The 72,089-nt window shown below is 36.2% G+C and overlaps 2 protein-coding genes and 2 non-coding genes across 5 annotated transcripts; all 4 read left to right on the forward strand.

The window, feature by feature from the left end:
* The first annotated feature begins 13,710 nt into the window (after positions 1-13,710).
* On the forward strand, positions 13,711-17,762 carry LOC112789674 (protein IQ-DOMAIN 12). 2 transcript variants are annotated; one of them, XM_025831673.3, is made up of 6 exons: positions 13,711-14,101; positions 14,389-14,528; positions 14,611-14,898; positions 15,644-15,862; positions 16,056-16,193; positions 17,042-17,762. In XM_025831673.3, the coding sequence occupies exons 2-6, from the start codon at positions 14,445-14,447 to the stop codon at positions 17,426-17,428; spliced, it is 1,116 nt and encodes a 371-aa protein (XP_025687458.1). In that variant the 5' UTR covers positions 13,711-14,101; positions 14,389-14,444; the 3' UTR covers positions 17,429-17,762. The 2 variants fall into 2 exon arrangements, with proteins under 2 accessions (XP_025687458.1, XP_025687456.1); XM_025831671.3 differs by having other exon boundaries at positions 13,763-14,101; positions 16,050-16,193.
* An 8,543-nt stretch (positions 17,763-26,305) lies between these two features.
* On the forward strand, positions 26,306-26,414 carry LOC112793306 (small nucleolar RNA R71). Its single transcript, XR_003198004.1, has one exon. It is a non-coding gene; the product is annotated as a small nucleolar RNA R71 (small nucleolar RNA).
* Positions 26,415-54,302: 27,888 nt separating this feature from the next.
* Positions 54,303-54,406, forward strand: LOC112793172 (small nucleolar RNA R71). The gene has a single exon (XR_003197878.1). It is a non-coding gene; the product is annotated as a small nucleolar RNA R71 (small nucleolar RNA).
* A 6,094-nt stretch (positions 54,407-60,500) lies between these two features.
* On the forward strand, positions 60,501-63,909 carry LOC112789675 (protein GAMETOPHYTE DEFECTIVE 1). Its single transcript, XM_025831674.3, has 6 exons — positions 60,501-61,303; positions 61,448-61,525; positions 61,644-61,724; positions 62,288-62,442; positions 62,535-63,340; positions 63,571-63,909. The coding sequence occupies exons 1-6, from the start codon at positions 60,875-60,877 to the stop codon at positions 63,690-63,692; spliced, it is 1,671 nt and encodes a 556-aa protein (XP_025687459.1). The 5' UTR covers positions 60,501-60,874; the 3' UTR covers positions 63,693-63,909.
* Positions 63,910-72,089: the final 8,180 nt, after the last annotated feature.

Genomic DNA, 72,089 nt, shown 5'->3' on the forward strand with positions numbered 1-72,089 from the left:
TCTTAGGAGCTCTAATAAAGCTGAATGCCAAGATGCTTGGTACAAAGTCCTTGGAGGAAGAACCTCAACTGCTTACTGACGTTAGGATTTTTGCCAGTAAAGAATTTCATAAAAACAGTCGCGTTGTAGATATAGTCTCTAAACCGACAGAAATCCCTTCGTACAAACGTTTTGGTTGTCACAAGTAACAAATCCCTTTTAAAATTGATAACCGAGTATTAAACCTCTGGTCGTCTTCTCAAGGAACTGCGAGGAAGGTATGTTCTTATTATTAGTTATGAGTTTGTAAATTGGGGTTTTGGAAGTAAGGTGGGAATATGTTATATGACAAATAATTTAAATGGCAATTAAAAATGAATAAATACTGTAAAGCAAACTTTTGGGCAAGGTATGAGAAATTGGAGGTCCAACGTAGTTATCTCTCTCAATTATAAGGAAAGTTGAATCTAAACTCCACTTGGTCAACCTTTACTAAAGCAAAGGAAAGTCAATGGACTAATTAAATTGAACTTTGAATCCTATTTATTTTCTAAGAAAAGGTTGGGATTACTTAAGTTCAACTCAATTAGCAAGATAACGATTATCAAATATGTTGAGTTTAATAACTGTTGAGTTACTGATTTCTTAACCAAAACCAAAAGGGGAAAAAGTAAAATTGCTAGAATAATAGAGGTGACCTTAGATGGAAGGCAATAGTAACTTAAATCAAAGAGAACAATCTTAACTAATAATACTTCAAATATCATTAATTCAAAATAAAGATCTGTAACATGGAATAATTCATAAATCAATTCAAATATTAAAAGCAAATAAATAAATAAAAGTAAACTGAAAATAAAAGAACATTAAACCTGGATCCAGAGTTACTCTCAAAACAAGAAAAAGTCCTAAATCCTAAAGAGAGAGAGAGAATCTCTCTCTAAACTAAATCTAAATCATGAAAACTAGAAATTGGCGAGCTCTCCCTGAATAGATGCATTCCTCCACTTTATAACCTCTAATCTATGCTGTCTGTGCTTGGATCTGGGCCAAAAAGGGCTTCAGAAATTGCTGGGGGCGTATTCTATGAATTCTGATACGTGGCCTCTGTCACGCGTCCGCGTGGGTCACACGGTCGCGTCGTCTGGAGCTTTTCCTTGCCATGCGGTCGCGTCGGTCACGCGCCGCATCATGGGTGTTCTACTTGAGGCGCACGGTCGCGTCAGTCATGCGGCCGCGTCGCTGCTTCTTCGCTTCTGGCACGCGATCGCGTCGTCCATGCGATCGCGTGGATACCAGTTTCCTTAAAGCTCAATTTTGCCTTCTCCTTCCATTTTTGTATGTTTCCTTTTTCATCCTTTAAGTCATTCAGCCTTAGAAAACCTGAGACTACTCAATACACTAATCATGGCATCGAATGGAAATAAAGGTAATTAAAACAATTAATTTTAAAGCTTAGGAAACATGTTTTTCACAATATGACATAATAAGGAAGGGAAAGTAAAATCATGCAATTAATGTGAATAAGTAGGTGAAGGATTGAATAAATCACTCAAATTAAGCACAAAAGAACTCATGAAATATGGGTTTATCTTCTTTTTATTCTCATGTTTTCTTTTTCTTTCTCTTCTACTTTCCCTATCCATGTTTTCTTTTTCTTTTCCTATTCCTTCTATTGGTGTTGGAATTTTATTTGGGTCATTATTTTTTTTATGTTGCTTATGGATTGTTTAGGACTTGTTTAATAATTATATATTATTTTCTAAGGGTTACTTGCATGTTCAACCTAATATTTCCCATACCTTATTTAACATGCATGCTATGTGTTTGTGAAAATGCCCATATGGAATTTTGCACTACTTTTAGATTCCTTTTAAATCTACTACTCTAAATGCCTGCTTTTCACAAAACCCTTTTTATATTTTATTAATTATATATAATTGTTATTACAAACATATTATTAGTTTGAAAGACTTGGTAATCTAAATTGGACATTGAATGTTTGATCTATGCTACTCATGCCCTTGCCGGCATGCCAATAAACACCTTGCATTTAATTGTCATCACATGCACTTGCTATATTTCCATTGTTGATCTGCCACCTGTAGTCATGACCATGTGTTCACATCATTATCCATTCCTATGCATTGATTACCACCTTTCCTATTCTTTTCCTTGCTATAACCCTTGAAATGCTAATGTCTTTCCTCATTTCCTTTCAGGATGGCCACCAAGAAAGACAAAGAGAAAGCTACCCTCAAATCCACAGCAAGGAAAGGAACAAAAAGAGCATTAGTGGCAGAGCCTTCTTCAACTGCAGTCAAGCCCTCAACAAAAAAAATTAAAAGGATTATAAAGGTTGATGAAAAGGAGAGAGCCTTCCCAGCAAAGGACACTGTACAATTTTCCAATCGTTACTGTGTGCAGATGTTCCCCATTCTGGCAGCTCAAAATTACAATAATGAACACCTTCTTATCCTTCCACCGCGTATTGCCAAATTTGTTGAGCCGTAAATTGCACAAAGACATTGGAGATTCCTACAGCGACAGCCACGACAGGTTAATCTTTCTTGGGTAGTTGAGTTCTACTCCAACTTCCACCTGCCGACCCTGTAGTCTGTTTACATCCGTCAGAAGCAAGTCCCCATTACAGAAGAGGCCATTCAGCGTGCCTTAGATCTTCTCCCTGCTCCAGAAGGATTGGACACATTTCAAGAAGCCGCCCTCAAGCGGTAGGCGTACAAATTTGACTGGGACACTGTTCTCAAAGTTATCGCACAATCTGGCAGCAAATGGATCTTCGGATACCATCGTTCCCGTCCTAAGAAAATCTCAGCTTCCGCACTTACCTTAGAGGCTCACGTATGGGCACAGATTATGTCCCATTACGTCTTCCCGAGCACTCATGAGTCCTCCTTCACCGCAGACATGGCCGTTCTACTATGGTGCATCCTCACAGACCAGCCTCTAAATTTACCGAGACACATCCGGAATGCTATGGGACACGTGCAAATCGCAGGCAACCTTCCTTTTTCCGCCTAGGTCTCAGATCTTATCTCAGCAGCCGGAGTATCTTACAGAGCTGGGGACACCAAAGCCATACCTCCATGGGATGATCAGTATGTCCCTAACGGGAGATATCTCAGGCCACCATTTGCCACTACCAGCCAGTCCACAAAAGATGGTGCAGTTCCTCCACCATCTACGAGTCAGCTGCTGCATCAAATACTGAAGAGGTTGGACCAACAAGACCAGAAAGCAAAGCTTCGAGAGTGCCGCAACCAGCGCTGATTCAAATACCTCAAGGAGCTACTCACAGGCAACCACAGACCTGAAGAGGACCCAGGCACTCCAGACTCCACTTCCTTTACCAGCACAGGGAGCCATGATGGTCCTGACTATAGAGATACTACCACCAGCCCAACATTGTTCTTGACAGATGGCACCGAGGACAGTGCCAAGCCTTAAGTGTGGGGAGATCGGTCAGTACCTGACTTCCAGAGGTAATTCTTTTCCCCTAACGCCAATTTCTTTCTTCTTTAGTAAAGGATAGATTGCATATTAGTAGGTTATTTGCATGCATATTCTACATGATTAAAAAGACAATAAGTTTCTTTTAAGACCATATATTTTTTGAAAATTTCACTAATTTAAATCAAAATATTTATGTTAAACTTATTTGAAGTTGAAATTGGAATAGGATGTTTGAGCTAAAAGAATACACAACCCGTGAGACCATGAGCCTAAATACATGGTTACACTATTTAACCATAAACATTTTTTTCTCCTGTGTTTACTTCTCTATGATTGTAATCTTAATTTTGTTTTATCCTATATGTCCAAAATTAATGTGTTATGTGCATGCATATGATTGAGGCCATTGTTTGTTTAACTCACATATCCCAAATAAGCCAACCCTTTTTAATTACCTTTGTTAACCACTTTGAGCTGTTTTTAACCCCATTCGTTCTATATTCTACCACATTACTAGCTTTAAGCAGAAAACAATTGAAAATCCTAATTGAATCTTTGGTTAGCTTAAGATAGAATTTGTGTGTTAACTGAGTATGGGAAAATTGTGGGAATAAAGGGTAATAGAAAATATATCATAATAGAATAAAGGGAATTTGGGTACCTATTCATGTGAAACCATAAAAGGAAATTACAAATCTATGTGCATTGATAAGCTATACAAAAAAAAATTTCTTTATTTTAGTAAATAAGGGGACAAAATTACCCTAATAATAAGTCAGAGTTTAAATAATCAATGCACATGTGATAAAATTAAAATAAGGGTTGAGACATGAATATGGAATGTGAAAAGGAGATTTCGGGTAGCTAAGATGAATGTTGCAATTATATAGAATATATGTATGTTAGGTGAGAGCTTAGGTTAATTGAAGATTCAATATACAAGCTCACTTAGCCATATGTGTATCCCCACCTTTACCTTAGCCCCATTACAACCATGAAAAGACCTCATGATGTTTGTATTGGCATTTTAAAATTGTTGATTGATTAGGTGAAAAACAAAATTTTTGAAAGCATGATTAGAGAAGGATAGAGTGATTACCCCGTATACTAGAGTTGATTAGAGTGCACACGCACCAACAGTAAGGGTTCGATGCTCAATCCTGTACTCCCTGCTTTCACAAGCTATCTTCTTACAAATTTATCTGCTTTTACAATATGAATTGAATTAGTGAAATCTACCCCATGTTTTGTCTTAGAGAACTTATCTATTTTTAATCATGTAGACAAAATCATATAGTTGCATTCATATGTATATAGGTTGCATTGCATGAGTCTTACATGTTCCTACTCATTCATATTCATCTCCTTCAACTTAGCATGAGGACATGCTAATGTTTAAGTGTGGGGAGGTTGATAAACCACTATTTTATGATTCATATTGTGTTTGATTGTGTGGTTTTACCAAGTCTTTGCCCACTTATTCATATGATTTGCATGTATTTACAATTCCTTCCTAAAAATATTCTATGATTGATAACTTGCTTCCTAAAGACCTTTTAGTTATATATTTTTATCTTCCTTTGTACCATTCGATGTCGTGATCTGTGTGTTAAGTGTTTCAGGCTTCATAGGGCAGGAATGGCGTAAGGAATGTAGAGGAAGCATGCAAAAATGGAAGGAACACAAAGAATTGAGGGGATGACCAGCGAGAAGTCACGCGGTCGCATGGATGATGCGACCGCACGAAACGAAAGAAATCACATGACGCGCTCGCGTGCCTGACGCAACCGCGCGGATTGGAAGCTGCACGAACGATGCGAATGCGTGGACAACGCGCACGCGTGGTACGAGAAACGCTGAGTGACGCGAACGCGTGGACGACGCGGCCGCGTGACGTGCGTGATCTGTAGAATTTCAGAAGTTGCTGGCAGAGTTTCTGGGCCGGATTTCAACCCAGTTTTCGTCCCAGAAACACATATTAGAGCCAGAGAACATGCAAAGACAGAACAACAATTCATTCCGCATAATTTTTAGTTTTTTTTTAGATCTGAAATTTCTCCTCCCCTAGGTTTTCTCTCTTTGACATTCATATATTAGGATTTGAAGACTTTTGGCTTTAGCTTTTGAGAAGAGTCTACCTTCGGTACCAGTCATTATAGCTTGTTATTTATTTTTCATTTACTCTTCCATATTCCTAATTTTTCCAAAAGTTGACATTGGATTATTTTTGGAATTTATTAATACAAGAACTATTTTTATTTTTAATTGATTCCTTTGATTATTATTTATCATGTCTTCCAATATTTCTTTTTCTTATTTCGTGAATTTTACAAACATAATGAGTGAATAGTTCCATAACTTGATTGGGAGATGATTGAAAGGAAACCTTGAGTTGGATTACTCAAGAGAAAAATTGTAATTGGGTTTATTGTTGGATCACCCTCTAGTCCTTCCCAAGGGAGAGGATTAGGACTTGTGACTAGAAATAGCTTTCCAACTTGCTTGACTTTCCTCTACCTAGTAAGGGATAACTAAGCAGAGCAACCTTCAATTATCAATTAATCTTGAGAGTACTTCAACAAGAATAGGGCTTCCAACTAATCTACTCCCAGTCAAGGCTTTTATTTAAATTATCTAATTTCTCTGATTTAATTTTCTGTTTATCAACTCAACCATTTTTGAAAATACCTGATTAATAAAATAGCACATCTTCCTGCAACTCGTTGGGAGACAACCTGGGATTCATACTCCCAGTATTTTAATTTCAATATTGTGACAACCCTTCTAAATTGATAAGCGAATTTTCGGCTGGTTAAGGATTGTACTTGCAATGTATCTCTTATAATAATTTCTTAACTCGCCAATTTCCGCCACATCAAGCTACCTCAGAAGCTTCCAGATCCTAGACACTTTCTGATTTCTTGTACCATAGGCACTATGACCTTTGAGAAGAGTCTATGTGACCTAGGGTCAAGCATCAACTTCATGCCACTCTCTGTAATGGAGAAGTTGGGAATCCTTGAGGTACAAGCTACACACATCTCATTAGAGATGGCAGACAAGACCATGAAGAAGCCATATGGCTTAGTGGAGGATGTCTTGGTTAATGTTGAAAACCACTACATCCCTGTAAACTTCATTGTCTTGGACATAGGAGAGGATGAGGATGACTGTGTCATCCTTGGAAGACCTTTCCTAGCCACAGCTAATGCTATCATTAATGTGGCTAAGGGAGAACTGACCCTAAAGTTAGGGGAGGATCACATCTTATTTAAGATACCTCACCCCAATTCTCCCTCCAAAAGAGAGATAATTGTGCAACACCTAGTGTGCCAACCCTCTCTTTCTGTGCAGAGCTCTGTAGAGCCTCTAGACATCAATTCTAAGTTTGGTGTTGGACAACCATCAACAAGCTCTAAGCACAAAGGTACTAAAAAGAAAGTACCTAAAGACTGGAGGGACAAGAAAGTTCCTACTGAAGGCCTCTCACCTGACATGAGAGTTGTCTTTACTAAGAATCCAGCCTTACACATACAGTGAGTCATGTCCTATCTCTAGAGCATGTAGAACTCATTCATGAGAGGACAGGAAGAAAATTGACTATCAAGGGCAAAAATTTGAGCCCATACTCACCTCCGTAAGGAGCTAAAGGTCAAGCTAGTGACTTTAAAAGAGTGCTTGTTGGGAGGCAACCCAACTTTACTCAACCATATTTATTTTGTTTTTCTTTCAGTTCTTAGAGTCATGATCATGTGCATCAATCAAGAGACAGAATTCATAGCAGTGAAAACAGAACACTCCAAGTGGAGTGTAAAGTTGAACGCCAGCCAGGGTATCCCTGCTGGGCGTTCAACGCCCCAAGAGGGGAGCATTGCTAGAACCATAATGGTATAAAGGAACAAGATGAGTTTTTGCTCTTAATAGACCTATAGCAAGTATATTATTGCTAAAGTATTTAATTATGGGATACTTTTGATAGAGTCTACCTATATGAGTGTGAACTGAGGCCGGTTCTTGGAGTTAAGATTTTACTATTAAAGCGCTCACAAAAGGATACAAGACACACAGCCATGTAGTATACTAAATGTGTCATATTTAACATAAAATCTAAATGATACCGAAATTTTATGTGTTATCAGTGCACGCTTGTTCATACGAGTTAAATGGTTCAAAGCTTGTCGACCATTTTAAATTCGGATGAGTGAAAACCACTGGTTACTAGGTAAGGGTTCAAATCACAAGATACCATTACTGAAAGCATAAAACTTCTAGAATGATAGGATTGGAAAAGAATTTTGAAAATAGTGGGGGATTGTGAGATATATTTTCAAAATATGTGAAAAGCTATTTTGAAGAGTTACATCTCTTCATAGAGTTGTAACTTATTCAAAGGTTGTAACTATTTGAAAAGTTGTGTCTGTTGAGTACGTAGCTGCATGTTGCATGTACTCCGTACCTATAAATTTCTCCCATTTCATTATTACTATACATCCATCTCAACACTTTCTTTATGCGCAAAAGAAAGAATATAGAATATTATTTTATAAATTATCATTTATTGTAAGGCTTGACTGTGTGAGTGCATAAACAAGTCAAGTGTTCTTCATTATATCCTGTAGAAAATTCGCTAGTAACCCATTTTGCACACCATTGTACATTGATGGGGGCGGATTAAGCCTAAAAAAAAGTGTGTGTAACACACGCCTTGAAGAATTGCGCTATTTGATTCACTATCCCGTTCTCTATTAACTCACAGGGTTTTGCTTCAAAGGGGAAGGTTCACGAATGGAATGGGCGAATGACTTCAGGCTTCAGCTCCTTGCACATTTGGTTTTTCTTTTTTTTTTTAAGTTTTAACACAAAATCACGTCATTTTCATAGAATCGTCTGGATACCGGTGTAATCCAACTAACCGATTTCTAGCCGGTTCAATAATTTTCAAACGATTCTCTAATCAATAATTATTGACAGCAAATTGGACCGTTTTCATTATCGGTTTTCATTGAACCGATTTGACTGGCTGATTCGATCTAATTTTCAGAATCATGGGTAGAATGTAATGTATGGTGTTTATGTTAACATTTAACATGCTTTTATTTGTCAACTTCTTTTGATTGAAGATGTGATCATTGGTTGACCTATGCAATTGGATCATTTTATACACAATGCTTAAATATAAATTATGACCATAATCTATATTTAAACTAAGACCATTTTAAATGCATCATAGCCAAATAATTAATCTTCCACAAGTCCGTGAATATGATATAAAGAGTAATATGGCTGTTATGTTATAACTCGGTCTCAAGCATTATAATTCGGACAGAGCGTTATAATTCGGCCTCACATTATGACATATTTCAACGATTATAATTTGTCATCATACATAAAACAAATATCATGATGTTTTGATATGATATCAATCTTTTTTAATGCAAAAAAATTTAAAAAATGCAACTGCCAAAACCGACTTCACATCTAAAGAAGATAAGACGTTTTTATCAAGGTATGATTTTTCTAAATATATTGAACTAATTTAAGTATTAAAATGCCTTTTGCAGGTATTTTTCTACTTTATTATCTCTACATCAAAGCATACTCTCCGGACAAACACTCGAACACTCAGACAACAAGTTCAAACTCAAAAAAATAGTTTGGAGTCGATCGTTGAAGTAGACGAGCTATACCTAATCCAGTCATGCAAGAATAGAGAGTAACATTGAACATTGCTACATAATCATCATAGCATAAATGATAGAGTTGCGGATATTACTAGCTAGATATTGTTGTTATTATAAAATAATATATAATCCACGAAGTTTAAGTATGAAGGAAGCGATTGAATTAATTGAATGATTGCTTTTAAAAAACTTCAGGTTCAATCATAATAAAGCGGAGTTTTAATTTGCTGGACCTTTATTCCCCTAATAATGAACAAGTTGTTGGGACATTGAAACAGAATGCGTCTTTTTTCTCCCTCAGTTTTGCTAGAAATCCCATAGATAGAAAAGGCGAAAAAAAAAGGGTTTAATTGGTAAAATTCTATGCATTGATGACTTTTATTGTCAATAAACAGCTCTAAAGTCACCTCGTCTTTGTTCCCCATGTGTTAATGGACCACAATAGAGAGGCGTAGACTAATTTCACAATTTTGAATAAGTCAAGGAACGTGATCTCATCAAGTACTATACCAAATATTGGGACCAAATTTGAATACAAAAACCAGACATGCACTACTTTCCTCCCAAATTTTCTGTTATTTTAAAAACTTTAATGGTAACTAGTATAAGATACTAAGATAACTATACTACTATGAGTAGTTATTTAGAACAATTCTGCTTAAAACAGCATTAATTAAGTTTGGCCAAGCTATAAGATACAATCTTGTAATACGTCGTCCTTAGAGATATGACATCTGATTTCTGAAAGGCTATATTTAAGAATAGTTTATTTGGCCTCTTGACAATTAGAACTCCTCAATAAAATAGCTCTTACTAAAAGAACCATTTATAATAAAGATAAGACTTTAAGAAAATTATATCCATAAAATTATCTATTGAAATGAAAAATTCTAAAGTTTTGTAAAGCTTTTATTTTGAAGTGAATTTTTTGATAAACTATATTATATAAATACTAAAAATCAATCACAAATTAATTATATATATAAAATATATATTAAAATATAAAATATATATTAAAAATATATAAAAGAATACAAAGCGGATTTTCTGGTGACCAAAAAACAGGTGGCTAATGGCCAGAAGTCGACCTACGGGTAGTGTCATGACATAGAAATAGATCCTCTCCATTTTTTTAACAATTAAGAGAGTAAAGTGTGATTTCTCATCATTAGTTTTATAAGGGGAACCAATAATAAATATGAGAGAGAGAACAATAGAGGGTTAAAAATCACAATTTATATTCTCAATTTTTTTTAATAATTGAAAGGATCCATTCCCGTTATGACACGTGCCATAGATGATTGTGATTGAAAGCCTGTGATTGAAGAGAATGGATCTTCTCAATTTTTTTTAACAATTGAAGGAATAAAGTGTGATCTTTTACTATTAGTTTTATAAGTGGAACCAAAAATAAATATGAGAAAGAGAACAATAAAGAGTTCCAGATCACACTTTACACTCTCAATTTTTTTTAACAATTGAGATTATCCATTCCGTGATTGAAACGTAGAACAAGATTATGTTAAAGCAAAAAGTGGTACATTTTTCATTTTAACCGCAATGGCAATTTTATAATTTTGACAAAAAATATTTTTCTCAGAGTAAAACGGTGGTTTTTGCTCATTTTAGAGGAGGCAACAGTGACTATAGCAGCGATGAGTACAACAGTTGCGACAGAAAGGGTAGAGCAAAGACAAAAGCACCACAGCAAGGTAGCAACGACAATATGTGCTTCGAATAATGGCACAAAGAGTTCAAATATTATTTTATAATTATTAGTTTATATTTTGAAGTGTTAGAATATTTAGTTTAACTTCATGTATTTTATTTTTATTTATTTAATTAGTAAATTAGACTTTATATTAGTAAACTTAAGATTTTTATTTTAATTTAATTTGAGGTATATAAATACTTCATAAACTATTGTAGCCGTTACGGAGATATCAAAAATGTGAAAAAACACTTCTAGTTTGATGATAAAATTATGGTGGGGATAAGTGAGGTTGAATGAGTCTATTTTTTATTGCATCGAAAAATTGAATAGAAGATAAAGTAATTTTTTTTTATTCAATTTCAATTTCAATTTATCACATGATGTGGACAAATTATGTTAAGTGAGTTCATTTTCTGTTACATCAAAAAATTGGTTAAAAGATTGAGTGAGTTCCTTTATCACATAATATATTAGGGGTACGGATAAATTAGAGTAGAATATATCTTAAATTGATACTCTATCTTACTCGCAGGCAAATTCATACTACATCCTATCTTATCCACAACGGATCGAATAAAAAATCTTATCGGAATAAATTGATCCGCGTTGAATACCTGCGAATAGGATATATATTGCGTGTCCTAACTCCGGCGACGCCCAAATTAATGGGTAGACCAAAAGGTAAAAAGATTAGGATTACTGGATTAGTGTGTGTAGTTCTATTGAGCTTTTAAGGCCCCTAATTATGCGGTAGGAGAGCGGCGCCATGAAATTCCGGATTTGGTGAGATTCCTGGTGATTTCTCTCCCAAAGGTTATTAACTCTTGAGATTCCACGGTCGCGGATTCCACCCTGGACTCGGGGTTAGTCGCCTCTTGTTTGAGTCCAGACATAGGTTCATGTTCAAAACATAGTCTGGAAGGTCGGTCCAAAACAACATAATATTTTTATTTTTTAACATTAATTTTTTAATAGAGCAAAATTTTAAAATGACAAATAATTTACGACGGCACAGTTGGAGATAATAATTGAGTAATCAAGGTGTAGTATGACAATAATTTCATCTTTCTTTTTAAAATAACATATCAAATAATTTCTATGCAAGAGGGACTCAGCTAGTGACGTTTTCAAACTAAATTTACGGTCTGTGTATTAAACGGAAGCCATGGTGGTTCGGATATTTATTGGTATGCTGACTTTGGGGCAAGATGAATTCGGCGTTGTCTATGGATATGTCACACTCACACTATTATTTATTTCTTGAATTTAACATGAAGAATTTTCCCTTCTATCTTGAAATCAATGCCAATGCCAATTGGATAATGTGCTTACTCGTATATGTGGTCTCTGCACGAACAGCAACTCTGCTGTGTCGCCCTTAGCCAAAACCCAGTTATTACCGGGAACATGCAAAGCTAACTTAAAAACTCAACATTTGAAATGTAGGATAGGAATAAGAAAAAGAGTTTAATTTTCATACTTAGTCCGAACCGTGTAATAAATTGGTATAATCACATCCTTCTTTTGAACGATAATTCATAAGATTACTCTAATTAAAAAATGAGTCTTGCTAGAGAGTAAGAGAATAATCATTTGAGTAATAAGAATAATAAAAATTTCATATCATAAAATCACTCATCTTAAAAATTTAAGTTGATTTTGGGATTTACCAAAGATTAACCTTTTGACCTTTCAAACCTAGAGCTCTAATACCATATCATGATACCACTCATCCCAAAAGTTTACGTTGATAGAAAAAGGTAACACTAATGATTATATTTTTAATACTCCTTAAACCTCCATTAAACACATTATACAAATATTCTATTGACTTCCTATATTTTTTCTTAAAAAATTAGATACACGATGTACAATTATTTTACGTAATTAAAATTAAATTCTAACTTTTTAGAAAAACTAGAAATACTTTACAACATCAAAATTTAATTCATAAAGAAAGCTGCAACTTTTTGAGATGAAACAACAAATTATTCAAATGATCAATGCCAGTTCCCCTGCCTCTTTTGGACGTAACGAAATGTAGAAAAACCAAAAGGTCATTTTGGTAAAGATTCAAGGAACCTGACACTTGCAATGGAAATGGACCATAGCATGCAGTTGTTTAATTGATAGTTGAAAGAGCAAGAGAGACATGAGGGGTCCCCAGAGCCAAAATGCGTTGAATGGAATTCGGCTTCTTTAGTCACCTTTGTAGGCTAACTCCCATTGGCCTCATCATTACAATACTCTTCCTTATACCTTTCCCAATGCATTTCTCGCTTCCCTACTCTCATTTCATTATGACCATATATCATTGTAATTGATGACAATAAAAGTCCACATATAAGAATTTTGTTAACGTGTGAATGTGTGATTTTAAAATATAAGTTAAGATTATTATTAATGAAAAATTTATATTTTGTTTTTAATAAATATAATAATATATATTAAAGATTTAAGTTCATTAATTTTTTATATGATTATTTTTCAAAAATTATTTTAAGAGTATATACTCAAATTAGTTTTAAACGAATTCTAAATTAGATATTTTAATTTTTAATAAATTTTTTATTATTTTAAAAGTTTTTTATTTTTGTGAGATAGTTTGATCTTATTATCATTTATAATAAAATATTTAATATATGTCTTGGACAAATACATTTTATTATAAGACAATTAGATCTCATCAAATATTATTATAAAATAAATTTGTCATGTTTGTAAAGAGATTAATCTATCTCAAAGACTTGTATAATAATAAAAATCTGTTGGGAATCAAAATGTCCAATTTAAAAATTAAAAAAATAGGTGTTTACTATAATTTTAATGGGTATTTAGAACATATCTTTGTTAACTAATACCATAAATATTTCAAAATATATTTCATAAAAATATAAAATTTAGTAATTTTGCAACTTTAAACTAAAGATATCGAGTATTCATTGAGTTTGAGAAACATGCTTTAGTCTTAGTAGTCTGATGAGTATCAGACTTGTCTACATTTTTTATGTTAAAGAAAATAAATATATTACTCCAATACTATTATTGATGGTACTCAATGTTCAATGTTCAAAGTTCAAACACATTGATAGAAAGTTATAGGTACAAATTGTGATGAAACGACCAAAGGAGGAATGATCCCACTAGGGGAACCATAAGCAAAAAGTTGAAAAAGCTTGAAGTAGCATTAAGGGTATCCATGTCTAAGGGGCTTCTTTTTCTTACAACTACCATTCTTCATGCAACAACATAGGTTATTCCTTTATGAAAGATTAGTTTCTAGAAGTAGCTTATTCTGCTTTGTTACTTGTTATACTGTTAGATGTGATTATTCTTTAAACATGTGTTTTCTGTGTCTTTCTTTTCTTTTTAATGCTCTTCTGTTACATACGTACATGTTACATGTTATATGTTTGTAATCCTAATAAGCCAGCAAATGATGATTGCTGAACATGGAAGTAACCATGTAATTATCTCTTAATAATTACTAAATCATGTATATATATAATTATAACCATTACTTACTTTTGCTTGGTGTAGCAATAATATGTGTTCTAATTAAGAACATAGAAAGGTGAATGGAGAATTTTGCTTGAATGATGTCACAAATCTTCATGGCAAAACAGAATAGCTGGTTTGGGTGGGTGAAGAGGTTATTCACATCTGAGTCAAACAACAAAGTAAGAATTTGCCAAGAACTTTGGTGTATTTTTACAATCATTTTCGTTTAATATTCTTTTCTTTTTCTCTTTTCGGTCTCAGAAACCAAAGAAATGGGGATGGGGACTTGGAAGGCTAAAGGGGAAACAACAGTACCCAAAAATCACTGCTCCAAGAAGAGCATTGATTGAAGCAAGTGCAGAGCAAAGAAAGCATGCATTGACAGTGGCAATTGCAACTGCAGCTGCGGCCGAGGCTGCAGTTGCGGCTGCACATGCTGCTGCCGAGGTTGTCAAGCTCACCGGTGGTTCTCGCTCTTATTCGTTCTTGGCCAAAGGTGATCGGAGCCTCGCCGCCATCAAGATTCAAAGCGCTTACCGCGCACATCTCGTGAGTTTCCAAACATTTAATCTCCTATGCTTTTCTTCACGGTTCACATAAGTGCATTTTCTAGACTACAGAGTACAAATAGTCTAAATTTAATGTAGATATATACTTGAATAATTTCTATGTTCTACATGATGTAGTAGAAACTAAGCCAGGCTTTTGCATCCAAATTTAGAATTATGACTATATGAAGTACTGGTGTCAAATCATATATAACTTGATACTATAACTATCATCATGTAATTCCTCTTGATTAACTGTGATGTTCGCTGTAACTTATGTTGCCAATTCTATTTTTGGATCAATTTGATTATCTTTTTATTGTCAAATGTATTAAAAGTCAAAGTAATCAAACTATAGATGATTTCATAAGGGCTTATGCTCTAAACCATAGTTACATGGAAAGCAATAGAGAAAATACCTGAAGTTACACTTGAACTTCAATTTAGTCCTTAAAATTTCAATTGCCTCAATTTAGTCTCTAAACTTTTCAAATTTTAATCATGTTAATCCTATGGTGATTTCAGTCACAGAGTCAATTGCAAAAATTTAGAGACTAAATTGAGATAATTAAAACTTCAAGGACTAAATTAAGGCGAGTGTAACTTCAAGACCAAACTAAGTATTTTCTCAAAGCAATATATCACATATTTCGTGGGAAGTATGTCCATGGCGTCCCGGAATGCAACGCGATACGTGACATAATCAGTAAATTCATGTAACTATGCTCTAAACTCAATCAAAACAGGCAAGGAAAGCATTAAGAGGACTGAAGGGAGTGACAAAACTGCAAGCTCTCATTCGTGGTCAAGCAGTGAGACGTCGAGTGTCCAGGGCTTTGAAGAATTCGGCCACCAGTGCAGTTAAAATCCCGGAAACAATCAGCCAAATAGAAGAAAGGTACAGAAAAGACCAGATAATTTCTTTTGCAAAGCAAAAGAACAAGTTACATGAAAAAGAATTGAAGGTATGTAATGTAACATAGTTTATATAGATAAAGTGTGGAAAATGCAGATTCTAGGTTGATTTGAGTTTCAATTTCACTCTAATCTCTTAGTGCTTCCTTCAATTGCCAGTTTAGTACATCTAGCATCTCCAGAAAAAGTGTGCATATTGTGACCAATTTCTTTGTTTTTATTATCTCATGAATATAGCTACAGCCAGAAGGGCATAGACATAGTCCAATAAGTTGGGATTCTAGGTTGCAGTCAAGAGAAGATATTGAAGCCACATGGTTGAGAAAGCAAGAGGCCGCTGCCAAAAGAGAACGCATGAAGCAATATTCCTTTTCACAAAGGGTAATCTCGTTTGATTTAACATAAAATGGTAGCACTGTTAGTCAACAAAAAAAAAAAAAAAAAAAAAAAAACAAAAGAATGAAACTAATAAAATCACAAAGTGAGAACAAGTTTACTACACGATTTTGAAAAACAAAGGAAATAAAAAACGAAATCACAAACATTCCCCAAGTTTTTCTTTATTTCTTTTCAAATTTTCTATTGAGTTTACTTGTTATGCACCTCCTTTGTAATATTTTTTATACCAACATCAATCAAGTGCTCTGCACCATAGACAAAAGTAATTTTCTTTGAGATATTGAGTGTGGTAGTAGACTATTTTTACTTACATTATAATATTCTAATTAGATAGGAATGTAAACTCCTTTTAGTATTGACAATATATAGAAATTAAACTATTATTGTTTTAATTATTTTCAAAAATACTATATATGCACAAAAAATATCAGTTACCAAATTAGTTATTATATATTATTTTATAAATACATATATCATTTAATTTATTTTTAATATATATATATATATATATATATGTATGGATGATTGATATATTTAGTGTCTAAATTTTAGTGTATGGATAATATGATTATTTTCTATACAATAATAGTAACAAAAATAATGAGATATTGACCTCCTTTTTTTTTTCGGATAATGCTAAGAAGACAAAAAATAAAATCCAAACTTATTTTATTTAATATTTATTAATTGTAACAATAATTAATAAATACTAAACAAGATAATTTTAGATTGCTTTAGCTAATTTTTTATTGTCTCCCAAACACTTTTTTATTTAATACTATTCTTATCATGTCATTCATCTGATAAACTACATGCAATGCCTTCTCTAGGAAAGAAAACTTCCCCAAATGAGTGAAGAATCTGTTCACAACAAGGAATATAAAAACGAGAGAATCCGCACTTTAGGCCAATGGCTAAATAAGGAAGCCGATGACTCGAATACACACCACCACAAACAAGATCATCCCTCGAACTTTATTACAAGAGAAGCACATCAAGGACTCAGCCCGCAAATTTCGATTCCCCGGAGATCATTTTCGCATACAAAAAGATGTTCGGTTGGAGCTATTGATATCTCCCTACCGAATTCTCCGGTCCTTCCAACTTACATGGCCGTGACTGAATCCAGCAAAGCGAAGGCGAGATCTATGAGCACGCCACGGCTAAGAACAGGGTATTTGGACACATGCTCCAACAAGAGCGAGTCTCGGAAATAAGGTGTTTCCTATTGTAATGGTGCAACTATCAGCAGAGATTCCAGAGCATAAAAGGCCATTCTATGACTAGAAGATATCAAATATGGTGTGTCAATTGCTGAAACCTTGAGAAGGGTTGAAAACTCACTAAGTTCATTTCATATGTTTTCGTCCTTCACATTACTCTAGTATACACATGCATATATATATATATATATATATATATATATATATATAGAAGTGCTTGCTGTGTGTGCTAATTTGTTTTCTTGAAGAACACACTCTTTTTCTGGTTTTGGGAGTGAGAATTATTACTATCGGATACATAATACATAACAACATATCTAAATTAAAACAGTATACATCTAAACACTTTCATGTTTTATCAATACAATATTTTGGGTCCCATGCCTACGATTTTTTGTCACAGGAAAAAATTGTGATTATAGAGGGTTTATAGTCACAATTTTAAGAAGTGACTTAAAAGGGTTTATGATCACGATTTTTTAAAAAAAATAACTTAAAAGGATCTATGATCACGATTTTAGAAAATGACTTAAAAGAGTTTATGATTACAATTTTGGGAAGTAACTTAAAAGGGTTTATAATTACATATTTTTGAAAAAGGGTGACCTAAAATGGTCTATATTTACGGTTTTGGTGAGTAACTTAAAAGAATCTATGATCACAGTTTTAAAGAGTGACCTAAAAGAGTCTATAGTCACGGTTTTACGAAAGAGTGACATAAAAAGATCTATAATAACTATTTTGGAGAGTAATCCATGGTCACGGTTTTGGAAGATGATCTAAAATAGCCTATGATTACAATTTTTTGAAAAAGAGTAACCTAAAAAGGAGTTTATAGTCACGCAGTTTTGATAGGTGACCTAAAAAGATCTATGATAACGATTTTAAAGAGTGACTTAAAACGGTCTATAATATAACAATTCGTATTTTTAAAACTTCTCTTATAAATTATTTATGACCTATTTTATTAAATTGAATTATTTATTTGAAAACTATTTTGTTAGATATAATCAAATTGATTTTATGGTTATTGAAGTTTAAATTGACTAAGATTATTATATACAATTTTATTAAATGTGATATTTTACATAATTAAAACTAAAATTTTGATAATTTATAAATGATAAAAATTATTGGATTTAAATTAAGTGATTGATATTTTGCTAAATATTATATTTTAAATTATTAATTATGAATAATTTATGACTTATTTTATTAAAACTTTTATTTTTAGAAACTATTTTGTTAAAGGTATTTAAATTAATTTTTATGATACTTTGAATTTATATTAATTAAAATTATTATATAATTTTTTTATAATAAAATATTTTAAATAATTAAAATTATAATTTTAGTAATTTATTAATAATGAATATTTTATAATTTAATTTTGGTAATTAAGATTTTAAGTTTAAAATTTACCATTATAAATAAATATTAGTATTCTTTAATGAATTTAACTTTGTTTTAATAATATTTTATTATATATTTTTTATTTTTATAATTATTATGTTACTAATGTTATTTATACAAATAATTTATATATATTATCTTTATATATTATTAATTATATTTTTAATATATTTAAATTTTATAATTATTCATTTAAAATATTTATAATTTAAATCGTTAATTCAAAAGTTTAAAAACACGACACGTAACCTTTACATGACACATGACCTCTTTCTTTTAAACACATATGCACTTTCTTTCTTTTCTTTCATTTTCAACGAAAGCAAGAAAGGGAGAGATAGAGAACGTGAAATCTCGATGAAAGTCATGAACCTTCGGTATTTAATTTCTTAAGATTCGTAATTTTAGTAAAAAATTTAAACTAATTAAAATATTTGTAATTTTTTTTTTTTTTTTTACATTGGTGTCACTTTGTTTGAAAAAAAATCAATAATGGCACCACTGACCTTTTATGCATGGCTCGGCCAAGTAGAAATTTAGGAAGTGAAATAGCCGATTTTAACGTTTTTTTTGTTTTTCATTTAAAATTTTTTTTTGGTGTTTCGCTTTGGTAGCTGTCATATAAAGGTAGGATTTGATAATTTTGTATAATTAAATGTGTTTTTGATGTGTAATTATTTGAGTGATTGGGGTTTAAAATTGAATGATCTTATATTTGAATTTCGATAAAATATTATTAATTTAGTGTTTTATGTTGGATTTTAATGAGACTGTCAAAACTGATTTATTAGGATATTTTGGAGCTATTTTTAAATTTAAAATATTGATAAATTTAATGTGATTTAGTGATTGAAAGATTAAATTAAGAATGGTAAAAAATCGATAATCATAAAATTTGAAAATGGATTAAAAATCAAACAGATATTTTAAAAAGATCACAAGTAAGAGTTTCGATTTTTGAGGAGATGTTATGTCACCAACACTAATTTTATTTTGAGAATGAAGATGTATTTTTATAAAAGATCAGAAATAAAAATAGTAATTAAACAAGTTTTAAGGATATTTTAGATATTAAGTAAAAAGTACATAGGTATAACGGATATTTATAAAAGTATAAGGATAGTTTTAAAAATTACAAATTATGTAAAATTATTTTAGTAATCTATGAAAGTGTTGAGATAAACGTAAAAATATTTAAAAGCTTGAAGTTAGAATATAATTTCTAAAAGTTCAAGAATAAGACTTTAATTAACAAATTTTGAATAATAAAATTATAATATTATTACTCCTTTATTATTAATACTAGCTTATTTATATTAATATAATATATATTAGTAGTTTATTTAAAAGATATTATTTTATTTATAATGTAATAGAAGGATAAATAGTAATATTTTTTAAAAGTTTTAGAAAAATAAATTTAAGTAAATAAAAATTTTATGATTTTTTTTTCATAAGATACGTAGAGAAAGATGAGTAAAAAGTGTGAAGTTAAATTGAGATACTAAAAGTAAGAACTAAAAAAATGATAAATAAAAAAGAAAAAAAGGAAAAAGCAAAGTAAATTGAAGAAAAGAAGTGAAAGATAAGGAAGAGTTTTAAATAATAAAAAAAATTTCTGCCCTAGTTGAATATTTAAAGAAAACTAAAATAATTTAAAAGAATAATAGCCATGAAAAATAGAAAAAGGAGATTGAAATAATGTTTTACAGAATTGATACGAAAAAGTAAATGATTGAGAATGAGAATGGCTAAGCCTAACTGACAACTGAAAACTGAAAACTGAAAAAGATATAAAGATTAGTAAACAAGAACTAAGTCATTGAAGGTTCACCTGCAAAGGTGAGAGTTTTGTCTCACTTGCCTAGTGTACATACTGATTGATCGTTGAACTTAGAAAAATCCTCGTACTGATTGATTATTGAACTCGGGACATCCATATACTGTTAATTTCTATTTTCCATTATGTGTATATCATGGCGCCTAGTTTTTAAACGATTGCTGGTGGCCATGTACTGATGGTGTTCTTAACCATATTGACACATATGCATGTACATTACGTAATGAAAGCCATATCTGAAACTTGTTTTTAGGTAACGTCGAGTTGTGAGATATAAATCGACACATGAGCTCATAGACTGCATAGGACAGACATGCATCATATTTATTTACGTATACTTTTCTATGATATGTGTTTTATGTGATTGTGTGTGTTTTCTTCTTGACTTGTAATTTTCTCTGCATCATTGATTTATTAAAGTTGCTTGCATTTTGGGGTTTGTTTCTATTGGCTATCTATTGAAGATAAAATGTATTCTGTTGTGAAATTGCTGTGTAACAAATAATAAAATGAACCTAATTAATTACCTCGACCCTACTAAGGACTCTCCAGTTCTTACCCCCTCTTTCCACCCCCTTTCATTCTTTCAACTACAGGTGCAAAGGTTTATTGAGAAACTGCAAGAGCATAGAAGAATATGTTTGAATGTTGAGTTGAAGTTAAAATTTATTTTTTTTTGTATTGTTAGTTGAAATTTTATTTAGAGGGGTAAATTTTGTAATTAGTTTTGTAAATAATACAATAATGTATTATTAATAGTAAGTATGTGAATATATTTTAGTTGTTCTTGATAAAAAAAGTTTTAACTTTTTAGTAAAAATATCGATAGATTAACGTGTGAAAGCTCAATATTAAATAGATAATAAAGGAATTAGATTAATAACACCTTACTTTTGGTACGATCATGACGTGCTAAAAATTGGGTCGTTACATATAATAATGATTTTAATTAGTTAAGACTATTATATGATTTTTTTAATAACTAGTCATTTGTACATAATTAGAAGTAAAAGTTAAGTAATTATAAAATTTAATTTAAATAATTAAAATTTTAAATTTAATTTTATGAATAAAACAAATTAATTAAATATTTTTATATTTAAAATTAAATTAATTATTTAAATTCATTAATAAATTAATAAATAAATATCTTATTAATTCTTAAAATAATTTATTATATTATAATTATCCCAAATTACTATTTTATCTCATTTTTTATAATTTTAAATAAAAAAATCAACTTTAAAACGATGTCATTTGATATTAAAAAAAAAAATTGTTACTCCTTCCTCAAGCTCTCTCATCTCCGGTCTCTCACTGCCTCTGATCTCAAACTCAAGGTTGTTGTCGTTCTTTGTTTCGTATTCATCTCGCACTTATTAGTCGCACTCCTTCCCTGTGTTTGTCGTCAGCAGCAAAAACAGCACGTCCCGACATTACAAAAGTCTAATTATTTTGTAACAAAGAATTTATTTTGTCACAAAATTCAAATTGTTTGTAACAAGTTATTTGTTTGTTACAAAATTTAAGAACTTTTGTTGTAATTAAATCCGGTTTTGATCATTTGAGTTTAAATAAATAAAGGTTCCTATATATTTTTTTATGATTTTAGGTGTTTTATATATTTAAAATTTTAATAATTAAAAACTAATAAAAATTTTATATGATTTAATTTAAATATTGAGATTTTAAATCTAATTTTATAAATAAAAAATAAAATAGAATATTTTTAATTTTAAATTAAAAAAATTATTTAAAATTTAAAATTAATTAATAAACTGACATATAAATATTACATTTTTAGCATAATTTAAATGAATTATAATTAATTTTTAATTACTATTCTACCTTTTAATTTTATTAAAATTCTTTTACTACACTAATTCTAATTTCCCGTACCTAATCCTAATCCTACCCTAATTTCAAAACCACCCACCCACCCACTCAACAAAGAAAGAAAGAAATGCAAAACGAGAGAAGCGAGGGAGAAGAAGAAGAGAATAAAAGGAGGAAAGGGAAGGATGGCACACGCGGAGGTGGGGACCGCTATTTGCCGTTGTCGTCGCAGAGAAGAGAGCAAGAGGGGGAGAGAGACTGACATGAGAGAGAGAGAAGGGGAGAGAGAGAGAGTTTAGAGACACAGATCAAGAAATGGAAAAGGAGAAGAGAAGGAGAAGACGACAGCGCTGGTGAAACAAGGGGAAGCCGTCGCTGCTGTCGAGCTAGAGAGGAAGGGAGAGAGACAAACAAGGAGAGAAAAGGGCAGCGCTACTGTGGTCTCTATTGGGGCTCATCAATGGAGCCACGACCATCTTCGTCGAAGGATCTCGTCGGTAAGTTGCACGCCGCTATTAGAGTAGCTATCGTCGTCGCTGAGCTATTGCTCTGCCATAGGAGCTATTCGGAGTTGTCGTTCTATTGCACTCTTGATCAATCGTTATCTTGGTTAACTGCTATTATTAATTTTTTAATTTGTTCTTGATTTTGATTTTAGGGTTCACTGTTATTATTCTTGATTTTAGCAGCCGTCACTGAGCAGCCTCTCCTCGCCGAGCAACAGCATCCTGAGCCTTCTCCTGCTACTGGTTCAATTTATTTCTGCTTGTTCAATTTATTTCTGAGTTGCTACCTTACTGGGTTTAGGAATTTTGTTAATAGTTGAATTGGAAACAGATTCTCTTCAGTGGAAGAAAAAATTGACATTGTCCAGTGTTTAATCTCAACCTTTAATAAAATCAACGGTCTTAATTACAATTTTAATTATGATTTTATTTTATTTTTCTAGTATTCTCACGTTCTAGCTTTTTTTACTTTTATTATCTTCCCGCGCTTATTTCTATTTCACCATCTTCTCTGAAAAATTAAACTTTTGAACTTTTATTATATTCTTCTTTTTAAGTAGTTGATTTTTAATGATGTCTTCTAATGCTAATAGAAAGCCATCACAAACTAGGATAAGGATAATGCTTCTTCTCCTTTGACATTGAGGTTTTGTGCTTTCATTCTCATTCTGATTCTCTTTTATTTAATTCTCTTACTCAAGTCTTCTTTTCCAATAATTTGATAATACGTTTATTTTGATATTAAATTTTTTTTCAAGCTATAAGTTTTCTGATTGAAAATTAATAAACTATGCTCTATGATTTTTTTTAATATTCATGTTCTTATAATTAAATTTTTAAATTAGTTTTTTTGTTACAATTAAAAAATTACTTTTTTAAATATTTTTTCTTTTGATTCTTGTTTTCATTTTAGGATGTCTAATGATTCTATTATTTTTTTGAATGCCCAAAATATGGATGTAAAATTTGATTAGCTACCTAAATTGGGAAAAACCTTTAACACTGTAGAAGAGGCATGGAAATTTTGGATTGATTATAGTGGAAGGATGGGATTTGGTGTCCGCAAGAAATATTCTAACAAAAATGCAGATGGAAAAATTCTAAGTCTTAGACTCGTCTGTGCCAAAGAAGGTGTTTGTAAATCAGACAAAAGGAATTTTTTGATGGTCATTTCTCGACATAAAACATGGACTAATTGTTTGGTAAAATTAAGAATCAGATATATTAAAGACATTGAAGAAAAGTATAAGATTCATGATTTTAGTGTTGAGGGAGAGAAAGAGAGAAGAACCTGAAAAAGTCTCAAACCTTAGATTCTACTTTAGGTCTCAAAAGCTCTCTCTTCTTGCTCGTCGTGTTGTGCAGCCATACCTCGGAAGATAGAGTCTTCAAATTCTGGCCCTCTAATTTTGATGCGAGATTTGTATTCACCTTTAATGGTTAAGATTTTACTGACAGAGCTGCTGAAGCAGGAGAAAAAAGACGAAGAATGAAGCTTCTTCTTCTTCTTCTTGTTACTTTGGAGAAGAGAATAGGATTAGTGGAATGTGAAATTAAAGAGAAAAAGGGTTTAAAGAATTTGAGAAGAGAGAGCTTCTTCTTATTATTGTTACTATGGCAGGAGAGAATAGGGCTAGTGGAAAGTGGAATCAAAGAGAAGAAGGATTTGTAAAATTTGGAAATGTGATAGTCATAATTATAATTATAATTATAATTATAATTAGGACCGTTGATTTTATCAAGGGTTGAGATCAAATATTAGACAATGTTAATTTTTTCTTCCACTAGAGAGGATCCGTTCCCATTGAATTGAATGATTCTGTTGAAAATGGAATAATTCTGCTTGTTCAATTTATTTTTGAGTTGCTGTGTTGTTGGCTGAGTTTTGTTAATACTGCCTTATTCTGCCTTGCTGATTTTGTTAATAGTTGAATTGAATGATTCTGTTGAAGATGGAATAATTTATTTGCTGATTTTTTAGCTGTATGTTCAATTTAGTTTGGATTATTTGCTTAGTTTTTTGTTGTTAGACTCTCTGGCTTTGGATGCTGAGCTTTCTTATTTATTTTTTGTTGCTGATAGTATGGATTTTTGTGTAAGTTTGTTATTTCCATTGTTGCTGAGTGAATGTCCTACAGATTGAATGACCTGTATATTTTGATACATGTTGAATGTTAGTGTCATGTATACTGATTTTGTGATTTATAATTTTTTTAGTAGTTCTTATTACTGGCTCTCTACTAAACGAGTAGTATTATGCATGCCATTTACCATTTTTAGAAGCTTTCATTTATGCATGTCAGACATCTACCCTGTTCAATGCCATTTACGCCTATCATGCATCCTTTTACTGGCATTCAACGCAAGTTCCTTTGCCAAGTTGGGCATTGAACGCCCAGGAGGAACTTCCTTTCTGGCGTTCAACGGTAGCTCTAGTGCCATTTTGGTCGTTGAACGCCCGACCTCACTTGCATTCAATGCCATCTGAGTTTCTCCAGATTCGGCCTCATCCTTAGTGGTGATGGCCTTGCACTCTTCTCTTGGGTTCACTTCAGTGTTACTAGGAAGAGTGTCAGGAGGAGTCTCAGGGATTCTCTTGCTCGGTTGACCAACTTGTACCTCCAAATTTCTGATGGAGGACCTTGTTTCAGTTATGAAACTTTGAGTGATCTTAGAGAGGTTGGAGATTATAGTGACTAAGTCAGAAAGGCTCTGCTTAAAGGTCTCCATATGTCCCTGAGAAGATGGGAATGGTGGTCTGTTGTTGAACTTATTCTGCGTACTTCCACTTTGATTATTGTTGAAGCCTTGCTGAGGCTTTGGTTGATCCTTCCATGAAAGGTTAGGATGATTCCTCCATGAGGGATCGTAGGTGTTTCCATAGGGTTTTCTCATGTAATTCACCTCCTCTATGGTAGGTTGATCAGGATCGTAAGCTTCTACTTTAGAGGAAGCTTCTTGAATGCTGCTAACTACAACTTGCATTTCAGTCAAATGCTGAGAGATTATATTGACCTGCTGGGTCAAGATCTTGTTCTGAGCCAATATGGCATTCAGAGTGTCAACTTCAAGAATTCATTTTTTGAGAGACCCCACTGATCACAGGGTTTCTCTCAGAGTTGTACATGAATTGGTTATTTTCAACCATCTCAATGAGTTCTCTTGCCTCTTCAGGCGTTTTCTTCAAGTGGAGTGATCCACCAGCGGAACTGTCCAATGATATTTTGGACATCTCAAAAAGACCATCATAGAAGATACCTAGGATAGACCATTCTGAGAGCATGTCAGGAGGACACCTCCTGATCAGTTGATTGTATCTTTCTCAAGCTTCATAGATGGATTCACCTTCTTTTTGTCTGAAAGTTTGAACTTCCACTCTGATTTTGCTCATCTTCTGAAGAGGGAAGAATTTGGCCAAGAAAGCATTGACCAGCTTCTCCCAAGAGTCTAGACTTTCCTTAGGTTGAGAGTCCAACCATATCCTAGCTCTGTCTCTAATAGCAAAGGAAAAGAGCATAAGTCTGTAGACCTCAGGATTCACTCCATTGGTCTTAACAATGTCACAGATTTGCAAGAATTTTGACAGGAATTGGTGTGGATCTTCCAATGGAAGTCCTTGGAACTTACAATTCTGTTGCAGAAGAGAGACTAACTGAGGCTTAAGCTCAAAGTTGTTAGCTCCAATGGCAGGTATAAAGATACTTCTTCCATAGAAATTTGAAGTTGGTATGTGATAAACCACTATTTTATGGTTTACAATGTGTTTAATTGTGTGGTTTTATCATGGTCTTTACTCACTTATTCATATAATTAGCATGCATTTATATTTCCTTCCTAAAATTATTACATGATTGAAAACATGCTTCTTTGGTCTTAATTTAGCTAATCTTAATCCTCTCTTATTACCATTCAATGCCTTGATCTGTGTGTTAAGTGTTTCAGGCTTTATAGGGCATGAATGAGTGAGAGATTGGGAAGGAAGCTTGCAAAAATGGAAGGAACACAAGAAATTGAGGAGATGACCAGTGAGAAGTGACGCGTACGCGTCAGCAACGCGACCGTGCGGAAGAAAGGAATTCACAGTGACGCGGCCGCATGAGTGACGCGGACGCGCGGATTGGAAAAGCAGAAGCGATGCGAAGGCATAGATGACGCGCCCGCATGGAAAAGAAAAATGCCGAATGACGCGTCCGCGTGACGTGCACGATTTGCAGAATTACAAAAGTTGCTGGCAGAGATTCTGGGCCGGATTTCAACCCAGTTTTCGGTCCAGAAACACATATTAAAGTCAGGGAACATGCAGAGATTCAGGAACCATTCATAATTCACAATTTTAGTTTTAGATGTAGTTTTTAGTGAGAGAGGTTCTCTCCCCTCTCTTAGGATTTAGGATTAGGATTAGGATTAGGATTTCAACTTCTTCATTACAGTTTCGATGTTCCTTTAATTTATTTTCTACTTTTATTTATCACTTTAGTTGATTATTTGATGTTGCCAATTTGGCTTATGGATTTCTATGTTCAATCTAACCTTCTATTTAATATAATTTGAGATATTTCAGACTTATGATTGTTTTCTCTAATTTATGTTATTGATGCTTATTCTCTATCCAAATTATTTTCATTCAAGTAGATTTTATTCCCTTTTGGCTTTGGTTGATTAATTGGTAACTCTTGAGTTATCAAACTCATTGTTGACTGAAAATTGGAATTCTTCAAGAATTAATTCGAGATCCAATAATTCTAACTTTTCCCAAGGAAAGACTGGAATTTGAGGATTTGAATTAATTCATCCACTTAACTTACCTTCTTAGTTAGATGTTAACATAGTGGGAGAAAAATTCAATTCTCATCACAATTGATAAGAATAACTGGGATAGGACTTCCAATTTCTCATACCTTACCAAGAGTTTATTTTACAGTCATTTATTTATTTTATTTGTCATTTATCATACCTGTTCCTCATTCTCAAAACCCCCAATTTACAAAACTCATAGCCAATAATAAGTCATACCTCCCTGCAACTTCTTGACAAGATGACCCGAGGTTTAAATACTTCGGTTATCAATTTATTTAGGGGTTTGTTACTTGTGACAACCAAAACATTTGTAAGAAAGGCTGATTGCTTGGTTTAGTAACTATACTGACAACAAGAGTTTATTGTAACTTCTAAACCATCAATCTTCAGTTCTTTTCAAAATGGCGCCGTTGCCGGGGAGTTGCAAACATGTGCCTTATTATTGGTTATTGTAAATAGTTTTTTAAAAAAAATATTTTTCTTTTACTTGTTTATTTGTTTTCTCTCTTCCCTCCTATTTCTGATATCTATTATGAATTTTCACCCCCTCGCTTTGAGTTTGGTTCTAATTTTGTTGCAAGGAATGGAAGCTATAACAGGACTATACATCAAGGTCTAAGCAATCAAAGATAGATGGAGCCACAAGGATCTAATCACCCCTTTAGGCAACAACACCCTCCTAGATATCATGGACAAAGACCATTATACAGTGCATACCAAGCTGATAGATATGGTGAACCGCCTTGTAGCTACCAACAAGCCCCACCCTATACTCAGAGATCATCCTTTCAACACAACCTTAACCCACCACACTCACAAGCTTCTTTTCACCATTCGCCACCGTACAATCCTTATCCACCCCAACACCAATCCAATTACTCCCAAGAACCACCACTCCCCCATACACCATGCCCTTATCCATCAAAGCCAAAATCACAGGTTTGCCTCGAAGAATCAATAAACCAATTTAATGCAACCCTTCATCAACTGGAGCAAGCAATAATTCAATTATCTTCCAGACGTTCAGACAGTCAACAGACTCCCATGGCTTCACGTGGAGAATCTAATGAAGAATGTACTGTGAAGAAGACACGAGAAGCTCTAGTGGACAGCATAGAGCATAACTTCATCCTGGAACAAGTAGAGGATGCTGTCATTGTAGAAGAGAAAGAGTTGGTTGAAGATTTAGGAGATGCTGAACCTCCATGGGAACACAGAGTCATGGAAGACTCCGTCGAGGATGCTATAATTGACGCTGAGGAGGATTTTGCACCGCCTCCAATACAAATATCTTATGAAGAACTGAACGGAATAACCCAAGACGCAGGTTTTCTTGATGATGATGATCATGAGTCCTGTTCTCTTAGTGACGAACTTGCATCCACAAGTGAATTCTTTGAGACAGAAGAATCTCCCCCGAGTGAATATGAAGATGATGCTGAGGTAGATTTTTCTCAACCTCCAATATATGACTTGAGCGATGATGAGGGAGAAATTGAAGACTCTGATCAAGATATAGTTGAAGTGGAAGAAATTTGCAATGAAGTGGAGGAATTCACAGAAGAGCACAAGGGAGTAAAACTTACAGAACCATTGGAACCACCTATCCCGAGGCCACCACCACCCAATACAATCTTCAAGTGGGTACAATCCTTAACCCTTAGCTTTATTTTTCCACTTGAATATGGTTTGCTTGAAACAGATGGCCAGCTTAGAGCTCTCTGCGGCTTTAAGAGTAAGAGGGAAATGGCTCGTACTCAGAGCTGGTGCACAAGGTTCAATAAGGTTCAACGCTTCAACTCGAAGTGCACGGATTGGTATCATGCTCAATTGAATGGATCATGGAGAACGTTTGGTCACCGTGATAAGAATCTACTTTTTAAACCGCCCAGATAGAAACATGTAGATTAAGACGGAGGCAGATTTAAAAGCAAAGCTTGGGATCATGGATTCTATACTGACATTCGTCACCCCGGGAGCCTGAGAATCTGTTTGAAGCTTCTCAGAAGCTTTACATGCCTAGTTTAGGACCCCGGAGGCTATTGGCATTCCAAGCATTGGTGGAGATTTTTGGATGAATTTAAACATAAGCCGCCATAACAGAAAGCTCATCCAATGTCCAACTTAAGGACTTTAACCAAAAGTGCTAGGTGGGAGACAACCCACCATGGTATGGTCGTTTCTTTTTCAATTTTATTTCGTGTTATTTATTTTTATTTCCTTTTTAATTGAACCTGAATATTATTCATTCACATTTCATACTGCATAATTGCATACCTGCATGAAAAAAAAAGAGGGAAAACACACACGCGACGCGGCAGCGTCGCTGACGCGTCCGCGTCACTAGTGCGTTGGGTAGAAAAGAATTGAACAGAGAGTCACGCGAAAGCGTAGCTGGAGGCGCGCCTTTAGCATGATTTGACCCCACGCGACCGCGTCATGTAGGAACTTTTGCCTCCCATGCGACCGCGTCACCCACGCGGCCGCGTGCCATGAAAATCGACGTGAAAATGGTGCATAGCCGAAAGTTATGCTGGAGTGGTGCTGGACGGGTGCTGAAAGCACAACCTTACCACGCGGATGCATGGCTCACGTGTCCGCGTCATATCCCCATATTGGCCACTCACGCGATCACGATGACCACGCGATCGCGTCACCCAGAATTTGGCAAAATAAGATTTTGAACAGAGAGTTGTGCGAGTGCGAGGCTGCCCTCGCGCCAGTAGCATAAAACGTGTCATGCGACCGCGTGACCGACGCGACCGCGTCGATTAACTTCAAACGCAAGTCACACGACCGCGTTCCTCACGCGTCCGTGACGCTTGCGCCGCACAGCTTATCCTAATTTGCCAAATATCTTATCTTTTCTTCCCCAATCCTAATTTTTCCCTCCCTCCTTTCTTACTCACTTCTTTCCCTTCTCATTCTTCTTATCTTTCATTTTATTTATTTGCATATTTCATTCATTGCATTTTAATTTAGTGCATATTTTTCTTTTCTTTTCTAAATTTATTGTTTTTCCTTTGGTGTTGATTTTCTTATTTAACTGTTGCATCTTTTCTGGTATAATTTTTAGTGACTTGTTTTACAATGTTGGGTGATGCTATTTTTCTGTCAATGTCAATCTTTTATGATACTTGTATTCCTTTTGCATTGACATGAACTTACATTGTCTTTCATTACCCACTCTCTTCTCCATTGTTGTACATTTTGTACCACTGGCATGCCATGGCTTCTATTATTTTCTCACGTACATGTTGAAGTTTCCATGTAAATGAGACCCTTATCATTTGGCATTAACCCATCCATACTTCATTTATTTTCTTATCTTTATTTCTGGGTTACTTTTCTTCCCTTTTTCTTTCAGGATGGCCACCCGGAGGGGAACCGGAAGACGTTTACATGGGGAGACAAGACAAGTTCATCTGCACAATCTTTGGAGAGAAGCATCAGTTGGAACAACCCGTCCACCTGCACATCTTAGCATGCACCGAGGACGGTGCAATCTTTAAGTGTGGGGAGGTCGATACCGATCTCCATGGGTTAGCTATTTTCTTCTTTTCAACACCATTGTTTTATTTTCTTTGTTTATTCATTATTGCATTTGCATATTTGATTGCATGTTTGTTTGATTTTTTTGCATATTTTACCACTTGGTTAAAGTAATATTTTCTTTTTCAAGAAATTTTTATAGTATTTCACTAATTTGAATAAAACTTTTTGAAAAAAAATAAACTTGTTTGAAGAAATCTTGTTTTGGAACATGGTTTAAAGCTCGAACACACAAAACCAGTGAGATTTTGAGCCTATTTGATTAGTTGCATTTTATCAACCAATATTTTATTTTTGGTGTGTGTTGTTCTCTCTAAAATTGTGATCTTTGTCTTGCTTAATTCTATATTTCCATTGTTTGATGTATGCATACACTGATATGATTGAAGCCCTTGTTTCACTAAGCTTACATACCCATATAGCCTTACCCTTTCATTATCCTTTGCAAACCAATTTGAGCCTAATATACCCATTTCTTCTTTACTCTAGCTCATTACTAACTTTAAGAGGAAAACAATAATGTCCTTAATTTGAATCCTTGGTTAGCTTAGACTAGTAAAAGTACTCTTGATTTAAGTGTGGGAAAGTTGGGTTTGAAAATATTTGGGTTGAATAATTGGGTGTTGTATATTTTAGTGAAAATGTGCAAAATAATGGTTGAGCACATGTTATTTCATTCAATACTTTAATCATATGCATTGAGAAAAAAAAAAGTGAAAAAGAAAAAGAAAAGAGCAATTAATAAAAAGGGACAAAATGCCCCAAAATAAATAGTGAAATCAATGCATATGAGCTGTACTCAAAACTTGGAATGCATAAATATGTAGCAAACACAGTTAATGGGAAGTTAGATTTTGTATTTTAATTAAATGAATTGTCTTGAGTTAGGTGGAAAGTTTATGTTAATTAAGGATTCAGATTTTAGTCCACTTAGCCAAATACAATCCTACCTTGACCCTAACCCCATTACGACCCTTAAAAGACCTCTTGATTTGTGTATTGATGCATTAAATTTTTGTTGATTGTTAGATGAAGAGCAAGCTATAGAAAGCAAGATTAGTAGAGAATTGAGAGAATTGACCCTAGACACTTGAGAGTTAGAGTGATATACACTACCAGTAAGGGTTCAGCGCTCAATTCTATGTTCCCTGCTTTCATGAGCTATCTTCTTCTTGCAAGTTATTCATATTGTATTTTGTGATTTGAATTAGTGAAATCCAGTTCATATTTGTCTTGAAGAACTTATTTACTTTTAACTAAGTAGGTAGAAATATTTTGTATGTAGTTGCATTTACATTCATAGGTTGCATTGCATGAGTCTTGCCTTGCCCTACTCATTTATTTGGTCTCCTTGAGTTTAGCATGAGGACATGCTAATGTTTAAGTGTAGGGAGGTTGATAAACCACTATTTTATGGTTTACAATGTGTTTAATTGTGTGGTTTTATCATGGTCTTTACACACTTATTCATATAATTAGCATGCATTTATATTTCCTTCCTAAAATTTTTACATGATTGAAAACATGCTTCTTTGGTCTTAATTTAGCTAATCTTAATCCTCTCTTATTACCATTTGATGCCTTGATCTGTGTGTTAAGTGTTCCAGGCTTTATAGGGCATGAATGAGTGAGAGATTGGGAAGGAAGCTTGCAAAAATGGAAGGAACACAAGAAATTGAGGAGATGACCAGCGAGAAGTGACGTGTACGCGTCAGCGACGCGACCGCACGGAAGAAAGGAATTCGCAGTGACACGGCCGCATGAGTGACGCGGACGCGCGGATTGGAAAAGCAGAAGCGACGCGGAGGCATAGACGACGCACCCGCATGGAAAAGAAAAACGCCGAATGACGTGTCCGCGTGAATGATGCGTCCGCGTGATGTGCGCGATCTGCAGAATTACAAAAGTCACTGGCAGAGATTCTAGACCGGATTTCAACCCAGTTTTTGGCCCAGAAACACAGATTAAAGTCAGGAAACATGCAGAGATTCAGGAAGCATTCATAATTCATGGTGCACGAAATTGCAATCACACTTTTGCAATTCCGCACAACTAACCAGCAAGTGCACTGGGTCGTCCAAGTAATACCTTACGTGAGTAAGGGTCGATCCCACGGAGATTGTCGGCTTGAAGCAAGATATGTTTATCTAGTAACTCTTAGTCAGGATATCAATAATTATCAGGGTTGATTGTGAAAAGTAAAAAAACATGAAATAAGTACTTGTTTTGCAGTAATGGAGAACAGGTTGAGGTTTTGGAGATGCTCTATCTTCTGAATTTCTGCTTTCCTACTGTCTTCTTCTTCAAGCACGCAAGACTCCTTCCATGGCAAGCTGTATGTAGGGTTTCACCATTGTCAATGGCTACCTCCCATCCTCTCAGTGAAAATGTTCAACGCACTCTGTCACAGCACGGCTAATCATCTGTCGGTTCTCAATCAGGTTGGAATAGAATCCAGTGATTCTTTTGCGTCTGTCACTAACACCCAGCCTTCAGGAGTTTGAAGCTCGTCACAGTCATTCAATCCTTGAATCATACTCAGAATACCACAGACAAGGTTTAGACCTTCCGGATTCTCTTGAATGCCGCCATCAGTTCTAGCTTATACCACGAAGATTCTGATTAAGGAATCCAAGAGATATCTACTCAATCTAAGGTAGAACGGAGGTGGTTGTCAAGCACACGTTCATAGGTGAGAATGATGATGAGTGTCACGGATCATCACATTCATCAAGTTTAGGAACAAGTGATATCTTAGAATAGAAGCAAGCGTGATTGAATGAAAAAACAGTAGTAATTGCATTAATCCATCAAGACACAGCAGAGCTCCTTACCCCAACCATGGGGTTTAGAGACTCATGCTGTAGAAGATACAATGAGAAACGTGTAAAGCGTCATGAGGTCCAGATACAATGCCAAAAGATCCTATTAATAGTGAACTAGTAACCTAGGGTATACAGAAATGAGTAAATGACGTAAAAATCCACTTCTGGGTCTACTTAGTGTGTGCTTGGGCTGAGCATTGAAGCTTTCATGTGTAGAGACTTTTTCTGGAGTTAAACGCCAGCTTTTATGCCAGTTTGGGCGTTTAACTCCAATTTTTATGCCAGCTCTAGCGTTAAACGCTGGGAATTCTGAAGCTGATTTGCAACGCCGGTTTGGGCCATCAAATCTCAGGCAAAGTATGGACTATTATACATTGCTGGAAAGCCCAGAATGTCTACTTTCCAACGCCGTTGAGAGCGCGCCAATTGAGCTTTTGTAGCTCTAGAAAATCCGCTTCGAGTGTAGGGAGGTCAGAATCCAACAGCATCTGCAGTTCTTTTCAGCCTCTGAATCAGATTTTTGCTCAGGACCCTCAATTTCAGCCAGAAAATACCTGAAATCACAGAAAAACACACAAACTCATAGTAAAGTCCAGAAAATTAAATTTTAACTAAAAACTAATAAAAATATAATAAAAACTAATTAAAACATACTAAAAACATACTGAAAATAATGCCCAAAAGCGTATAAATTATCCGCTCATCACAACACCAAACTTAAATTGTTGCTTGTCCCCAAGCAACTGAAAATCAAAATAGAATAAAAAGAAGAGAATATACTATAGACTCCAAAATATCCAAGAAACTTAGCTCCAATTAGATGAGCGGGACTATTAGCTTTTTGCTTCCGAACAGTTTTGGCATCTCGCTTTATCCTTTGAAGTTCAGAATGATTGGCATCTATAGGAACTCAGAACTCAGATAGTGTTATTGATTCTCCTAGTTAAGTATAATGATTCTTGAACATAGCTATTTTATGAGTCTTGGCTGTGGCCCAAAGCACTCTGTCTTCCAGTATTACCACCGGATACATACATGCCACAGACACATACTTGGGTGAACCTTTTTAGATTGTGACTCAGCTTTGCTAGAGTCCCCAATTAGAGGTGTCCAGGGTTCTTAAGCACACTCTTTTTGCCTTGGATCACAACTTTATTTCTTCTTCTCTTTTTTTTTTCGTTTTTTTTGAATCACTGCTTTTTCTTGCTTCAAGAATCAATTTGATGATTTTTGAGATCCTCAATAACAGTTCTCCTTTTCCCTCATTCTTTCAAGAGCCAACAATTTTAACATTCTTAAATCAACAAGCTCAAAAGACATATCCACTATTCAAGCATTCATTCAGAAAACAAGAAGTATTGTCACCACATCAAACTAATTCAACTAGTTTCAAAGATGAATTGGAAATCCTGTACTTCTTGTTCTTTTGTGATTAAAGCACTTTTCATTTAAGAGAGGTGATGGATTCATAGGACATTCATAGCTTTAAGACATGAACTTTAAATTTTATTAATCATGAATTAAGAACAATACTCAAAAATAGATATAATATGAGACTAGTAGGAATAGAAAACAAAAATTTAAATAGGCTCCTAATGATAGAGGTTATCACAGAGTTAGGACTCAACAACCTTGATTTTGAGAAGTGGATGCTCCCTCAAATTGAGAGGATAGCTTTTGGCGTTTCAACTTTTGAAGTTCACGCCCCTGCTTCTCTTGTTCCTTCAGCAATTTGCAGAGCATGCAGTTCTGATTCTGCTGTTCTTCCTTAAGTTGCTCCATAGTTTCTTGCAACTTGGTGATAGATGCTTCTAGGCTGGCCCAGTAGTCAATTTCAGGAAATTCAGGGAGGAACTCCTGCGCCCTCTTTTTGATAGAGTTGTCTTGCATTTGTCCTTCCATTGACTTCTTGGTGATTGGATGTTCAATTGGGATGAATTCATCTACTCCCATTTTCACCTCAGCCTCTTTGCAGAGCAAGGAGATCAAGCTTGGGTACGCCAGTTTGGCTTCAGTGGAATTCTTGTTTGCAATTGTGTAGATCTCACAAGCAATCAGATGATGAACCTCCACTTCTTTTCCCAACATAATGCAATGAATCATCACTGCTCTCTTGATAGTGACCTCAGAACGGTTGCTAGTGGTCAATATGGAACGCCCAATAAAGTCTAGCCAACCTCTTGTAATTGGTTTGAGGTCTCCCCTCTTGAGTTGGTTTGGGACACCTTTTGAATTGGTTATCCACTTAGTTCCAGGGAGGCATATGTCCTCTAGAACTTGATCCAGCCCTTTATCTGCTCTCACCATCCTCCTATTAAAGGATTCAGGATCATCTTGCAGTTGAGGCAGTTTGAAGACCTCTCTTATTTTGTCCAGATGGAAGTAGATAACTTTTCCTCTGACCATGGTTCTGTAAGTATGGAAAGCAGTTCCAGTAATTCTCTGCTTATCTGTCAGCCACAGATTTGAGTAGAATTCCTGAACCATATTTCTTCCAACCTTTATCTCAGGATTGGTTAGAACTTCCCATCCTCTGTTTCGAATTTGCTCTTGGATCCCCGGATATTCATCTTCTTTTAGATCGAATTTGACTTCCGGGATCACTGACCTCAGACCCATTATTTTGTGATAATGGTCTTCATGTTCTTTGGTTAAGAACTTCTCTTGATTCCAAAGACTCTTTGGATTATTCTCTTTCTTGCCTCTTAAATTGGTTTGTTTTCCCTTAGGAGCCATGATCTTGATGAATCTTGGCTTATGATCACGGAAAAGCACACCAAACTTAGAGGTTTGCTTGTCCTCAAGCAAAAGAAAGGAGAGAGGGGAGAGAGAGGAAGAGAGAAAATTCGAATGGTGGGGAGAAAGGGGTGGCCGAACGTGTATTTATAAGGGAAGGGGGAGAGATTTCAAAAATTTTGAAGGAGATTTGAGAAGATATGGAGAGAATTTGAGAAAAATTTGAGTTTTTGAAGAAGATTTGGGATGGATTTGAGAGAGATTTGAAGATTGATTTTAATTTTTTGAAAATTTGAAGGTGAATGATGAAAGTTTGAAATGTGTTTATGTAGAAAAGTATGGATCAAAAAAGGAAAGTTTGAAAAAAAATTTAATCAGGAAGCAAAATCTCAGTCCCCCACCTTTCTGGCGTTAAACGCCCAGAATGGTATCCATTCTGGCGTTTAACGCCCATTTGTTGGCCATTGTGGGCGTTTAACGCCCAGCCAGGTGCCCTGGCTGGCGTTAAACGTCAGAATTCCCTTTGTCACTAGGCGTTTTGCTAAACGCCCAGGATGCTGCACGCCTGGCGTTAAACGCCCAGAATGGTGCCCATTCTGGCGTTTAACGCCCAAAATGGCACCTTTACTGGCATTAAACGCCCAGAATGGTGCCCATTCTGGCGTTTAACGCCCAAAGTTCTCCTTACTGGCGTTTTTTCGCCAGCAAACTCTTTTTCTCTACTTTTTGCACTGAATTCTTCTGTAACTCTGTGAATTCGTTCATTTTTTGATACTTGCCCTTGTAGAAACAAAACATATAACCTGCTAATGACTGGGTTGCCTCCCAGCAAGCGCTTCTTTATTGTCTTTAGCTGGACCTTCACTGAGGATCATTCCAGCCTCAGTTTTGAGCATTCCTGCTCAAAGTTGCTTTCAAGATAATGCTTGATCCTCTATCCATTAACAATGAACTTCTTGTCAGAATCAGTATCCTGAAGCTCAACATATCCATATGGTGATACTCCTGTAATCACATACGGACCCCTCCAGCGGGATTTAAGTTTTCCTGGGAACAATCTGAGCCTAGAGTTGAAGAGCAGAACTTTTTGTCCTGGCTCAAAGACTCTGGATGACAACTTCTTGTCATGCCACTTCTTTGCCTTTTCCTTATAAATCTTAGCATTTTCAAAGGCACTGAGTCTAAATTCATCTAACTCATTTAGCTGGAGCAATCTTTTTTCACTAGCTAACTTAGCATCCAGGTTTAGGAATCTGGTTGCCCAATAGGCTTTATGTTCCAGTTCCACAGGCAGATGACAGGCCTTGCCATACACAAGTTGGTATGGAGAGGTTCCTATTGGAGTCTTGAATGCTGTTCTGTATGCCCACAGAGCATCATCCAAGCTCTTTGCCCAATCCTTTCTACGGGCAATTACAGTTCGTTCTAGGATTCTTTTTAACTCTCTGTTAGAGACTTCAGCTTGCCCATTTGTCTGTGGATGATACGGGGTTGCCACTTTGTGGCTAATTCCATATCGGACCATAGCAGAGTACATCTGTTTATTGCAAAAATGAGTACCCCATCACTGATTATGACTCTGGGAACACCAAATCTGCTGAAAATGTATTTCTGGAGGAATTTCAGCACGGTCTTAGTATCATTAGTGGGTGTAGCAATTGCTTCTACCCACTTAGATACATAGTCCACTGCCACCAGAATGTAAGTGTTTGAGTGATGGTGGGAACGGACCCATGAAGTCAATCCCCATACATCAAACAACTCAATCTCTAAGATCCCTTGTTGAGGCATGGCGTATCCGTGAGGCAAGTTACCAGCTCTTTGGCAGCTGTCACAGTTACACACAAACTCTCGGGCATCTCTATAGAGAGTAGGCCAGTAGAAGCTACATTGGAGGACCTTAGTGGCTGTTCGCTCACTTCCAAAATGTCCCCCATACTGTGATCCATGGCAGTGCCATAGGATCCTTTGTGCTTCCTCTCTGGGTACACATCTGCAGATCATTCCGTCTGCACATCTCTTAAAGAGATATGGCTCATCCCATAGGTAGTACTTGGCATCTGAAATTAATTTCTTTCTTTGCACCCTGCTGTACTCCTGGGGTATGAACCTCACAACTTTGTAATTTGCAATATCTGCAAACCATGGAGCTTCCTGAATGGCAAAGAGTTGCTCATCTGGAAAAGTCTCAGAGATCTCAGTAGATGGGAGGGACGCCCCAACTACTGGTTCTATTCGGGACAGATGATCAGCTACTTGGTTCTCTGTCCATTTTCTGTCTCTTATTTCTATGTCAAACTCTTGCAGAAGCAACACCCATCTTATGAGCCTGGGTTTTGAATCCTGCTTTGTGAGTAAGTATTTAAGAGCAGCATGGTCAGTGTACACAATCACCTTTGATCCCACTAGATAGGATCTAAACTTGTCAATGGCATAGACCACTGCAAGTAACTCTTTTTCTGTGGTTGTGTAATTCTTTTGTGCATCATTTAGAACATGGCTGGCATAATAAATGACATGCAGAAGCTTGTTATGCCTCTGTCCCAACACTGCACCAATGGCATGGTCACTAGCATCACACATTAGTTCGAATGGCAATGTCTAGTCTGGTGCAGAGATAACTGGTGCTGTGACCAGCTTAGGTTTTAGGGTCTCAAATGCCTGCAGACACTGTGTGTCAAACACAAATGGTGTGCGGCAGCTAGCAGGTTACTCAGAGGTTTAGCAATTTTCGAAAAATCCTTTATAAACCTTCTGTAGAATCCTGCATGCCCCAGAAAGCTTCTGATTGCCTTAACATTGGCAGGTGGTGGCAATTTTTCAATTACCTCCACCTTTGCCTTATCCACCTCTATTCCCCTACTTGAAATTTTGTGCCCAAGGACAATTCCTTCAGTCACCATAAAGTGACATTTCTCCCAGTTTAAAACCAGGTTAGTCTCTTGGCACCTTTTCAGGACAAGTGCTAGGTGATTAAGACAGGAGCTGAATGAGTCTCCATATACTGAGAAGTCATCCATGAAGATTTCAAGGAATTTCTCCACCATATCAGAGAAGATGGATAGCATGCATCTCTGAAAGGTTGCAAGAGCATTACACAGACCAAAAGGCATCCTCCTGTAAGCAAACACGCCAGAAGGGCAAGTAAATGCTGTTTTTTCTTAGTCTTGAGGATCTACTGCAATTTGGTTGTAACCTGAATAGCCATCCAAAAAGCAGTAATAATCATGACCAGCTAGTCTTTCTAGCATTTGGTCTATGAATTGTAAAGGAAAATGATCCTTTCTGGTGGCTGTATTGAGCCTTCTGTAGTCAATACACATATGCCACCCTATGACTGTTCTTGTAGGAACCAGTTCATTTTTTTCATTATGAACTACTGTCATGCCTCCCTTTTTGGGGACAACTTGGACAGGGCTCACCCAGGGGCTATCAGAAATAGGATAAATAATCCCAGCCTCTAGTAATTTAGTGACCTCTTTCTGCACCACCTCCTTCATGGCTGGATTTAGCCTCCTTTGTGGTTGGACCACTGGTTTGGCATTATCCTCCAATAGGATCTTGTGCATGCATCTTGCTGGGCTAATGCCCTTAAGATCGCTTATGGACCACCCAAGAGCTGTCTTGTGTGTCCTTAGCACTTGAATCAGTGCTTCCTCTTCCTGTGGATTTAAAGCAGAGCTTATAATCACTGGAAAAGTGGTACCCTCTCCCAGAAATGCATATTTCAAGGATGGTGGTAATGGTTTGAGTTCAGGTTTGGGAGGCTTATCCTCCTCCTGAGGAATTTTCAAAAATTCTTTTGTTTCCTCTGGTTCTTCCTGATCAGGCTGAACATCCTTGAAGATGTCCTCTAGCTCTGATTCTAGACTTTTAGTCATATTGACCTCTTCCACCAAAGAGTCAATAATGTCAGCGCCCATGCAGTCATTTGGTGTGTCTGGATGCTGCATAGCTTTTACAGCATTCAACTTGAACTCATCCTCATTGACTCTCAGGGTTACTTCCCCTTTTTGTACATCAATGAGAGTTCGTCCAGTTGCTAGGAAAGGTCTTCCTAGAATGAGAGTTGCACTCTTGTACTCCTCCATTTCCAGCACCACAAAGTCAGTTGGAAAGGCGAATGGCCCAACCTTGATAATCATGTCCTCTATTATGCGTGATGGATATTTAATGGAGCCATCAGCAAGTTGGAGGCATATCCGGGTTGGTTTGACTTCTTCAGTCAACCCAAGCTTTCTGATAGTGGATGCAGGTATTAGATTGATGCTTGCTCCAAGATCACACAGGGCTGTCTTGGTGCAAGCACCTTCTAATGTGCATGGTATCATAAAGCTTCCTGGATCTTGAAGCTTTTCTGGTAAGCTTTTCAGAATGACTGCACTGCATTCTTCAGTGAGAAATACTTTTTCAGTTTCTCTCCAATCCTTCTTATGACTTAAGATCTCTTTCATGAACTTAGCATAAGAAGGTATTTGCTCAAGTGCCTCTGCAAACGGAATCTTTATTTCAAGAGTCCTTAGGTAGTCTGCAAAGCGGGCAAATTGCTTATCCTGCTCCGCTTGGTGGAGTTTCTGAGGATAAGGCATCTTGGCTTTATATTCTTCAACCTTAGTTGCTGCAAGTTTATTCCTTACAGAAGTGGTTGAAGAAGCCTTTTTAGAGGGGTTACTATCAGCACTCTCAGGTGTCTGATTCCCCATTAGCATTTGAACACCAGGATTGGGTGAAGATTGGGCGTTTAACGCCAACTTTTCTCCCTTTTCTGGCGTTTGAACGCCAGAACTGGGCAGGGAATGGGCGTTTAACGCCAGCTTTCCCCCCTTTTCTGGCGTTTGAACACCAAAAGTATTCCTCTCTGGGCTCTTACTGTCCTCAGAGGGATTTTGGACAGTGGTTTGGTTGTCCTCTGTCAATTGTTCCTTATTTGGCTTTTTGCTACTTTGAGCAGTGTTATTCAATATCTTTCCACTCCTCAATTGAACTGCTTGGCATTCTTCTGTTATCTGTTTAGACAGCTGCTGTTTTGCCTGACTCAACTGTGATTCTATGTTCTTGTTAGCAATTTTAGTTTTTTGGAGCATCTCTTTAAACTCTGCTAACTGTTTTGTCATCAGGTGTAATTGCTGATTAAGCTCAACCATCTGTTCTTGAGGACTAGGATCAGTGGCTACTGCCATAACTTCCTCTTTTGTAGAGAACTCATTGCTAGAGTACAAATGTTGATTTCTAGCAACGGTATCTATAAGCTCTTGAGCCTCTTCAATTGTCTTCCTCATGTGTATAGATCTGCCAGCTGAGTAGTCTAAAGACATCTGAGCTTTTTCTGTAAGCCCATAGTAGAAGATGTCTAGCTGTACCCACTCTGAAAACATTTCAGAGGGGCATTTTCTTAGCATACCTCTATACCTCTCCCAGGCATTATAAAGGGATTCATTATCCTCTTGTTTAAAGCCTTGGATGTCCAGCCTTAGCTGTGTCATCCTTTTTGGAGGGTAAAATTGATTCAGGAATTTGTCTGATAACTGTTTCCATGTCTTTATGCTTGCTGTAGGTTGGTTATTCAACCACCTCTTAGCTTGATCTTTTACAGCAAATGGAAACAGTAATAGTCTGTAGACATCCTGATCCACCTCTTTATCACGTACTGTGTCAGCAATTTGTAAGAACTGTGCCAGAAACTCAGTAGGTTCTTCCTGTGGAAGACCGGAATACTGGCAATTTTGCTGCACCATGATAATGAGTTGAGGATTTAGCTCAAAGCTGCTTGCTTTGATGGGAGGTATACAGATGCTACTCCCATATGCAGCTGTAATGGGGTTAGCATATGACCCCAGAGTCCTTCTGGACTACTCAATTCCACTTAGGTCCATGATGGAGAAAGGGAATATGATATGAATTCACAAGCAAAGTAAATTTTTTTTACCAAAAAAATAAAATAAAACAAAGGAAAATAAAATAAATTTTCGAAAACTAAAAGAAAATAAGATCAAAGCAAATTGAAAACTAAATCAATTAGTTAATTAAAAAGATTTTGGAATTAGCAATTGAAAAGATATGATTGAAAATTATTTTGAAAAAGATTTGATTTTTTTGAAATGAGGAAAGAGAAAAACAACAAAATGATATCAAACTTAAAATTTTTAGAAAATCAGACACAGATTTTCGAAAACCTAAAGGAAAACACAAAGAAGACACCAAACTTAGAATTTTTAAAGATCAAAAAGAGACTAAGGATATGCAAATTCGAAAATTAAAAGAAAAACAAAAGCATGCAATTGACACCAAACTTAAAATATGAAACTGAACTCAAATAAAAGACTCTAAACCCACAAAGAAATAAAACAGTCCTAATCTAAGCAACAAGATAAACCGTCAGTTGTCCAAACTCGAACAATCCCCGGCAACGGCGCCAAAAACTTGGTGCACGAAATTGCAATCACACTTTTGCAATTCCGCACAACTAACCAGCAAGTGCACTGGGTCGTCCAAGTAATACCTTACGTGAGTAAGGGTCGATCCCACGGAGATTGTCGGCTTGAAGAAGCTATGGTTATCTAGTAACTCTTAGTCAGGATATCAATAATTATCAGGGTTGATTGTGAAAAGTAAAAGAACATGAAATAAGTACTTGTTTTGCAGTAATGGAGAACAGGTTGAGGTTTTGGAGATGCTCTATCTTCTGAATTTCTGCTTTCCTACTGTCTTCTTCTTCAAGCACGCAAGACTCCTTCCATGGCAAGCTGTATGTAGGGTTTCACCATTGTCAATGGCTACCTCCCATCCTCTCAGTGAAAATGTTCAACGCGCTCTGTCACAGCACGGCTAATCATCTGTCGGTTCTCAATCAGGTTGGAATAGAATCCAGTGATTCTTTTGCGTCTGTCACTAACGCCCAGCCTTCAGGAGTTTGAAGCTCGTCACAGTCATTCAATCCTTGAATCCTACTCAGAATACCACAGACAAGGTTTAGACCTTTCGGATTCTCTTGAATGCCGCCATCAGTTCTAGCTTATACCACGAAGATTCTGATTAAGGAATCCAAGAGATATCTACTCAATCTAAGGTAGAACGGAGGTGGTTGTCAGGCACACATTCATAGGTGAGAATGATGATGAGTGTCACAGATCATCACATTCATCAAGTTTAGGAACAAGTGATATCTTATAATAGAAGCAAGCGTGATTGAATGAAAAAACAGTAGTAATTGCATTAATCCATCAAGACACAGCAGAGCTCCTCACCCCCAACCATGGGGTTTAGAGACTCATGCTGTAGAAGATACAATGAGAAACGTGTAAAGTGTCATGAGGTCCAGATACAATGTCAAAAGATCCTATTAATAGTGAACTAGTAACCTAGGGTATACAGAAATGAGTAAATGACGTAAAAATCCACTTCTGGGTCCACTTAGTGTGTGCTTGGGCTGAGCATTGAAGCTTTCATGTGTAGAGACTTTTTCTGGAGTTAAACGCCAGCTTTTATGCCAGTTTGGGCGTTTAACTCCAATTTTTATGCCAGTTCCAGCGTTAAACGCTGGGAATTCTGAAGCTGATTTGCAACGCCGGTTTGGGCCATCAAATCTCGGGCAAAGTATGGACTATTATACATTGCTGGAAAGCCCAGGATGTCTACTTTTCAACGCCGTGAAGAGCGCGTCAATTGGGCTTCGGTAGCTCCAGAAAATCTGCTTCGAGTACAGGGAGGTCAGAATCCAACAGCATCTGCAGTCCTTTTCAGCCTCTGAATCAGATTTTTGCTCAGGACCCTCAATTTCAGCCAGAAAATACCTGAAATCACAGAAAAACACACAAAATCATAGTAAAGTCCAGAAAAGTAAATTTTAACTAAAAACTAATAAAAATATAATAAAAACTAATTAAAACATACTAAAAACATACTGAAAATAATGCCAAAAAGCGTATAAATTATCCGCTCATCAATTCACAATTTTAGTTTTAGATGTAGTTTTTAGTGAGAGAGGTTCTCTCCTCTCTCTTAGGATTTAGGATTAGGATTAGGTTTAGGATTTCAACTTCTTCATCACAGGTTCAATGTTCCTTTAATTTATTTTCTACTTTTATTTATCACTTTAGTTGATTATTTGATGTTGCCAATTTGGCTTATGGATTTCTATGTTCAATCTAACCTTCTATTTAATATAATTTGAGGTATTTCAGACTTATGATTGTTTTCTCTAATTTATGTTATTGATGTTTGTGCTCTATCCAAATTATTTTTATTCAAGTAGATTTTATTCCCTTTTGGCTTTGGTTGATTAATTGGTAACTCTTGAGTTATCAAACTCATTGTTGACTGAAAATTGGAATTCTTCAAGAATTAATTTGAGATCCAATAATTCTAATTTTTCCCAAGGAAAGACTGGAATTTGAGGATTTGAATTAATTCATCCACTTAACTTACCTTCTTAGTTAGAGGTTAACATAGTGGGAGAAAAATTCAATTCTCATCATAATTGATAAGAATAACTGGGATAGGACTTCCAATTTCTCATACCTTACCAAGAGTTTATTTTACAGTCATTTATTTATTTTATTTGTCATTTATCATACCTGTTCCTCATTCTCAAAATCCCCAATTTACAAAACTCATAGCCAATAATAAGTCATACCTCCCTGCAATTCCTTGAGAAGACGACCCGAGGTTTAAGTACTTCGGTTATCAATTTATTTAGGGGTTTGTTACTTGTGACAACCAAAACGTTTGTAAGAAAGGTTGATTGCTTGGTTTAGTAACTATACTGACAACAAGAGTTTATTGTAACTTCTAAACCGTCGATCTTTAGTTCTTTTCAGTATGGTGTAGTCACCAAGTACCTTTCTTGCATCTCCTCCATTATTAGCATTGTCTGCCATGTCTTCAGCTTCTTGTTCGAAATTTTCTGAGAGGTTTCTTCCGGAGTGCTGTACTTTAGCTTGTTGTAAATGCCTCCTTAGAGTTTTTTCAGGTTCAGGATCAAGCTTAAAGAGAGGCTCTCTATCTCTGTGCCTGGTCATAAATAAGAAAAAAAAGACAAGAAAGAAGAAGAATGGGAGCTCTATGTTCAAGAACAGAGGACTCCTTGTGAGATGTGTAGAAGAAAGAAGAATGATGATAGAAAGAATAAAGAAAGAATTAGGCTATGAGGATTAGAGAATTCAAAATTTGGAAATAAAAAAAGAGAAATAAGAAACAAAGATATTTTATTTATTGATTGAATTCGAAAATTAAAAGCTAATTAATTAAAAAGATTTGAAAATTAAACTATGAATTTTGAAAAAGAAGATAGAGAAAATAGAGAAGATATTTTCAAAAATTAGGAGAGAGAAGAAATTTTGAAAAGATTAGAAAAGATTTTGAGTTTGAAATTGGAAATTAGAAAAGATAAGATAAGAAATTGAAAAGATTTGAAAAAGATTTGATTTTGAAATTTAAAATTAGAAAAGATAAGATAAGAATTTGAAAAAAATTGAAATTTTTTTTGAAAGAGATAAGATTTGAAATTTGAAATTTGAAATTTGAAATTTTAAAATTAAATTTTAAAATTTGAAATTGAAATAGGATAAGATTTTTTGAATTTTAAAGAAAGATAAAAAGATAAGATAGTAATTTGAAAAAGATATGATTTTAAAATTTAAATCTTGACTTGACCAACAAAAAACACCTAATTTAAAAATTTTTAAATTAAAATGGCAAGATTTTCGAAAATTATAAATAAAGATAAGAAAATATATTTATTTTTTTATTTTTGAATTTAATGAAGAAAGAGAAAAATAACTAAATGACACCAAACTTAAAATTTTTCGATCTAAGACACCTAGAATTCGAAAATTGCAAAGAAAAACACAAAGAGACACCAAACTTAAAAATTTTAAGATCTAAACAAGAACACTTTGAAGATCAAGAAGAACACCAAGAATAAAACTCAAAGAATTCAAAGAAAACAATGAACATGCAAAGAACACCAAACTTAAAAATTTTGAAAATCAAGGACAATACTTTTGAAAATTTTAAAGAAAAGACTCAAGAAGACACCAAACTTAAAGATTGACACAAGACTTAAATAAAAGACCCTATTTTTGAAAATTTTTGGAAAAGGACTCAAGAAATTCGAAAAAGACTCAAACAAGAACAAGAACAAAGACTCAAACAAAAGATAAAGATTGATAAAGAAAAGTAAAGGTTTTTGAAAAAGTTTTATTTTTTATTTTTTCGAAAAAGGAAAAATAAAAGACTCAAAAATTAAAGACAATACCTAAGATAAGCAACAAGATAATCCGTTAGTTGTCTAAACTCGAACAATCCTTGGCAACGGTGCCAAAAACTTGGTGCGCGGAATTATACTTCACACAACTAAACCAGCAAGTGCACTGGGTCGTCCAAGTAATACCTGAGTGAGTCAAGGTCGATCCCACGAGGATTGTTGGCTTGAATCAAGTTGTGGTTATCTTGTAGATCTTAGTCAGGCGGATAGAAAAGTTGTTTGTTTGTTTAAAGCGCATAAAAGTAAAATAAAGATAACGTTACTCAATTGAAGGTGAATGCAACGATAAGAAGATGGTTAAGGCTTGGAGATGCTTTGTTCTTCTAGATCAATTCGGTTTTACTGTCTACTCCAACTGTGAATGATGTCTTCTATGGCAGGCTGTATGTGATCAAATCTGATTGAGGGTGAAGCTCCTGTAGTCCATTCCCCTTAGTGATTGGTGGACGAAATTGTGATCATATTCATTGTAATTGGATTTTAGAAATTGGCACGAGTGGACACAACTCCGTTCAACTAACCAGCAAGTGTACTGGGTCGTCCAAGTAATAAACCTTACGTGAGTAAGGGTCGAATCCACAGAGATTGTTGGTATGAAGCAAGCTATGGTCACCTTGTAAATCTCAGTTAGGCAGATTAAAGGGGAATTGTGATTATTGGAATAAATAATAAATAAAAAGGAATGATAAAAGGGATAGAATGCTTATGCAGATTCATTGGTGGGAATTTCAGATAAGCGGATGGAGATGCTGTAGAGCCCAAGGACGCCTGCTCTCCTATTGCTTCTACTCAATCCTTCTTACTCCTTTCCATGGCAAGCTTTGTATAGGGGTTCACCATCAACTGTGGCTACTTTCATCCTCTCGGGAAAATGATCCTATGCGGTTGTCAGTCGCACGGCTAATCGTCTGGAGGCATCACCCATGGCTGATGGCTACATCCCATCCTCGCAGTGAAAACTAATGCTCACGCACTCTGTCACAGTACGGCTAATCACCGGTTGGTTCCCGCTCCTACTGGAATAAAATCCATTGATTCTTTTGCGTCTGTCACTAACGCCCAGCAGGTTACAAGTTTGAAGCACGTCACAGTCATTCATTACCGGAATCCTACTCGGAATACCACAGACAAGGTTAGACTTTCCGGATTCCCAGGATCCTACTCGGAATACCACAGACAAGGTTAGACTTTCCGGATCCTCATAAATGCCGCCATCCATCTAGCTTATACCACGAAGATTCTGTTGGGGAATCTAAGAGATACGCATTCAAGCTCTGTTTCATGTAGAACGGAAGTGGTTGTCAATCACGCGCGTTCATAAGTGAGAATGATAATGAGGGTTACTTATCATCACATTCATCATGTTCTTGGGTACGAATGAATATCTTGGAATAAGAATAAGAGAGATTTGAATAAAAGAAAATAGAACTTCATTAATACTTGAGGTACAGCAGAGCTCCACACCCTTAATCTATGGTGTGCAGAAACTCCACCATTGAAAATACATAAGTAAAAGAGGTTCAGGCATGGCCGAATGGCCAGCCCCCCTAACGTGATCAATGATCTCCTAAGATGAAGAATGAAACAAAACTGAGACCAAAGATGTCTAATACAATAGATAAATGTCCTATATATACTAGACTAGCTCCTAGGGTTTACATGAGTAAGTAATTGATGCATAAATCCACTTCCGGGGCCCACTTGGTGTATGCTTGGGCTGAGCTTGATCAATCCACGAGCTGAGGCTTCTCTTGGAGTTGAACTCTGAGTTATGACGTGTTTTGGGCGTTCAACTCCGGATAATGACGTTTTTCTGGCGTTTAACTCCAGACAGCAGCGTGTACTTGGCGTTCAACGCCAAGTTACATCGTCATTCTTCGAATAAAGTATGAACTATTATATATTGCTGGAAAGCTCTGGATGTCTACTTTCCAACGCCGTTGAGAGCGCGCCAATTAGAGTTCTGTAGCTCCAGAAAATCCATTTCGAGTGCAGGGAGGTCAGATTCCAACAGCATCAGCAGTCCTTTTGTCAGCCTTCTTCAGAGTTTTGCTCAAATCCCTCAATTTCAGTCAGAATTTACCTGAAATCATAGAAAAACACACAAACTCATAGTAAAGTCCAGAAATGTGAATTTAACATAGAAACTAATGAAAACATCCCTAAAGTAGCTTAAATTTACTAAAAACTATATAAAAACAATGCCAAAAAGCGTATAAATTATCCGCTCATCACAACACCAAACTTAAATTGTTGCTTGTCCCCAAGCAACTGAAAATCAAATAGGATAAAAAGAAGAGAATATACTATAAAGTCCAAAATATCAATGAATATTAATTTAATTAGATGAGCGGGACTTGTAGCTTTTTGCTTCTGAACAGTTTTGGCATCTCACTTTTTCCTTTGTAGTTTAGAGTGATTGGCTTCTCTAGGAACTTAGAATTTTGGATAGTGTTATTGACTTTCCTAGTTAAGCATGTTGATTCTTGAACACAGCTACTCATGAGTCTTGGCTGTGGCCCTAAGCACTTTGTCTTCCAGTATTACCACCGGATACACAAATGCCACAGACACATATCTGGGTGAACCTTTTCAGATTGTGACTCAGCTTTGCTAAAGTCCCCAGTTAGTGGTGTCCAGAGCTCTTAAGCACACTCTTTTGCTTTGGATCACGACTTTAACCATTCAGTCTCAAGCTTTTCACTTGGACCTTCATGACACAAGCACATGGTTAGGGACAGCTTGATTTAGCCGCTTAGGCCTGGATTTAATTTCCTTGGGCCCTCCTATCCATTAATGCTCAAAGCCTTGGATCCTTGCTTTAAAATTTTCGCCACTTTTTTTTCACTGCTTTTTCTTGCTTCAAGAATCAATTTCATGATGTTTTTCAGATCATCAATAACATTTCTCTTTGTTCATCATTCTTTCAAGAGCCAACAATTTTAACACTCATAAACAACAAGATCAAAAATATGCACTGTTCAAGCATTCATTCAGAAAACAAAAAGTATTGCCACCACATCAATATAATTAAATTAAATTCAATAATAATTTCGAAAATTATGTACTTCTTGTTCTTTTGAATTAAAACATTTTTCATTTAAGAGAGGTGAAAGACTAATGGATTTTATTCATAGCTTTAAGGCATGGTTACACACTAATGATCATGAAGTAGAGACACAAAACATAGATAAACATAATACTTAAAAACCGAAAACAGAAAGAAATAAAGAACAAGGAATGAATCCACCTCTAGTGGCGTCTTCTTCTTGAAGGACCAATGATGTTCTTCAACTCTTCTATGTCCCTTCCTTGCCTTTGTTGCTCATCCCTCATTGCTCTTTGATCTTCTCTTATTTCTTGGAGAGTGAGGGCGTGTTCATGGTGTTCCACCCTTAATTGTTCCACATTATGGCTCAAATCTTCTAAGGAGGTGCTGAGTTGCTCCCAATAGGTGTTGGGAGGAAAGTGCATTCCTTGAGGCATTTGTTGATGATGAACTTCCTCATGTTCTTCTTGAGGACCGTGAGGAACTTCTCTTGTTTGCTCCATCCTTTTCTTGGTGATGGGCTTGTCTTCTTCAATGGAGACATCTCCATCTATGATAACTCCAGCTGAGTAACAAAGATGACATATAAGGTGGGGGAAGGCCAGCCGTGCCATGTATGAAGGCTTGTCAGCTATTTTGTAGAGTTCATTGGAGATGACTTCATGAACTTCTACTTCCTCTCCAATCATGATGCTATGAATCATGATGGCCTGATCCACAGTAACTTCAGATCGGTTGCTTGTAGGGATGATGGATCTTTGGATGAACTCCAACCATCCTCTAGCTACAGGCTTGAGGTCCAGTCTTCTTAGTTGGACCGGTTTGCCTTTGGAGTCTATTCTCCATTGGGCGCCTTCCACACATATATCCCTTAGGACTTGGTCCAACCTTTGATTAAAGTTGACCCTTCTTGTGTAGGGGCGTTCATCACCTTGCATCATGGGTAGATGGAATGCCAACCTCACATTTTCCGGACTGAAATCTAAGTATTTCCCCCGAACCATTGTGATATAGTTCTTTGGATTCGGGTTCATACTTTGATCATGGTTTCTAGTGATCCATGCATTGGCATAGAACTCTTGAACCATCAATATTCCAACTTGTTGCATGGGGTTGGTTATGACTTCCCACCCACTTCTTTGAATTTCATGTTGGATTTCCGGATACTCATTCTTTTTGAGCTTGAAGGGGACCTCGGGGATCACCTTCTTCTTTGCCACAACATCATAGAAGTGGTCTTGATGGCTCTTGGAGATGAATCTTTCCTTCTCCCATGACTCGGAGGTGGAAGCTTTTGTCTTCCCTTTCCCTTTTCTTGAGGATACTCTGGTCTTAGGTGCCATTGATGGTGAATGAAAAATAAAAAGCTTAGGCTTTTTACCACACCAAACTTAAAATTTGCTCGTCCTCGAGCAAGAAAGAAAAGAAGAGTAGAAGAAGAAGAAGAAGAGAATAGGGAAGAGAGGGAGAAGAGTGGTTTCGGCTATATGGGAGAAGAAGGGGTTTGTGTTTGTGTGAAAATGAAGAAGAAAGGAAAGGTATTTATAGGGAGAGGGGGGGTGGGAGTTCGGCCATTTTGGGTGGGAAAGGGTGGGAAATTGAATTTGAATTTGATGAGGGTAGGTGGGATTTATGGGGAAGAGGAGGTTGATGTGAATGGTGCATGGGGTAATTGGGAAGAGGAATTGAGGTGATTGGTGAAGGTTTTTGGGAAGTGTGACATTGAAAATGAGATTTGGATTAGGAGAGTGTGATTAGGATTAAAAGAAAAGGTAGGTGGGGATCCTGTGGGGTCCACAGATCCTGAGGTGGGGATCCTGTGGGGTCCACAGATCCTGAGGTGAAAAGAAATACCATTCCTTCACCATATAGGCGTGTAAATTGCCTTCATGCATCATCCTGGCGTTCAAACGCCCATTGGTGCATGTTCTGGGCGTTAAACGCCCATGTAATGCATGTTTCTGGCGTTGAACGCCAGTTTCATGCTTGTTTCTGGCGTTCAGTGCCAGATTGTCCTCTGTGTGCACATCCTGGCGTTAAACGCCAGGTTGTTGCTTGTTTTGTGCGTTCAGCGCCAGAAAGATGCTCTGTTCTGGCGTTGAACGCCAGCCAGATGCATCTTACTGGCGTTGAACGCCAGTCTGCGCTACCTCCAGGGTGAAAAAATTTTTTCTTCTGTTTTTGACTCTGTTTTTACTTTCTTTGATTTTTTCGTGACTCCTCATGATCATGTACCTAATTCAACACAAAAATAACACTAAAACAAAATAAAATAAAATTAGATAAATAAAATTGGGTTGCCTCCCAACAAGCGCTTCTTTAATGTCAATAGCTTGACAGTGGCTCTCATGGAGCCACAAGATGATCAGATCAATTTAGTGTGTTGTCTCCACACCAAACTTAGAGTTTGGATATGGAATTTGAACACCAAACTTGGAGTTTGGTTGTGACTTCACAACACCAAACTTAGAGTTTGACTGTGTGGGCTCTTCTTGACCTTGAACTGAGAGAAGCTCTTCATGCTTACTCTCTTCTGTCACAGAGGGATGGCCATGTGCATTAAACACAAGGTAGTCCCCATTCAATTGAAGGACTAACTCTCCTCTGTTGACATCTATCACAGCTTCTGCTGTGGCTAGGAAAGGTCTTCCTAGGATGATGGATTCATCATCTTCTTTCCTAGTGTCTAGGATTATGAAATCAGCAGGGATGTAAAGGCCTTCAACCTTTACTAGCACGTCCTCTACTATTCCATAAGCTTGTCTTACTGACTTGTCTGCCAATTGTAATGAGAACAAGGCAGGTTGTACCTCAATGATTCCCAGCTTCTCCATTACAGAGAGTGGCATCAGATTTATCCCTGACCCAAGATCACATAGAGCTTTTTCAAAGCTCATGGTGCCAATGGTGCAAGGTATTAAGAACTTGCCAGGATCTTGTTTCTTTTGAGGTAGAGTTTTCTGAATCCAAGTATCCAGTTCACTAATGAGCAAGGGAGGTTCACTTTCCCAAGTCTCATTACCAAACAGCTTGGCATTCAGCTTCATGATAGCTCCTAAGTATTGAGCAACTTGCTCTCCAGTCACATCTTCATTCTCTTCAGAGGATGAATATTCTTCAGAGCTCATGAATGGTAGAAGGAGATTTAATGGAATCTCTATGGTCTCTAGATGAGCCTCAGATTCCTCTGGATCCTTAATAGGAAGCTCCTTCTTGCTTGAAGGACGTCCCAGGAGGTCTTCCTCACTAGGATTTTCGTCCTCCTCCTCCCTAGTGCATTCGGCCACTTTGATTAAATCAATGGCCTTGCACTCTCCTTTTGGATTCTCTTCTGTATTACTTGGGAGAATACTAGGAGGAGTATCAATGACTTTCTTACTCAGCTGGCCCACTTGTGCCTCCAAATTTCTAATGGAGGATCTGGTTTCATTCATGAAACTAAAAGTGGCCTTTGACAGATCAGAGACTATATTGGCTAAATTAGAAGTGTTTTGTTCAGAATTCTCTGTCTGTTGCTGAGAAGATGATGGATATGGCTTACTATTGTTCAGCCTATTGCGTCCACCATTGTTAAAGCCTTGTTGAGGCTTTTGTTGATCCTTCCAGGAGAAATTTGGATGATTTCTCCATGATGGGTTATAGGTGTTTCCATATGGTTCACCCATGTAATTAACCTCTGCCATGGCAGGGTTCTCAGGATCATAAGCTTCTTCAGAAGCTGCCTCTCTAGTACTGTTGGATGCATGTTGCAATCCATTCAGATTTTGAGAGATTATGTTGACCTGTTGAGTCAACATTTTGTTCTGAGCCAATATGGCATTCAGAGCATCTATTTCAAGAACTCCTTTCTTCTGAGGGACCCCATTATTCACGGAATTCCTCTCAGAGGTATACATGAACTGGTTGTTTGCAACCATGTCAATGAGTTCTTGAGCCTCTTCAGGCGTTTTCTTCAGGTGAATAGATCCACCTGCAGAATGGTCCAATGACATTTTCGAAAATTCAGAGAGACCATAATAGAATATATCTAACATGGTCCATTCTGAAAACATGTCAGATGGACATCTTTTGGTCAACTGCTTATATCTTTCCCAAGCTTCATAGAGGGATTCACCATCTTTTTGTTTGAAGGTTTGAACATCCACTCTCAGCTTGCTCAACTTTTGGGGAGGAAAGAATTTATCCAAGAAGGCAGTGACCAGCTTATTCCAAGAGTCCAGGCTATCCTTAGGTTGTGAATCCAACCATGTTCTAGCTCTGTCTCTTACAGCAAAAGGGAAAAGCATGAGTCTGTAGACTTCAGGATCAACTCCATTCGTCTTTACAGTATCACAGACTTGCAAGAACTCAGTTAAAAACTGATAAGGATCTTCAGATGGAAGTCCATAGAACTTGCAGTTTTGTTGCATTAAAGCAACTAGTTGAGGCTTAAGCTCAAAGTTATTGGCTCCAATGGCAGGAATGGAGATGCTTCTTCCATCAAACTTGGACGTTGGCTTTGTGAAGTCACCAAGCATTCTCCTTGCATTATTAGTATTATTATTTTCGGCTGCCATCTCCTTCTCTTGTTCGAAAATTTCTGAAAGGTTATTTCTGGATTGTTGTAATTTAGCTTCTTTTAATTTTCTCTTCAGAGTCCTTTCAGGTTCTGGATCAACTTCAACAAGAGTGCCTTTATCCCTGTTCCTGCTCATATGAAAGAGAAGAAAACAAGAAAAGAAAGAGGAATCCTCTATGTCACAGTATAGAGATTCCTTTATGTTAGTAGAAGAAGAAGGGGGTAGAAGAATGAAGAAGGAGGTTCGGATTTTTGGATGAAGAGAGGTGAAGAGAAGTGTTAGTAATTAAATAATTAAATAGAAGAAGAGAGGAGAAGAGAATTTTCGAAAATAAAATTTGAAAAAGAGGTTAGTATTTTCGAAAATTAAAGATGAAATATAATTAAAATTAAAATTTAAAACAAAAAGAATTTTTTGAAAAAGAGAGGGAGAATTTTCGAAATTTAGAGAGGGATAGGTAGTTAGTTGGTTTTGAAAAAGATAAGAAACAAACAAAAAGTTAGTTGGTTGATTTGAAAAAGATTTGAAATCAAATTTTGAAAAAGATAAGAAGATAAGAAGTTAGATAAGATATTTTGAAATCAAATTTTGAAAAAGATAAAATTTTTTTGAAAAAGATAAGATAAAAGATAAAAAGATATATTTTGAAAAAGATTTAATTTTAAAATTGACTTAACTAACAAGAAACTACAAGACAAGATTCTAGAACTTAAAGATTGAACCTTTCTTAACAAGAAAGTAACAAACTCCAAATTTTTGAACCAATCACATTAATTGTTAGCTTAATTTTCGAAAATTTGATAAAAAGATAACAAAAAGATTTTGAAAAATAATTTTTGAAATTTTCGAAAATTATAAAAAAATGAAAAAGATATGATTTTTGAAAAAGGATTTTGAAAAGATAAGATTTTTAAAATTGAAATTTTGACTTGACTTGTAAGAAACAACTAATTTTAAAAAATTTTTGACCAAGTCAACCCAAAATTTCGAAAATTTGGAGGAAAATAAGGAAAAGATATTTTTTTGATTTTTTGAATATTTTAATTATGAGAAAGAAAAACAACAAAAATACTCAATGCATGAAATTTTTAGATCAAAACAATGAATGCATGCAAGAATGGTATGAATGTCAAGATGAACACCAAGAACACTTTGAAGATCATGATGAACATCAAGAACATAATTTTGAAAAAATTTTGATGCAAAGAAAACATGCAAGACACCAAACTTAGAAATCTTTAATGCATGGAAAATATGAATGCAAAGATGCACATGAAAAACAAGAAAAGACACAAAACAAGAACTCATCAAGATCAAACAAGAAGACTTGTCAAGAACAACTTGAAGATCATGAAGAACACTATGAATGCATGAGATTTTCGAAAAAATGCAAGAAAAATTTTAAAAGCATGCAATTGACACCAAACTTAAAAATTAACACAAGACTCAAACAAGAACACAAAATATTTTTGATTTTTATGATTTTCAAATTTTTTTGTATTTTTATTAAATTTTTTCGAAAATAAAGTTTAGAAAAAACGAAAAATAAAAGAAAAATTTTGAAAAAAATTTTGAAAAGAAAATTACCTAATTTGAGCAACAAGATGAACCGTCAGTTGTCCATACTCGAACAATCCCCGGCAACGGCGCCAAAAACTTGGTGGACGAAATTGTGATCATATTCATTGTAATTGGATTTTAGAAATTGGCACGAGTGGACACAACTCCGTTCAACTAACCAGCAAGTGTACTGGGTCGTCCAAGTAATAAACCTTACGTGAGTAAGGGTCGAATCCACAGAGATTGTTGGTATGAAGCAAGCTATGGTCACCTTGTAAATCTCAGTTAGGCAGATTAAAGGGGAATTGTGATTATTGGAATAAATAATAAATAAAAAGGAATGATAAAAGGGATAGAATGCTTATGCAGATTCATTGGTGGGAATTTCAGATAAGCGGATGGAGATGCTGTAGAGCCCAAGGACGCCTGCTCTCCTATTGCTTCTACTCAATCCTTCTTACTCCTTTCCATGGCAAGCTTTGTATAGGGGTTCACCATCAACTGTGGCTACTTTCATCCTCTCGGGAAAATGATCCTATGCGGTTGTCAGTCGCACGGCTAATCGTCTGGAGGCATCACCCATGGCTGATGGCTACATCCCATCCTCGCAGTGAAAACTAATGCTCACGCACTCTGTCACAGTACGGCTAATCACCGGTTGGTTCCCGCTCCTACTGGAATAAAATCCATTGATTCTTTTGCGTCTGTCACTAACGCCCAGCAGGTTACAAGTTTGAAGCACGTCACAGTCATTCATTACCGGAATCCTACTCGGAATACCACAGACAAGGTTAGACTTTCCGGATTCCCAGGATCCTACTCGGAATACCACAGACAAGGTTAGACTTTCCGGATCCTCATAAATGCCGCCATCCATCTAGCTTATACCACGAAGATTCTGTTGGGGAATCTAAGAGATACGCATTCAAGCTCTGTTTCATGTAGAACGGAAGTGGTTGTCAATCACGCGCGTTCATAAGTGAGAATGATAATGAGGGTTACTTATCATCACATTCATCATGTTCTTGGGTACGAATGAATATCTTGGAATAAGAATAAGAGAGATTTGAATAAAAGAAAATAGAACTTCATTAATACTTGAGGTACAGCAGAGCTCCACACCCTTAATCTATGGTGTGCAGAAACTCCACCGTTGAAAATACATAAGTAAAAGAGGTTCAGGCATGGCCGAATGGCCAGCCCCCCTAACGTGATCAATGATCTCCTAAGATGAAGAATGAAACAAAACTGAGACCAAAGATGTCTAATACAATAGATAAATGTCCTATATATACTAGACTAGCTCCTAGGGTTTACATGAGTAAGTAATTGATGCATAAATCCACTTCCGGGGCCCACTTGGTGTATTCTTGGGCTGAGCTTGATCAATCCACGAGCTGAGGCTTCTCTTGGAGTTGAACTCTGAGTTATGACGTGTTTTGGGCGTTCAACTCCGGATAATGACGTTTTTCTGGCGTTTAACTCCAGACAGCAGCGTGTACTTGGCGTTCAACGCCAAGTTACGTCATCATTCGTCGAATAAAGTATAGACTATTATATATTGCTGGAAAGCCCTGGATGTCTACTTTCCAACGCCGTTGAGAGCGCGCCAATTGGAGTTCTGTAGCTCCAGAAAATCCATTTCGAGTGCAGGGAGGTCAGATTCCAACAGCATCAGCAGTCCTTTTGTCAGCCTTCTTCAGAGTTTTGCTCAAATCCCTCAATTTCAGTCAGAATTTACCTGAAATCACAGAAAAACACACAAACTCATAGTAAAGTCCAGAAATGTGAATTTAACATAGAAACTAATGAAAACATCCCTAAAAGTAGCTTAAATTTACTAAAAACTATATAAAAACAATGCCAAAAAGCGTATAAATTATCCGCTCATCAGTGATCCTACTCAAAACGCCACATACAAGGTCGAATCTTTCGGATCAGAGAATGCTGCGCCTTTGGTTCTAGCTCCTACCACAAAGACTCTAATCTTCCCTTACCTCGGCTGAACTGGTGTCTCGAGAAGTTTCCAACGAAGTCGTGGATTAGCCGTCTAAGAGATGTATAATCAAGCTAGTGGTTCATCATTTTTCGATGAAAGACTCAATTTGAACCCATTTAGAATGAGATAACCTTGTGTCGGTTCCACACATTCATAATGATGAAAAATGAAGATACATCTTAGAATAGAGAATCAAACACGAATTGAGATAGAACAGTAATACTTTATTAATTCATAAAACTTAGCAGAATTCCTCCCTTCAACCTAAAAGGTTTAGAGACTCCTACTGATAGAAAATACAATGTGAAATTCGAAAATATGCTGGAAGATCCTTGGAAGCTATGTGATCTTCTCCCTTAAATACTAAACTAATGACTAAAGATTACATAAAAAGGGTAAAACAGTCTTTTAGTGCGAAAATCCACTTTCGAGGCCCACTTGGTGAGTGTTTGGGCTGAGCAAAAGAGTAAGACACGTGCTAGGAAGGCTCTAGGGCGTTGAATGCTGGCTAGGGGCACCTTCTTGGGCTTTGGATGCTAGAATAAGGCAGATGGCTGACATTGAACGCCAGTTTTGGGCCTTCAATTCTGAAGTAAAGTATAAACTATTATATATTGCTGGAAAGCCCTGGATGTTAGCTTTCCATAGCCGTTGAGAACACTCCATTTGGACTTGTGTAGCTCCAGAAAAGGGTTTTAAGGCAAGAACAGTTTACTGTACCAAGCAAGAATCAAGAACTAAGCAGCAGTAGCTCCATCAGTTGATTTTGGCAACACCCGTGCCATACCCGGTAACTAGAACGGCAGCGGAGTATCTCCAACAACCGCATGTAGCTCAGCGGCAACCTTAAACCATAACAACAGAAACTACAACGATAACAAAACTCCTCCCCACTATCACCTTCTCTCTCTTCCCGGCATCTTCCTCTCCCTCAGTCCAAATCGGCGACAGGCTTGACCCCACGAGCAATGGCGATGGCAGCGGCAGCACGGGACCTCCTCCGCTCCATCGTGTTATGCTTTTCACTTCTGGTTATCTCTTCCGTGTTCGGCGACTGTGCTTCAGCAGCTAGGCGTGGTGGCAGCAACTCCCCCTCCTCTCTTCTCTCTTTCCCATCGCAGTCTCACTCTCGGATCTCTCTCTTCCTCTCTTTTCATCTCTCTGTGTGTGTGTGTTGGTCTGAAGTGTGTGTTAGGTGAGGAGTGGGGTACGAGAGGTGAGTGACGGTGAGGCGGTGGCTAAGTTAGAGTTAGTGTCAATTAGGGTTTGGATTTGAGAATTAGAATTTAAGTAAAGTATTAATTAAAAATCAAATTTAATTCAATAATAATATCTATAAAAATACTATTTAATTATCAACCTAAAATTTATTTTCAAAAATAATATTTTAGTTCAATAATTAGAGATAATAAAAATTAATTTTTTTATAATCATAAAATAAGTTAAAAATCTAATTGTTCAATTTAAAGCATATAAAATTCTTATTATTATTATTCAATTATTAAAATTTTAAATCATAAATAAAAAATTTCTTAATTTATATATAAATTTTTTTAAAATATAATCTTAATTAAATATAATAAATTATAAATAAATTATTATTAAATTAAAAAATTCGGGATCTACAGTCGTCGTCGTAGTCGCTCCACTTCTCCAGCGATATGCTCGTCTTCTCCATTTCTTTAGTCAGGTAAGGGTGTTTTCATTGTGTGTAACGCTCTCCAATCATCTTTTCTGTTAAGTCTTAATTTTTTTATATTGTCTATTTTTATTTAATTGGTTTGTTATGAGAAATTGAGTTGTCATATTTATTCTGTTTAATTTTTTTCTTCAATTAGTTTATTTTAAAATTCTGAATTTTGAATTCCAAATTCTTATTCTTATTCTTATTCTGTAAAGATTGGGGTAGCATGAAAAATGATAAAAACTAACCCTAATAGAGTAATAATAACATTATTGTTGAAAGTACATTATTTTTAAATGTAGTCACTCTCAATATTATTTTTTTTCTCTTGAATTTTTATTTCATTGGCTACTTAATTATTCCAACCAAGCCAATTCATTTTTTATTGGTTTAGATATATACTAAAAAAAATGTAAAATCAAACAAAATCAAACTAATTACAATCTAATTTGTTCGGTTTTTATTTTACTGCAACTCCGAATCAAACCGACCTGTGCCCAATCAGATTTCATCCAATCTATTTACCCTAAGCAGCTTCTATGTTTTTTCTTTTGTTTGGACAATTAGCAGGTTCTAATCTATGTTGAATCGGGGCTCATTGCTGGATTTTGATTTTCTCTTTCGGGCCATGCCAGCGTCAATTAAAAAAAGGAAAACTGGGTGTTGCAAGTGCAATTGCGCACTGTCACGTGACCCTACACAGGAAAGAAAGAATTGATACTAACCGTGTACTGGAGTGAGGCAGCTCCTAAAACCCTCAAACCCCCCTCACCGATAAATTAGACCTTTGGGGGTGTAGAGAGGTCCCCGGCGACCACCGATGGAGTTCTTCGACCTAAACGTCCCGTACGAGAAACCCTCACCAGGCATCGGCACAACCTCCATTGAAGCTAACCGCACCAAGATTGCCGTGAAGGCCATGGAACTTGGCTACACCGGAATCGCCTACAACCGCACCGTCGATTGTGTCCTCTCCGATAAACTGCGGTGCTCCATCAAACCTCTCTCCATCTCCTCTCTCCTCAACATCCTCCCTTCTCTCCCACTCTCCGCCAAGCTCCACCGCGACCTCCTCCGTATCCCGTTGTCTACCCCTTTCCATCAGTACACGCGCATCACCGTCTGCGTCGACAATCCCATCCAAATCAACGCAGCCTACTGCGATAACCCTATTCTCAAGACCTACGACCTCGTCGCCATTAAGCCCTCCAATCAGATCACATTCGATATGGCATGCCAGAGATCGGAGGTTAGTTTGTTAGTTAGTTAGTTAGAGTTTGTTATAACTGTTTTTATAACTAAATCGGTGAAGTGAAAGTTTAACAGCGAAATAGGAGTTCAATTTTATGGATAGAGGTAAGTGGTTAACTTTTGAATGCTGAAGTGATTGCAGGTAGACATCATTACGATTGATTTTTCGAAGAAGTTGCCATTTAAAATTAAGCAGAACATGGTTAAAGCCGCTGTTGAGGTGTTTGCTCTGCACTCTTTTTTCTACTTGAATGAGGAAAAAGCTTAGTGTGATAAGTGAATCGTTGTAACAGAGTTGATTTAATTTTTTTCTGTGGGTTGTTATTATGTATAAACAGCGAGGGGTCTGCTTTGAAGTCAGTTACTCTGGTGTTTTAACTGATGCCGAAATAAGGAGGCCTTGGATCTACGGTGCTAAGGTAACTCTACTTCCTTGAAAAATTCATTTTTTTTGGAGTTGATGATGATAATGATCATGATGATGATGGTGTTGAGGTTGATTAGAATGATAATGATGATGAGTATAGAGGGGTAAAATCGGAAAAAGAATTTTGATTGCTGGTTGACCATCAAAAAATTAATAATAGGGACAAAATTGAATCAAATAAAACAACAAGAGTATGTTTGAAACTTTTCGAAAACATAAGGGACAATTACACTATTTTTTATATTTGTATTGTGTAGATAAAACTTCATCAAGTGTGTGGCGTCAGTCGTAAGTAGAATTTCTTCTACATTCAGGCATGCTGCTTTTAGTTTTGAGGGCAATACTATCTTGACATTGTCTTTTTGTTGATTAAGAAAGATTTTGTGTTTTGAATTGAATTTGTTTGCAAGATGCAATTTTTGAGTATTTACAAGCGACAAATTAAGAGTAGGCTGATAACTTATCACTATTGATAGACCTCGATTTGTTTCTAGGTACTCTATGTAACACTGACATTAGGACACATGCAAACTGACATACTGATTAAATGTGTAGTGTTTGATGGAGTGGACTCGGAGAAGAAATGTTATAATTTCAAGTGGGGCTCCTTCAGTGAATGATCTTAGAGGACCTTGTGATGTCGCAAACTTGTTATCATTATTGGGACTCTCCAAGGAGCAAGCTAAAGATGCTATTTCTAAAAATTGTCGGTAGGAAAACTTGCGCTAATACTTTATAATGCTTTTGGTTTTTCGGGAGCAAGGGTTTAAGATATTTTGAATATCATTCGGAATGTTTGCAGGAATCTTTTGGTAAAAGCTTTAAGGAAAAGACGGTTTTACAAAAGCGCAATAAGAGTGGAACCATTATCAATAACTGCAACATCGAATTCTGAGGTGGATCTGCGTAAAGAGTTACTAAAGTGGGATCCTCTCTCCAGTGAAGGTGGCATCCCCTTGAATGACTCGGCAAAGCGTTTTTCATCATCATCTTCTGAAGCATCAAAAAAGGAGAAATCCATTGACTTTGCTTCACTTGTTGGCAGCATGTCATTTCATGGTTTTCAAGTGAAGGATTTCTTACCTGCAAATAATGCTTCCACCGTTATCCCAGATGGTGAAAAGGTCAGTCAGTCAACACCTGCAATTAACAACTCAACTGAGCAGCCTATCAGGCAAGGTGAAAGCTTAGTATCTGATGCTATGGAAGCAGACCAGGTAGTGACGACAACATACAATTCTAATGAGTTGGACAATCCTACTTGTGCCAGAGAGTTAGAAAAAAATTCTACTGATTTGGGTGTCGATTGCACTACCATTGAATCAAAAGCACAAGTTTCACAATCAAACTTGGGCTCTCTCAGCACCACGATGGATACTTTGATACAAAATGAGAAAGACGATCAGCAGAAATTTCTGCAAGATGCCAACTGTGATGATGAACAAGCTGGTAAACTTGAAACTGATGCTGTTGGACTTGATGAGATGGAAACTGAAGAGGATGGTTCTGCAGTTGTAACACGTCAATTGCAACATGCGACGGCAAAAGATCAAACTGTTGGTGGAGTGAGCACCGAATTCAATCAAGTCCCAGTTGAGTCCATATCAGGTAGTCCATTTGATGAAGAATATCTTTACTTTTAACTGCAAATTATCGTTCAATCATGTAGTTTGTTTGGTATTAGCCCCACTCACCAAAACTCGATCAATATGTTTGATTTCACTTCATTTTTCTGGTTGTTATAATTCATAGCTTCCCTTTGATCATCGTCTAACATGTTCCTGTTATAAGTTTCGTGATATATGTATAAACACCTGAACATTTTTCGTTTTCTGTAGGTCGATCAAGAGAGAAGCGCAAAAAAACTCCTGCACCACCTTTTGACCCACTTAAACAATCATTAAATCGAATGCCTTTTAAGAAGAAAGGAAAAAGGAGGAGCAAAACTCAGCAAGAATAATCCCCCCGGTCTTCTACACTTTATGCTCTTCAATCTCTAAATCCTCACTAGGAGGAGCTTCATACATCTAAGTAATTTTTGCATTATTTATACTATATCGTGGAATTCGCCGTGTTAATGTCTGAACTGTGATGTCATTTCACACATATATATATTGATGAGTTTGGAAAACTCTAAATTAATATTAGTGATGACTAAACATTATTAGTTTGATTAATTGCAAAATTATTAATTAGATTTCAATTCATATATGTTAATTAAAATAATTTTGCTGTGCAGATTTTGATGTTGGGCCAAATAGAAAAGAAAAATTGTTGCAAGCCCAATTGTATTAAAAATACATTCAGTATTAATACAAAATTATTTTGATCCTTGTGGTTGAATTGTTGTTATGTTATTTGGGCTAGAATTTGTGATACAAGCCTAATTGAAATTCTTGGTCCAAGACCATTAAAGTTGGTTTGAAACCAATATTGAGAGAAAACAAATGTTTTGTTTAATGCTTTCAATGGATCTCCTTTGTTTATCATGTGATGGAATTCAAATTTTATCAAGGAGAGTTAATACAGACATTGGGAATAGGAAAGAGAAAAAGGGATTGATTAGCTAGCACTTAATGCTACACGCTACCTAAATCAACTCATCTTTAATTAATTTGTTCAAATTCATTTGATTGCTTTTCCTTTTACTCTCTCTTCTCTCTCATCTCTCTTTTTCATTCGGTCACTTGAGAGAGAAAGCATGGAGGCTTTTGCAAGCTATCAGAGTAATGAAGAAGAAGCTAGATGCAACAAGACCATCACAATGATGGCAAGAAAAAGAAAACAAAAAGTATGTTGTGGCTGAGATCTTCACCAAATAAGAGTAAGATTTGGTGAAGTAAGCTCAAGCTCTCCATACCAAAAATGGAAGAGGAAGATTTTGGTCAGAAGAAGAAGATCCTTAAAGGATGACTTGTCTCAGCTTTTGATCAACCACCACAGAGAGGTAGCTACTGTAGCTACGTAGAGAAGATGCAGAAGTTTGAGCAGGAGAAGCTATCATGCATCAAGAAGCATCAGGGGCTAGGAGTCCTTCTTGGAGTGCAAGCAAGGAGGGATAGCTCGGATTGATGAAGCTTGGTGTAAAGGGAAGACACAGAGGTAATTGTATGTTGGTTAAAGCATTCAGTTTCCTCTCCTCTCTCTCTGGCCGAATCGGTTTTCTTGAAGAAGAAGTTTAGCTTGGTTAAAATGGTTTCAACCGTGGAGGCTTTCCCTTCTATAAATAAGGGAGAACAACCAGGGCTTGAAGTAAGGAAAAGAGTGAAAAGCACAGTGTTCACATAGCTACCTAAGCTAACAGAAGTTCTTCTCCTTCAATGTTCTTCATTTTGTATTTTTCTGTTTAATTTTGTCTGTCTTGAGTCTCATGGAAAAAGGCAAACAGTGAGGTTTGTATGAAAAAGTCATAGAGCGAAAAAAAGACAGAGTGTGCAAAATTAAAAGAAAAAGCCATAGATGTCCTAGAGGTCCTTTGTACATCTGTGTTGTGTTTCATGATTCTGTGGGAATCCTCTTGCAAATTGGGTTAGCACTTAGCAGTTGAAAGCTTGGCAGTGACAAAGTCAAGTTCAGTTTTAGGTTTAGATTATGGACTTGTCCCGGATAGGAAGAGTAGTTCCTAGGAAGAATTGGTGTATGTAATCAAAGATGATTATAGTGAAATTCTATCATTATTGTGATGGAGACTGGATGTAGGCTGCATTGCACTTTGCAGCTGAACCAGGATATATCTTGGTGTAAGTTTCTCTTTCTTCTACTCCATTTTTGTTTCTGTTGCATAGGAGACAAAACTGAAAAAATATCTCCTGGCTGGTCACGAGACAAAACGAAAAAATCTCGTGGTTAGGAATGAGACAAAACAAGAAATATCTTCTCAAGTGTTCTGAAGGACAGCAAGGGTTACTAAGCGAAAAAAGGGGCTAAGATTCAACCCCCTCCTCTTAGCCACTGATAAACCATCAATTGGTATCAGAGCTTGGTCTCAAAGAGATCATGCTTTGCAGCTTGGAGAAAAGATCTAGATGGTAGAAAACAGTGGCTCGAATCTGGTGTCCTACAACCTGACAGAAGGACAGTCAAGCAATATACCTCCTCTTTTCAATGGGAAAAACTACACCTATTAGAAGGAGAGAATGAAGATTTTTGTGTAAGCAATGGACTACAGACTTTGAAAAATTATCCTGGAAGGTGCTCAATTTCCAACCACCACAAGTGCAGAAGGAGTAATCTCTCTCAAACCTGAAGTAACATGGACTGAAGAAGACAGAAAGAAGGTGGAGCTCAATGCCAAGGCTATCAATCTGCTCAACTGGGCTATCAGTTTCGAGGAATACCGACGGGTACCACGATGCACAACGGCAAAGAAAATCTGGGACAAACTTCAAATCACCCATGAAGGAACCACCATAGTGAAGAAGACCCGGGTAGATATGTTGAATAGAGAGTATGAAATGTTTGCAATGAAGGAAGGAGAATCTATTGATGAACTGTTCGAAAGATTCAACATCATCATTGTTGGCTTAGATGCTATGAAAATTACGTATCCTGCTTCTGTGCTTGTGAGAAGAGTTTTGAGATGTCTCACTAAAGAGTGAAAAACTAAAGCATTAATCATATCTGAGAGTAGTAGTCTAGATTCCATTATGTATGATGACTTGAGAGGAAATTTTCTTGCTTTCGAAAACACTTATTTGAAAAAAGATTCAAAAAAAAAAGGAATTGCTTTTACATCTGTTACTAACCCCCTGGATGATGAATCCAGTGATAATTCATCTGAAAATGAATTTGTGTTGTTTGCCAAAAAATTTAGGAAAATGGTGAAGTTCAAGGAAAGAGGCAAGAGAAGCAGCTCAAGAAAACAAAAGAAAGATTTCAGCAAGGTGACATGTTACAACTGCAAACAGACTGGGCATTTTAAATCTGATTGCCCTAAGTTGAAGAAGGAGGAGAAGTCAAAGAAAGGAAAGAAAAAGCAACTGATGGCTTCATGGGAAGACTTGGAAAATGACTCGGACGATGATGAAGAATCAGAGACCAAGTCACAACCATGTCTTATGGCAGATCACATTGAACATGTAGTCTTTCATAACCCTGACACTGAAGATCTTCATCTTATGATAGACCACCTTTCTGAAAAAATTAGATGTTTTTTTCTTGATAAGTAAGATCTTGAACAGCAAATCACCATTCTTAAAGCTGAAAATGGTTTTCTTAAAGAAAAACTAAGGGAGGCCGAAACTGTTGTTGAACTTGTTGAAGAAAACAAGCAGTTAAAAGCTCAACTTAGAAGTTATGAAAGTGATCATTTTATTGTTGCATATGTAAACTATTTTAAAGAAAATGAAGAGTTGCTGAAAAAGATAAAAAATCTTGAAAATGACTTAGCCAAGTTTACTCAAAGTTCTGAAAATTTAAATCAAATTTTAGCTAGTCAAAAACCACTATATGATAAAGCTGGCTTGGGGTTTCACAAGCATTTCAAATCTGTTGAAAAACCTTATTTTGAAAACATAGCCTCATTTTCAAATGATACAAGATTTCAAAACCCAACAAGATTTAACAAAACAGCAACTCCAAGATTTTGTAGACTATGCAACCGAAATGGCCACTTTTCCATTCAATGTTTTTTTGGTGAAAGAATGATTGGTGACAAAGTTTACAAAGTTATTTTTGACTACAATGGCTTGGGACATAGGAGATGGTTTAACATAAAAAGATCCAAGAAGATTTGGATACCTAAGGTTACTTGAGCTCATTTTGTAGGTTTGCCTAGCATCTAAGCGGAAGGACAATACGTGGTATATGGACAGTGGATGTTCTAGGCATATGACTGGAAAGGCAACCTTTTTCATAAAGCTTGATGAGTATGATTGAGGGTTTGTCACTTTTGGTGATGATGGTAAAGAAAAAATAGTGGCCATTGAAAAAGTTGGTAAAAGTTTCTCATCTTCTATAAATGATGTTCTTCTTGTTGATGGTTTGAAACATAATTTACTTAGTGTTAACCAATTGTGTGATCTAGGTTTTGAAGTTGTTTTTAGAAAGTTTGTGTGTTTAGTTGTATGTGAAAAATCTGGAGATATTTTGTTTGAGGCTAAAAGGTGTAATAACGTGTATGGATTGACTCTTGAGGACTTGAAAGATAAAAAAGTAACATGTTTTACCTCTCTTGAATCTGAAAAATGGTTATGGCATAAGAAATTGGGTCATGCTAGCATGTACTAAATTTCTAAGCTAGTTAAGAAAAACTTGGTAAGAGGAATTCCAAATATTAAATTTGATAAGAAAAACTTGGCAAACAAGTAAAATCCTCTATTAAAACAAAAGATGGAATTTCAACCAAGAGGCCATTAGAGATGTTACACATTGATCCTTTTGGACCAACAAGAACTCAAAGTTTAGGAGGTAAACACTGATTTAGTGGTGGTGGATGATTACTCTAGATTCGGTTGGGTATTTTTTCTTGCTCATAAAAATGATGCTTTTCATGCTTTTTCAACCCTTTGCAAAAGAATTCAAAATGAAAAAGATTTAAAAGTTGCCCATTTGAAAAGTGATTGATGAGCGGATATGTTATACGCTTTTTGGGGGTAATTTCATGTAGATTTTAGCATGTTTTAATTAGTTTTTAGTAGAATATTATTAGTTTTTAGGCAAAAATCATATTTCTGGACTTTACTATGAGTTTGTGTGTTTTTCTGTGATTTCAGGTATTTTCTGGCTGAAATTGAGGGAGCTGAGCAAAAATCTGAGTTAGGCTGAAAAAGGACTGCTGATGCTGTTGGATCCTGACCTCCCTGCACTCGGAATGGATTTTTTGGAGCTACAGGAGTCCAATTGGCGCGCTCTCAACGGCGTTGGAAAGTAGACATCCAGGGCTTTCCAGCAATATATAATAGTTTATACTTTGCGCGAAGATAGATGACGTAACTTGGCGTTGAACGCCAAATACATGCTGCTGTTTGGAGTTAAACGCCAGAAACACGTCATGATCCGGAGTTGAACGCCCAAAACACGTCATAACTTGGAGTTCAACTCCAAGAAAAGCCTCAGCACGTGGATAGCTTTAGTCCCAACCCCAGCACACACCAAGTGGGCCCCAGAAGTGGATTTCTGCACCAATTATCTTAGTTTACTCATATTTTGCAAACCTAGGTTACTAGTTTACTATTTAAACAACTTTTAGAGAATTATTTTGGACATCATGACATTTTCAGATCTGAATTACATACTTTTTGATGGCATGAGTCTCTAAACTCCATTGTTGGGGGTGAGGAGCTCTGCAGCGTCTCGATGAATTAATACAATTACTTTTGTTTTCCATTTTCAAACACGCTTGTTCTTATCTAAGATGTTCATTCACGCTTAATTATGAAGAAGGTGATGATCCGTGACACTCATCACCTTCCTCAATCCATGAACGTGTTCCTGACAACCACCTCCGTTCTACATCAGATTGAATGAGTATCTCTTAGATTCCTTAATCAGAATCTTCGTGGTATAAGCTAGATAGATGGCGGCATTCATGAGGATCCGGAAAGTCTAAACCTTGTCTATGGTATTCCGAGTAGGATTCTGGGATTGAATGACTGTGACGAGCTTCAAACTCCTGAAGGCTGGGCGTTAGTGACAAACGCAAAAGAATCAATGGATTCTATTCCAACCTGATTGAGAACCGACAGATGATTAGCCGTGCTGTGACAGAGCATAGGAACGTTTTCACTGAGAGGATGGGAAGTAGCCATTGACAACGGTGACACCCTACATAGAGCTTGCCATGGAAGGGACCTTGCGTGTGGGAAAAGGATTTCAAGGAAAAGTTGAGATTCAGAGGACAAAGCATCTCCAAAACTCCAACATATTCTCCATTAATAAAGTAACAATTCCTTATTCCAAATACTTTGACTTCTTATCATTAAATCCAATTAATCTTATTGGCATCCTGACTAGGATTAATAAAATAAACATAGATTGCTTCAAACCAATAATCTCCGTGGGATCGACCCTTACTCACGTAAGGTATTACTTGGACGACCCAGTGCACTTGCTGGTTAGTTGTACGGATTACAAATTCGTGCACCAGTGATCACGGAAAAGAATTTGAAAACCAAGACTTTAAAAAATTCTGTGATGATTTTGGAATTGCTTATAATTTTTCATGCCCAAGAACACCTCAACAAAATGAGGTTGTTGAAAGAAGGAATAGAAGCCTTCAAGAGATGACTAGGGCTATGTTATGTGAAAATGAGGTTCTAAAATTTCTATGGGCTGAAGCTGTAAATACAGCTTGTTATATTTTGAATAGGACCATCATTAGAAAAGGGTTGAAGAAAACTCCTTATGAGCTATGGAAAGGAACCCTCCTAATCTTAATTATTTTCATGTTTTTGAATGCAAATGTTTTGTACTTAACAATAAAGAAATCTTGGTATATTTGATCCAAAATCTTATGAGGAAATGTTTGTTGGATACTCCACCACTAGCAAAGCTTATAGAATTTACCTCAAAGAACATAGAACAATAGAGGAATCCATACATGTATCTTTTTGTGATTCTAATTTAATTCCCAGTACTGTGATAGAAAATGAGTCAGATTGTGAAGAAGTGGTCAATAAAGAAACCAATGAAGAAAATTCCAAGTATGTTCAAAATGAAGAATCTGTCTGTCCAATTTTGTCTCATTTGAATGGAGGAGACATTTCTGTTTTGTCTCCTGAGCCAGCAAGAGAATATGGAACAGACCAATGTGATAAGGCTCAACAAGGCTCAACTTCAAACCGAAAACCAAGAGAATGGAAGTCCATGAGGGGTTATCCTCATGACTTTATCATTGGTGATCCCTCACAAGGTGTAACAACAAGATCCTCATCTAAAAGGCAATCCAAACCAAGCAACTTTGCTCTCTTGTCACAAATGGAGCCCAACAATGTGAAGCAAGCACTTGAAGATCCATCTTGGGTCAAAGCTATGCAAGATGAGCTGGCTCAATTTGACAAAAATGAGGTTTGGACACTAGTACCTCATCCGGATGGTAAGAAAGTCACGGGTACTAAGTGGGTTTTTAAAAATAAACTTGGTGAGGATGGAAAAGTTGTTCGTAACAAGGCTAGATTAGTGGCCCAAGGTTACGATCAAGAAGAGGGTATAGATTTTGATGAGTCTTTTGCTCCGGTAGCTAGAATGGAAGCAATTAGGTTGCTTCTTGCCTATGCTGCCCATAAGGGTTTCAAAATGTTTCAAATGGATGTTAAATGTGCTTTCCTTAATGGCTTTATTGATACAAGGTATAGAGGAATGATCGGATCACTTATGTATCTTACCTCCTCTAGATCGGACATTGTTCAAAGTGTGGGTATATTTTCAAGATTTCAATCTCACCCAAAAGAATCCCATCTTTCAACGGTTAAACGCATCATTAGATACATTAAGGGAACTAGTGATTATGGTCTATGGTATCCAAAATCTAATGAGTTTTGTGCAGTAGGATTTTGTGATGCAGATTATGCGGGAGATCGGGTGGATAGAAGAAGCACATCAGGCATGTGTTGCTTCCTTGGAAGCTCACTCAACATGTGGTCAAGCAAGAAATAAGCCACAGTAGCTCTATCCACAGCCGAAGCTGAATATATCTCTGCCTCCGCTTGTTGTTTACAATTAATATGATTAAAAACTCAATTTGAGGATTACAAATTAAAGATCAATAGTATACCCTTGTTTTGTGACAATATGAGTGCCATAAATATTTCAAAAAATCCTGTTTTGCACTCAAGAACCAAGCACATTGAAATAAAATATCAATTCATTAGAGAACATATGAAAAAGGGAAATATTGATATTCAATTTGTAAAATCCGAAGATCAACTTGCGGATATTTTTACTAAGCCCTTGTGTGAAGACAGATTCTGTGCTTTGAGAAGTAGTTTGGGAATGATAGAATTATGTTCTATTGATAACTTGTGAATTTTTCTGATTCTGTTTGTTTTTGTCTTGTGAAAAAACAGGAGACAAATTTCAGGCTATGATGAATGGGCCATGAGACAGGGGGAGACAGCGCTTACATTAATTATCTTGGCCCCCAAAATCTCTTTGACCTTGGTCTGACCCATTTTTGTTTGAGTTTGCCTTAATCATGATTTTGGATGTTATCTTATCAATGGAAGGAATTGTGTGTCAAATCAAATCTTTATCCTTCTCTCATCCCTTGATTCTAGGAACAAATCTTTCAGTTTTTAATTTTTAAATCCTTCCTTGGTTAATAACCGCGCCTTTTGATGGTCATTAATTCCCTCCACTATCTCTCTCCAATTAGTATTTAATGCACCTCTAACCTCCCTCCACTCACCACTCCCTTCGA

This window comes from Arachis hypogaea, chromosome 3, assembly GCF_003086295.3.
Source record: "Arachis hypogaea cultivar Tifrunner chromosome 3, arahy.Tifrunner.gnm2.J5K5, whole genome shotgun sequence".
NCBI classification, from domain to species: domain Eukaryota; kingdom Viridiplantae; phylum Streptophyta; class Magnoliopsida; order Fabales; family Fabaceae; genus Arachis; species Arachis hypogaea.

Coding starts and splice junctions, on each gene's coding strand:
- LOC112789674 (XM_025831671.3), top strand. CDS start 14,445: ATGATGTCACAAATCTTCATGGCAAAACAGAATAGCTGGTTTGGGTGG. Junction 15,863..16,049: donor TACATGAAAAAGAATTGAAG/GTATGTAATGTA, acceptor TCATGAATATAG/CTACAGCCAGAAGGGCATAG. Junction 16,194..17,041: donor AATATTCCTTTTCACAAAGG/GTAATCTCGTTT, acceptor TGCCTTCTCTAG/GAAAGAAAACTTCCCCAAAT.
- LOC112789675 (XM_025831674.3), top strand. CDS start 60,875: ATGGAGTTCTTCGACCTAAACGTCCCGTACGAGAAACCCTCACCAGGC. Junction 61,304..61,447: donor TGGCATGCCAGAGATCGGAG/GTTAGTTTGTTA, acceptor AAGTGATTGCAG/GTAGACATCATTACGATTGA. Junction 62,443..62,534: donor GCTATTTCTAAAAATTGTCG/GTAGGAAAACTT, acceptor GAATGTTTGCAG/GAATCTTTTGGTAAAAGCTT.